This window comes from Mustela nivalis (assembly GCF_964662115.1).
Source record: "Mustela nivalis genome assembly, chromosome: 5".
NCBI lineage: Eukaryota > Metazoa > Chordata > Mammalia > Carnivora > Mustelidae > Mustela > Mustela nivalis.
The window spans coordinates 121,690,151-121,758,064 of NC_139024.1; the positions used below are offsets into that span (position 1 = coordinate 121,690,151).

The 67,914-nt window shown below is 50.5% G+C and overlaps 4 protein-coding genes across 16 annotated transcripts; 1 reads left to right on the forward strand and 3 right to left on the reverse strand.

Moving 5' to 3' along the window:
• Positions 1-7,311: 7,311 nt before the first annotated feature.
• Positions 7,312-8,152, forward strand: SFTA2 (surfactant associated 2). Its single transcript, XM_082731160.1, has 3 exons — positions 7,312-7,479; positions 7,725-7,813; positions 7,961-8,152. Exons 1-3 carry the CDS (start codon positions 7,419-7,421, stop codon positions 8,045-8,047), a joined length of 237 nt encoding a protein of 78 aa, XP_082587286.1. The 5' UTR covers positions 7,312-7,418; the 3' UTR covers positions 8,048-8,152.
• Positions 8,153-11,730: 3,578 nt separating this feature from the next.
• VARS2 (valyl-tRNA synthetase 2, mitochondrial) lies at positions 11,731-23,020 on the reverse strand. Of its 4 annotated transcripts, none has more exons than XM_082731154.1 (30): positions 22,872-23,020; positions 22,257-22,483; positions 22,042-22,123; positions 21,830-21,930; positions 21,413-21,534; positions 21,228-21,294; positions 21,034-21,131; positions 20,248-20,329; positions 19,951-20,070; positions 19,416-19,527; positions 18,626-18,714; positions 18,031-18,121; positions 17,704-17,831; positions 17,469-17,572; positions 17,146-17,227; positions 16,760-16,836; positions 16,602-16,677; positions 16,196-16,301; positions 15,902-15,972; positions 15,650-15,775; positions 15,331-15,435; positions 15,115-15,183; positions 14,912-14,990; positions 14,669-14,796; positions 14,394-14,546; positions 13,558-13,764; positions 12,814-12,925; positions 12,480-12,655; positions 12,162-12,290; positions 11,731-12,069 (listed from the first exon to the last, which is right to left on the reverse strand). In XM_082731154.1, the coding sequence occupies exons 2-30, from the start codon at positions 22,455-22,457 to the stop codon at positions 11,974-11,976; spliced, it is 3,189 nt and encodes a 1,062-aa protein (XP_082587280.1). In that variant the 5' UTR covers positions 22,458-22,483; positions 22,872-23,020; the 3' UTR covers positions 11,731-11,973. The 4 variants fall into 4 exon arrangements, with proteins under 4 accessions (XP_082587280.1, XP_082587278.1, XP_082587281.1 ...); XM_082731152.1 differs by having other exon boundaries at positions 19,410-19,527; positions 22,872-23,009; XM_082731155.1 differs by having other exon boundaries at positions 22,811-22,949.
• Positions 23,021-23,117: 97 nt separating this feature from the next.
• Positions 23,118-28,805, reverse strand: GTF2H4 (general transcription factor IIH subunit 4). Of its 4 annotated transcripts, none has more exons than XM_082731158.1 (14): positions 28,615-28,805; positions 27,827-27,969; positions 27,462-27,566; positions 26,987-27,118; positions 26,623-26,719; positions 26,443-26,531; positions 26,122-26,233; positions 25,921-25,989; positions 25,637-25,720; positions 25,131-25,263; positions 24,801-24,931; positions 24,104-24,151; positions 23,874-23,952; positions 23,118-23,411 (listed from the first exon to the last, which is right to left on the reverse strand). In XM_082731158.1, exons 2-14 carry the CDS (start codon positions 27,964-27,966, stop codon positions 23,239-23,241), a joined length of 1,392 nt encoding a protein of 463 aa, XP_082587284.1. In that variant the 5' UTR covers positions 27,967-27,969; positions 28,615-28,805; the 3' UTR covers positions 23,118-23,238. The 4 variants fall into 4 exon arrangements, with proteins under 4 accessions (XP_082587284.1, XP_082587282.1, XP_082587285.1 ...); XM_082731156.1 differs by having other exon boundaries at positions 28,573-28,803; XM_082731159.1 differs by having other exon boundaries at positions 26,991-27,118; positions 28,573-28,786.
• A 5,051-nt stretch (positions 28,806-33,856) lies between these two features.
• On the reverse strand, positions 33,857-49,689 carry DDR1 (discoidin domain receptor tyrosine kinase 1). 7 transcript variants are annotated; one of them, XM_082730870.1, is made up of 19 exons: positions 49,623-49,689; positions 48,050-48,215; positions 45,247-45,382; positions 45,055-45,157; positions 44,630-44,858; positions 42,905-43,052; positions 42,563-42,671; positions 41,953-42,139; positions 41,604-41,850; positions 40,987-41,082; positions 40,719-40,870; positions 39,642-39,807; positions 38,530-38,640; positions 37,171-37,415; positions 36,870-36,997; positions 36,408-36,626; positions 35,698-35,932; positions 34,975-35,124; positions 33,857-34,859 (listed from the first exon to the last, which is right to left on the reverse strand). In XM_082730870.1, the coding sequence occupies exons 3-19, from the start codon at positions 45,338-45,340 to the stop codon at positions 34,719-34,721; spliced, it is 2,760 nt and encodes a 919-aa protein (XP_082586996.1). In that variant the 5' UTR covers positions 45,341-45,382; positions 48,050-48,215; positions 49,623-49,689; the 3' UTR covers positions 33,857-34,718. The 7 variants fall into 7 exon arrangements, with proteins under 7 accessions (XP_082586996.1, XP_082586998.1, XP_082586997.1 ...); XM_082730872.1 differs by lacking the exon at positions 49,623-49,689 and adding an exon at positions 47,762-47,879 and having other exon boundaries at positions 48,050-48,292; XM_082730871.1 differs by lacking the exon at positions 49,623-49,689 and adding an exon at positions 47,762-47,921 and having other exon boundaries at positions 48,050-48,292.
• Positions 49,690-67,914: the final 18,225 nt, after the last annotated feature.

Sequence of the window (67,914 nt, forward strand, 5' to 3'; positions counted from 1 at the left end):
TGCAACAAACCTGTACCCACACCCTTTCCCCTTCCACACACATCCACCTGCTGCTATCCACTTCTTTGATTTGTCATTCAACCCTGAAAGTGTTAAGAAACAATCCCTCTCTGCCTTTTGTCTCCCTGTGTTATGGTGACCCCTGTGCCTGTGAGGGCATCTTACCTGCCTCCCAAGAAGCTAGAAGGATGAGGAGGCAGCACTGGAGGCCAAAGGTGGAGCGGATGCAGTGGACTGGCTGGGCCATGTCGGAGTTGGACAGCTGCTTGGAGCCATGCACTGGGGTCTCCTCAGCTTATATGGGTCCATAATTGACGTCATGGGGGCTGGGGCCCCTCAGGCCTAAACCTTAAACAAATGGAACCACCCCACCCCACAGGGGTGCCCTGATAACGGGAGACCGCAGCTGCCGCGTCATGGAACCAGGCCCTGGGTATCTGCCGAATGGGTGGGATCTGAGAAAAGGAACACAGAGGGGGCAGACTCCTGACCCAGCCCCAGCAGAGGGAGTGGGGACTGGGTGGGGTGGCTTCCAGGACTCTGGGGAGGTAGGGAGCAAATGACCAGACTCTGGAAGGACTGAACTCTGATGGGTGGAGTGGAGAGGGAGATGATTGGGTCGTCAGGTATGGGAAGAGATCTAAATTCTGGTTCTTCTCCAGCTTCACATTTGCCTTCCTGCCTCTCTCGCGTCAGCCCTGCTTTCCACACCCCTTACTCACACATGGTCACTCTTTTTGCCCTGGGTGGAGCGTCCATGCATATCAGGTGAAAGAGCAAAGAGGAAAACCCTCACATGGCCCACCATGGCAGAGACAGGTGCTTCCAGATGTCCAGAGATGACACAACAAGATGCAGAGACAATGGGGGCAGTGATAGGGGCAAGTGACAAGATAGATACAGAAGCCCAGAACCTGACCTCACACACCTCACCAGGGATGCAGAATACAGAGGCTGAGATTTATCTTTGGTGGGGATACTTGGTATACAGGGGCTCTGCCTTCAGCCCATACCTCCCCTCCTCTCCCATATCAGCCCAGCAACCATCTCTTTGCCTCTGAGCACCCCCTCATAGAGATGCAGACTTCTCATTTCTAGGATCTCCTAGAGTGTCCAACTTTCCTTTCTCTTGATTTCTTGCCTAGAACAAGCATTAGTTCAGAAGATTGTCAAAATTCATTCACTGGACTCCCAAATGACTGTGTCTGCAGCTGGAGTTGCAGTGGGGAACAAACTACCAAAGTCAATGAGAGAGAAAACCATGAGTCCAGGTATCCAAGTCACCACCCCACTATGACTCACTTGATCTGCTCCCAGTGGGCCTCCTCTCATGGAAGGTAGGCACCTTGTAGGCGAGGTCTTTGCCTTGACCTCTGCTGCTTCCCCATCACCTGAGACAGCACCTGGAACACAGTAGACAATCAGTTAAGCACATACTACTGGGCCGTATGGAGTGGGTACCTGGGCCACCTAACGAGTTTCTGCAGGAAGTAGAGATGGCAGAGAGAGTGGAGAAGGTCAAGATCCAAAGGGCCAGGGCCTCAGGGCAGTGGGAATCATGGGAGGACCAGTAGACTGGACATGTGGTTTTCTCTCATCTCATCACTTGATATGACTTGTCCCTAAGCCCTAGGCAGGGCTGGAGTGATTGAGAAGAGGAGAACAGGCCAACTGCTCATTTATGAAATTAATGGGAGTTAGATGAGGCTCCATGGAGTCAGGCTAAAGACTGACTCGTCAGAACTAAGTGGCCTGGTTCCCAGGCAATGCACCCTAGAAGATGGGGGAACAAAGTCAGCAGCAGATCGTCCACTGCAACTCCATCTGGACTCAGAGTGACTGACAACCCCCTTGTCCACTAGTCTCTAACCTCACCCTTTCCCCCAGGGACCCAGACCTCTACAAAAGTGGTTCTCCACAGAGAGGGACAGTTTTACTCCCCCAACAAACGTCTGGCAAAACGCGGAGATATTCTTGTCACAACTTGGAGGGATACTACTAACATCTAGGGGATAGAGGCCAGAGAGGCTGCTCAACATAATGTTACTGCATAGGAAAGTCCCCGCAACAAGGAATCAGGAGAAAGGAAAGATGGAGACTCCAGGAGATCCTAGAACAAAGAACTCTCCAGACCAGTATGTCAGTATGTCAGTGCTGAGATTGTTTTGGTTGGGTAAATAAACATCCTCCCTTCTCTTTTAGCCACAACTTACCCCAGAGGATCCATAGATCTGGGTTAGAGGAATTGGGGGGATTAGAGGCTCAACTTGATTTCTTAGTGTGAGTAGAGGCTGAGGGGCCAGTCACAAAACAACCCTACTAGCTTCTAATGTTTGAGCATTTATTATGTACCAAAGACTGTGCTAAGCACCTTACCTTGTTATAATCTATGAGGTTAACAATGTCAGCCTCACTTTTACTAATGAGAATAAACAACCTCAGATCAGGGAAGTGACTTGCCCAAGGTCACACACCTGGTAAATAGGAGACCAGAATCAGGCAGTGCCTGTCCTATGGTAAAACCCATGTGCTTCGATAAATACACAGTGGTTAGGAGACAAGTGAAGGGGCAGTGTTTTATTTAGCAAGAATTGTGTCCTTCATCCACTCAGAGTGGTCTAAGGGGGCATTACAGAGCAGGGTTCCTCACCTGTGAGGAGAAACTGGTGAGACAGTGAGAGAATTGGGGTCTTGGGAGGGAAGGAGCCAGCCCAAAGGGGCTCCATATGAAAGGAGCTGTGAAGGGAGAATCCCCCATCGTAAGCCAGGGAGGCCCAAAGTGTCCTTAGCTAATGAGCTCTGTGGAAGAGGGTAGAATAGGAAGAAAGGGTGAGGGGCAAAAGTTCCAACTATCCAGGCCTAGATTCCATGAAGTCTGAAAGACCCCTGAAGACCATGGAGCTCTGGTTCTTCCTTCTGCAGATGAGAAAACGGCATCAGAGAACTTAAGTGACAGATGGCAGGCTGGTGGCAGGACCAGGACTGGAATCTCGGCCTCCCACTTGGTGACTGACCATGGACTTCCCCTTACAATGTTGGTGGAAGAGACCTGGATGGGTCAGTAGCCTGAGAAATCCACTGTAGGAAATGGTCCCAGCTAGCTGAAAGGGAAACTGAGTCTGGGAATGAGTCTCTTTTGGAGAAGAAGAAGGAAGGCCCAAGGGGGAGGAATACTCAGCTATCCTGGCCCCATCCCTTCATTTGACAGGGTAGCACTGGCTGCTATCCTCATGGTGGCAGTTGTAAGAACTCCCAGGACCATAACCACACTCCACACTAATTTTTTTCTGGAACTAACAGACCTGTGAGATGAGGGATGAATAGTTTGGGTTAACTGAGGGCCCCCGGAACCTGCTGTCCAGTCCTCAGCTCTCCCCAAAGACTGCTGTCTCTTTTTGACAGCTCAGGTTCTCAGCATTCCTTTTCAATCAAAACAAAAATAGTGATCAATAAGGCTAATTTAGTAAGCACTTACCAATCCCAAGCACTTAAGTGCTTTACATATATAGTTCATTCTCCAACAGTCCTTTGAAATGGATGCTATCATTTTCCTTTTACCCAGCATTCATCTATCAAATGAGGGCTACACCTCATCTATAAAACGAGGGGTCATAATAGCACCTATATCAACAGGTACATGGGTATGTATATAGTTCCTGGCATATAGTAAATGCTATTTAAGTATTAGTTTGTATTATTAATGAGAAATCTGGAGCACAGAAGGGTTAAGTATCTTGCACAAGATCACACAGCTATAATGATAGAGCTAGAATTCAACACCCAGGTTGATATGATTCACAGAGCAGACAGCTCTTCACTGCTTGGAGCTAAATTTAGTGTCTTCCTGGGCTTTCCCCCCAGCCTCTAGCCCTCCCCAGCCTCTCTTTTAGTGGCCCCAAATCCCTATCCCTGCCTGGTCAATGTTTCAGCTACCCAGACAAGGTTTCCTTTTCCCCCTGACCTTTAAGTGTGGCAGGCTGTCACCTCCTCCCTGAAGCCCCTGTTCTTCTCAGAGTCCTAGAATGTCAGGTCCCAGCCCCACTGGCCTTGGGACCCCCACGTTTGGGCCACAGTTTCACTCACCTTCTTGGTACCATTCAGTAGGCTGACCATTGTTGCCACCACAGTGAGGGTGATCAGCACAATGGCCCAGTCCCAGACAGAGCTCTTCTCCTGAGGCCTGAGGCCTGAGGAACAGAGAGGAATAGTGATCTAGGCAGGTGGGACCGCAACCCTCAGCTCTCCACTGCCCTCCATGATTTTCCATCTTTCCTTCTGTGACTCCTATGTCTATGCAGCCCAAAGACCACAGCTCTCTGTGGAGTTCTTTCCTATCATCTTGAGAGCAGAATCTCAGTGGAAGGGGTTTTAAGGGCTTCCATCTAAGCCACAGCCACCTCTTCCCTGACACCTGTGGATTGTGTGTCTGTTGGTCTCTAAACTCCTCACTGACATCCACATATCTCTGTCTTTCTGAACCTTCCTCTAGTATCTCTGGCTCTATTGTCTATGTCTCTCTCTCATCTGCAACATGTCTGCTATGAGGATGCCCAGACAGGCCTCTCTCCTTCTTCTGAAACCCAGTCCTTTCCACCACCTGATCAAGGGGAGCTAGAGCCTGTTTTCCTGTCTTCCCTCCCCTCATTTCCTGCCCTCAGCTACCTGGGGAGAGGCTGCTCATGCCTCCCCTGCTGGGAATGGAGGGGAGAAGAAGAGGAGACAGAGGGAGGAGGGGGAACAGGATCCTTGGAGGGAATGCTTCTTGCACCAGAAAGACAGATCAGGCCATGAGGAAGGAAGTTGGAAACTTTTTAAGGAAGCAGTCAGGTAACGGACATCCAGCTGTTGGTATGGCCAGAAGCTCAAGCAGGACCAAAACCCCTTTAAGAGTTGTAGACATCCTTAGACATATTCAAAACACAGTTGAAAGCAGGCACTAATGCCTGTTCCTACACTCTTCTCCAAGAGCCAGGGCTGGCTATAAAAGAATGGGCCCAACCACCATCTTTACTGGTAAGTGGCCCAGTGCAAATAAGAGCACCTTACTGGTCTGGAGGCTGAATTCAGGGTATGTGGTGGCCGCTTTAGCCACTATGGGAGTGGAAACTCCTGAAACAGCAATGCTGGGCATGGAAGGCCGGGCAGAGTGGAAGCAGTTCCAGGGGCTACTGTGAGGGAGACAGACAGATCCTAGAAAGGCAGAGGGAGAACATGGCCAGAAGAGATCAGAGTGAGAGCAGAAGATATTACGCCCAGTGTACCCTCAGTCAAAATCCTAGCAAGTTGTTGGTATAAGTTAATGAACTGACTCTATGATAATGAAGACTGAGCATAGCCAAGAAATCTTAAAGCAAAACAAGGGTAGAAGACTTATCCTACCAGATCTTGAAGCTTGGTACAAAACTGGTCATTAAATGCTGTGGCACTGACATAAAAATATACACAGAATAACAGAATAGAGTCCAGAAATAGATTTCCACATATATGCTTGCTTGACTTTCAGTAAAGGTACTCACACAATTCAATGGCGAGCAGAGAGGGAGGGTCTTTGAAATAAATGGTCTGGGACAACTGGTTATTCACAAGGAGAAAAAATGAACCAACCTCTACCTCACTCCATAAACAGAAGTTAATCAAAGACAGATCATAAGCTTAAATTTCAGAGCCTAAATAATAAAGCTTCCAGCAGGACATATAAGAGAATACTTTTTTTACTTTGACGTTGGGAGAAAAAAAAAAAAGTCCTAGGCAGGATACAAAAAACACTAACTACAAGAAAAGAACTTTGTAAATTAAAAAAGCGGAAGGGGGGGCCTTTGTAGAGTCACCAAGGCCAGGGCACTGCTTCAGTTGAGGTTCTGGGGAACTGTCGACTTACTCCCTGCCCCAAGCCCCAGGCCAAGCAAAAGAGCCTTCAGAGATGGACTGAGAAACAGAAATATCACTGAGACACTAAGACTGTTACTGCTGTGCTCCCAGAAATGGTCATAGTGGAAGTCTGAGCACTACTGGGAAAACCCCAGAAGTTGAAGAACCTGTTGAGAAACTCACAAAGATGGTACAGAGACTGTCAGACTGTCAGAGATCTCCCCAGAGACAGTGGGGAGCCTGGAAGAGATCTCCAGCTGGGAAAGACATAGGGTGCCCTCACTCTCCTCTTAAGAAGACTCAGATGCCCCAGTGCATCTGCCTGTGTTCCTGCCTCCTACCCCCACTCGTACCTCTGGTGCCCACTGATCTTTCTGTCCATTTATTCTTTCCATTCTTCTCTGCCTGCTCTCTTGTGCAAGTCTGGGGGTCCTTGGATGCCTCACTTTACTTATCTTTATGGTGTAGACAGTGTCTCCCTTCATCTCTCCATTTCCTTGCTTTTGCTTTTAGCTTCTCTCCTTGAGTCTGCCCAGTGGTCTCACTTCTTCCATCCCTCTGTGCTTGGTCCCACTGGTCTTCCAGGGAGGAGGGAGATAATACACAGGCATGCAAGTAGGAAGACAAAGGGCTTGTGCTTTTGTGTGTTCTGAGGGCTTATGTGACCAGCGTGTCAATCTGTTGAGTTTGTCCCTATGTCTGGCATATGGAGGGGTGGGTTCTAATCTCTCTGCTGCAAACCTGTGATGTGACCTTAGTCAGTCATATGCCCTCTCTGGACCTTGGTTTCCTAATTTGTAATGAAAAATGGTAAACTAGATGGGCTTCAAACTCTCCCTCCATATCTGTCCTTGTTTTCATCATTGAGAATGCCTGTGTACATAGCTGTGGATTGGGAGGGTGAGTGTTCATAAGGCAGGGAGTGGGAGGATATTTGATGAAACTTGTGTTTCCACCTGAGTAGATGTTTTAGAACAATCAAAACAAAACATTCAAAGGTGAAGGTTCCCCCTTACCCAGATTTCTCATCTAGAAAGCCGCTGTGCCTGGGGGAGCAGGATACCTGGGTTGGGAAAGAAACTTGGGTGTAATCTACCCCTCCCTTTTGGGCCCACATTCCTGAGCCCTTTCGTGGCATGAATGATGGAAATTAATTGCAGTTAATCATTAATCTCTAAAGATCAAGGAGAGGCCCAGGCTTGGGTGGGGCCCAGACACTTACAGAGGGACACCTCCTTAACTTCCCTTTCTATAGGACTGGGCACCCTCCCCAAGTCTCCAGATACAGGGAAAGGGGGGGGGCACAGGATTGAGGAAAGGGAACCACTTTCTATTTTCCTCAACAGCCCACTGAATGGCCCTCTCCTGGGTCCTCAAGCCTTACTGGGGAAACTGGAAAATCCTGTTACCCAGCTTGCCTCTCCCATTTTCCCCCAAACACCTGGGCTTAAGGATTGAGTGGAGTGTAGAAAGGCAGGCCTGGTAAGGAGAGACCAGTCAGAGCTTCAGACAACTCTTCCATCAGGGAAGCAAGAAGCAAGGTGGCCATAATGGGGGCCAGGATGCCCTTCTTTCTCTTCTTGACTCTCCTGGGCAGCTCACAGGGAACAGGTGAGGGTGGGATGGCTTGAGGCCTGGGTGCTCATGGCAGGAAGAGGCCAAAGAGGAGGGTGAGAGGGACAGGGCACCCAGTTCTGAGCTCTCAGTCTGGGGCTGAACACCTGCATCGATAGGTTCTGAAAGGCCATTGTCGGGGAAGAGGAACTGGGGGTAGGGGGTGTAGGGGAAGGTACGTGTGTCTCTGAGGGAATATGGCCCTAATTACTGGGCCCTAAACTCTGTTTTTGGATCCCTAGGGCCAGGAATGATTTTGCAGCTGAAGCTGAAGGACTCCTTTCTAGCAAATTTCTCCTATGACTCCAACTTTCTGGAATTGCTCGAAAAGGTAGATCTTTGGGAGGGGAGAGAGGGCTGCATGACCTCAAAGTGTATTTCTGATTCATTGTGGGCCTCTCTGCTGATGTTTGGCCACCACCAAGGGATGAATGGGAGCCATCTTACACCTTTCCCTCTAACCTTTTCTCTCCCCCAGCTCTGCTTCCTCCTCCATCTCCCATCGGGGACCAATGTCACCCTCCATCATGCAGGATCCCCACTTCACGTCATCTGCAAAGTCTGAGAATAGTCAAAACCTGTGTACCTCCCTTGGCCCAGGCATTTGGCCACCAAGGTACAAAAGGGATGCCCTAACCCTGCTGAGGAACAGTAAATGTAAATTCAATGACCTGCCTTTGCGTGGTTCATGAGCAGAGATCCAGCAGGAAAACGGAATTGGGAGCACCTGGATGGCTCAGTTGATTAAGTGATTGCCTTCAGCTCAGGTCATGATCCTGGGGTCCTGGGATTGAGTCCCACATGCGGCTTCCTGCTCAGCAGGGAGTCTGCTTCTCTCTCTCCCTCTGCTCACCACTCTCCCTGCTTGTGTAAATGCTCTCTGTCAAATAAATAAAATCTAAAAAAAAGGAAGAAAGGAAGGAAAAAAAGAAAGAAGAAAGAGAGAAAGGAAGGAAGGAAGGAAGGAAGGAAGGAAGGAAGGAAGGAAGGAAGGAAGGAAATGGAATTGGTACACCAAAGTCTCTGATTCTCCCCCTTATTAAGCAGAGACGTTCCAGGACGGATATCCTGTCCCTCAACACCAGTTTGAAAGGCCTAGAAAGAATCTGGGGAATTAACTGTTTGGGGACACACACACCACACTCATATACCCATGTGTGTGAACTAACACTTTAAGCTGAGATCCTCATAACACCTAGAAATAAAGCAAAGAAGCCTGTATGGAGTTCTTTTTTGTTTATTTAAGATTTTATTTATTTATTTATTTGACAGACAGAAATAACAAGTAGGCAGAGAGGCAGGCAGAGAGAGAGGAGAGAGGAGGAAGCAGGCTCCCTGCTGAGCAGAGTGTCCAATGTGAGTCTCGATCCCAGGACCCTAGGATCATGACCTGAGCTGAAGGCAGAGGCTTTAACCCACTGAGCCACTCAGGCTCTCCGCCTGCATGGAATTCTTACTTTGTTCCAGGCTCAATGCTTTCCCATTTCGATGCTCGCAGTAGTCTTGAAATTTACAGATGAGGACTGAGGCTTACCAAGGGTAAGTCACTTGAGGGCCAGCAGCAGCAGACAAGTACAACACCAGACAAATGTCTTGGCTTAAGCAGATTTTCATTTCATCTCTCTTTGCTTCAGCTTTGGGGCTGGGAGCTCAGGAGCCCAGAGAGCAATGTGAACAGAACCTGTGTGACTCGGCACAGGTCAGTTAGGGTAGGAGGCAGGGGTCGGAGGCAGCCCCAGTGGGAGATGAGAGGTTTCACCTGTGAGGAGATGGCCAGCCTGGTGTAAGTGGTGGGGAAGAGGGTGGGTGGGGGTGGATGGGGTGAGTAGGGGAGCAGAGCTCCTACTGGCTGACTCTGAGGACATTCAGTCCCAGAGACCCACACTTGAGTCCTAGGTGAATTTCTTACCGTCTTGGTGCCTCCATTTCTTCATGGACAACATGGGATAACTGATGGTACCTGCTGCTTGCACTCCTGGGAGGATTACATGCATCAGCCATTTAGGACACATGTCAGATCAGTAGGAATCAGCAATAAGGGTGGTTAAGGAAGAACCCTCGTCCCAACATATAAATCCTTGTCCCCTCAGGGATCCAGGGTCCTCCTTCACCTGATAGTCTTGACACAGGCACTCATCGGAGTCCTCACCCAAGATTATCTTGACTTCTTACTACCTCTCTCAAAATGCAAGCATGCAGCCCAAACCTGACCATTTGGGAGTATTAATGTAATCGTTTCCTGTTCTCCAGTCCTCACTCCTGCCTATCATAGTTCCCACCTACACACCATCACCATGTGAAATTAGATGCTGACTCCTTTGGAGGGAGGTGAAGGCCTGACTCTGTATAAATGGGGGAGTTTAAAAAAAAAAACAAAACACAAAAAACTGTGCAACAAAATTCCTCTAGTTTTCTATACATTTGTCCTGGGACCAGCAGCCTAGAAGAGAAGCAACTGGGAGCCGCAAAGGGCCCCAGTGTTTCATGACTTGCTCCTAGCCTGCACTAGTGGGCAGGTGAGCCCCAGTGGGTTCGGTATAAGGCCCTAACCAAGCTGGGAGACTCGATGTCTGGATATCCAAAAGACTGGAGAAGCAAACAGCTAACTGCTCCTTAAATGGATTCCTAGATCTCAGGGCCCAGGATCACCAGGCTGTGATTTCCTGATTCTTTTCTCAAAAATCTCTCTTCCAAGACTGACCTGCACTGACCAATATGGTAGACACTAGCTACATGTGGCTATCAAACACTTGAAATGTGGCTAGTATGACCAAGGAGCTGAAGGTTTAGTTGTGTTTACTTTTAATTAGTTAAGTGGCAACCATTTTGGATAGCATAGCCCTGGATGGTCTGCCTCAAGCCTTCCCAACCCCCTACCCCACAATGGAATTTACCCCTGCTCTTGCCCCCAACACTGGTCTCCTTGTTACACTTTTGAGTACTCAAGGAATGCTTGCGTCTTAGTTTTGCTCTGGCCCTTCCCTCCCACACATCCTATTTGGCTAATTCCTACAGCTCCGGCAAGTCCTTGCTTAATCTCACTTTCACAATGAATTCTACTTGACCCCCTACTTAATACTACAACCTGCTCCCCACCCGTTATCGTGGTCTACTTTTTCCCCAATAGCATTTATGACTCAGACACGCTGCAGTGAACTTACTTACATATGTTCTCTTTACTAGAATGAAAGTATAAGGGCAAAGATCTGTTTCACTCATTGATGAATCCAAGGGTCCAGGATAGGGCCTAGCACACAGTATTAAGTACTTAAGGAGTACTTGTTCAAAGGGGGAAGACAGGAAGCTGCTGCCCTCCTCTCCTCTCCCTCTTCCTTCTAGGTGGGATGGGGCCAGGGGAGGGGGGAGGGAGGATGGGAGCTGGAACAGATCTTAGACACCAAGTTGGAAGGAGTGCAGCACAATGGCACAAAATCAGATTCAGTGAGGTGTGGGCCTCCATTCCTGCAGAGCCCTGCCCTACCTCTGCCCAGAAGAAACATCCAGTTTGCCTAAGCCACCATTCTATATGAAGCTTGCTTATAGTGGCCAAAAAGAACTGCACCTGTTTACTGGGTTGAATCCCAGTTGATATTTGGGACAAGTTGCTTTTATTCTCGGAGGACATTTCTTCATTTCCAAAATGGAGCAAACATCTACCATGATGTTCTCAATAGCATCATTGAAGACCCAGACCCTGATAGGCCCACCATAAATAGTAGCTACTCAGAGTTGCTGGATAGAATATAACTTGGACGTGTAAGAAACAGGCCCCCGAATTCCATGGGGAGGACATAAGATGTTCACCGTGGGTGGGTGGGTGTCTTTATCTGTGGGGATGTACATGTGGACACCCTGGTGTCACGGACACAGAATGGAAGCAGCACTCCGGCCCCAATGCACCCTGCAGCCCGTCGGGCCTACAGGAAGTATCTATTCCTCTCCAGCAGCCCCCAAGATAAGGCCAAGGAAACAGGGGAGCTTCCATCTGGTGAGGAGGAAGGGCCTGCGGAAGCCAAGGCATGGGCAATAATTCAAAGTAGGTGGAACCTGAGTCACTGTACCCAGCTGCTCCTAGGAAGTGCCTCTCTTTTCCAGTGAGGCAGGCACCACCAGCATACCCACTTCCACTGCAGCCCAGGGCTAAGAAGTAGATCCCCTCATTTCCTAGACCAAAGTCTCAGCGAACAACTGAGACGCAAGAAAGTCACCACTAGGTGAAGAGGGATAAAAGGACCACAGACAGTAATGTTTGGGATTTTAAAAGTTTATCTCATTCCTAAACTTGCAAGTGGGACTGCATAGGAGGAAGGCTGGGCAGGAATGTCAGCATCTCAAGGACACCCAGTGACACCGACCAAGCCAATCTGTTTCCCCATTTATGAAATGAGAGAGGTGAGCCACATGGTCTCAGAGGCGCCATCAATGCCGACAGCTGCCAGATGTTTGTCCCCAAAGGCAGGGTTTTTGTTCTCCCCAAGAGTGAGCTGGGGCTCAGAGCTCCCCAGGGCCAGGACATGCATCCATCAGCTGCCGGAGGTGAGAGACTGCCTTGTCCAGCTTTGACAAGTCCAGCTGGAGGGAAGAAAGCTAGACGAGAAGAGCAGCAGGTGAGGATCCAGATATTAGGGACCACACCCTCCAGCCCACATGCCTACAGGGAGTCAGGCCTCCAGCCTCACCCTCTGCTGCCTCTTAGTCTCCGCCTCTCCCTCTGATGGGGTCCAGGCCATGAGGCCATCAAGCTGCTTTTGCAACTTCTGTCTTCGGGCAGCTAGCAGAGACAGATGGGTCTGGGGGTCCACCAGGCCCTGCAGGAGAACAGTGAGGGTTCAGATTTCTCTCTGCACTACCCGCAGCTCTGCTTCACCTGCAGCCTGTCCAATATCTCTGTCCACCCCATTCTCAGAAGCCCTCCTCACTTTTACAGAGCCTGCCCCTTGCCCTCCTCCCAACATCCTTTTGATCCCTCCCTTCCTCCTCCAATCTCCTCTGGGCACCTGCAGCTCCATGTACACCTGAGTGGTGTCACTGAGTGGGGCCTGGGCCCAGCCGGAAGGCGCCGCAACACCTGGGGGTAAGAGGCCCATGACTCCACAGCGGCCCAGGGTGCCCAGGGGCTCCAGGAAAGCCTCAAAGAGGCCCTGCTCTCCAGGCTCTGAGCTCTGCAGCAGCACTGAGGAAGAAAGGGAAACTGTCACGGTCAAACCACAAGACCCTGCTTTCCTGCCCATCCTGCACCTCCTAACTCTGGACTCTGCCCTCCAGGCTCCCCCAGGCCCCTCTGCCAGCCCCCTCTTTCTGCAGGACTTAGGGACCCAGAACCCAGCTCACCTCGGGGCCGGGCCTTGGTGAGCTGGTATGTGGCTCGGAGAGCCCTCAGTGCCTGCACAGCCTCCTGGACCCGGGAGAAGTGCTGCTCCAGCTCCGGCTGGCACCAGTGCTCCTGCAGATTAAGACCCAGAGCTGACAAGCAGGCTCCTGGGACAAAGCAGCAACTCTCCTGGCTCTGTCCCACACCTGCACAACCCAGTCTGCTTCAGGCAACAGAATCTGTCCTCCCCACCACACAAAGAATTCACCACCTCAAGCAAAACCTGGGGCACTGCCTTTGCAGGTCTCAGCTGGCAGCTGTGGCTGATGTCTGTTAACTGTTCTCATCAAAGGCGAACGACCAGATGTAAGTTAGAACTTAAACTCTATTACTCAAAACTCACACAACCAAATAAGCATAAGAAAATTTACATAGTTAAACTTTAAATCACTTGGGGGTGAGTTTATGGCATTTACCCTTCCGACATTATTCAAGCTTAAAACCACAGATATTTGGGGGCCATCCTAGGACTAACATCTAATCCTCATCATAACCGTGGCTAAAGATGGGGAACTGAGGCACGGTCACACAGCAGTGTGGTCCTGCTCTTGCCCACTGGGCTAAGACTGCCCCCGCCACAGCCCTGCAGGAACAACTCATCCTCCTAAAGACTCTAAAGTAGACCCGAGACCCCACAGCACCACACCCTTCAAGAAGACTGCTCCCCACCCCTTCACCCATGGTCCCGTTGCCATGGGACTCACCAGACTGTGGGCAGTGGGGTAGGGAGCAACACAGATGCTAGGGGCAGAACTGCCGCTAGGCCTGGGGGGCAGCCTCTGCCAGAGCTCTTCAGCCAGAAAGGGCATGAGTGGGGCGAGGAGGCGGAGACCGACATCAGCACAGGAGAACAGGACCTGAAGGGGGTCTGGGAGATGGGGCGAGTGCAACAGGACTGGCTTTACAGCCTCCTAGGGAAGAAGCCATAGAGTCAGGGGCAAGCCAAAGCCACAACCACATCCTTTTCCCACACATCTGCTGCCCTGCCCGTGGAAAATGCTGTGGGTAAACACAGGTAGTAGCACACAGCATCTTGGACACCACTGGTTGTCCCAGAACACACTTTGGAGCAAATGAAAAGTGGAAATCTATGGCCAGGATTCTCAGGGGTGGGAAGGGGGTTAAAATTGTCAGCGTGGTTTGAAAGCAAAGCACTAAGGTTTTTTGCCTATCAGAAAGACAGAGGGGCGCCTGGGTGTCTCAGTGTCTCATCTGCCTTCAGCTCAGGTCATTATCCTGGAGTGCAACAGCGTGGAGTCCTTCATAGAGGCCTACATCAGGCCCCTTGCTCGGTGGGAAGTCTGCTTCTCCCTCTCTCTCTGACACTCCCTTTGCTCATGCTCTCTCCTTCACTCTCTCCCTCAAATAAATAAATAAATAAATAATCTTTTTAAAAAAATGATTCTGTAAATATTTAACATTAAAAAAATAATAATAATAATAAAAAAAAAGAGTTCTCTGCCAGGGAACCCGATCTCAAGGGGAACAGGAAGCAGGTATGCAGGGTGGAATGAAACTCCGTGACCCCAGTCTAACTTACCAAGTAGACATCACAGAGGTTGTGAAGCCAGAAGTGGTGTAGGGCATGGGTGATAAGTGAGAGCTCTCGAGCAAGGAAGCCTCGCTCACACTCCTGGGCAGTATGAGCAAGACGGCTCAGGATCCAGGCATCCATGGGGGACAAGGGGGACACCTGCGGGCAGAAGGGGGCTTCAGGATGGGATGACCGACTCTCATCTCCTTTCCCTCCAAATCCCATCTTCAACCCTCAGACACCTGATGATTCTGCCCTTCAAGCCTCTCTTACTCTCTTACCTCCTCTGCAGGCTGGGGTACGAATTTCTCCCCTAAGGCATTGAGGATAAAGCGCAGGGCATTCCAGATTTTGTTGCAGAAATGCCGGGAACTCAGGACCTCAGAGACAGACAGGTTCAAGTCGCCCCCTGAGAGGGAGAGGGAGGGGGGAGCGTGCATGTGGGTAGCAGTGGCACAGGGAGTTCTGGCCCACCCCTCTATCATGAGGCCTACAGCCCTAGCCCCTCCCTCGCCCAGGCTTACCTAAGGCCCCATGGGAGCACAGGGCAAATCGCAGGGCATCTGTCCCACACTCAGGGATCCCATGAGGGAAGTCCTTTCTCTGCAATCAGAGGGAGAGGAGGTGTGGCCAATGTCTAGGCAGCTGCAAGGTCAGAAGCCTGGGCTACGCAGGAGACCGGCAGCCATGAGCTTGAGGCTGAGAGAGGCAGACGCTGATGACTCACTTGTGCTGCAGTCGCGATCGCCAGCTCTGTGGAGTCCAAGTTCCCATCCCTCAGCTTTGCCTGCAGCACCTGGGATATGTAAGGACTTCAGTGGCCTTGGTCAGGGACGCTGCCCCTACAAGGCTCCCAGTCACTATCCCTTCCAGCTGGCCCCTCTCTCCTCAAGCTCCCATCTCCCCCACAAATGCCATCCTTCACAAAACTCTTCATCCTGACCTGCAGGTCCACCCCATGGATGATGTCTCGTGGGTCCAACACATTCCCCAGGGACTTGCTCATCTTCCGGCCCTGCCTGTCCCGAACCATGGAATGAAGGAGCACCTGGGGGCATGGAGGGAGTCAGCAGAGGAGCTGGGGGAGCCTTTCCCTGAAGGTGATTTCCCTGGAAGATGCCTCTATGCATCAGCGGTTAGAGGAGTTAGTAAATCAGGAATGGGGACCACAGACAACAGCACAATAGGGGTTAGAAGAGAGAACAAGATTTAAAGAAAACTGGGGGGTCAAAGAGAGGGGCTGGGCACTGAAGGGCCATTACCTTGCTGAAGGGGAGCTGCCCTGTGAGCTGGGTCCCCAACATGACCATGCGGCCCACCCAGAACAACAGAAGGTCACTGCCCGTTTCCAAAAGTGACAGGGGGTAGAAACGAGCGAGGTCTGGGGTCTAGAGAAAAAGAGAAGTAATGAGAAGCCAAGCTCTGTGCCTATAGCTCTCCTCAAGGTTCTTGGGGGAGCAAGATCTTTACTTCATCATCCCCACCTTCACTCTCTTCCTCACAACCCGCCTCACCTCTTGGGGCCAACCCAGGGCAGCAAAGGGGAAAAGAGCTGAAGAGAACCATGTGTCCAGGACATCAGGATCTGGGAAACAGAACAGGGAATGGGGGCAGATGGAACCTCAAGCGCACTGCTGTGCATCTTTCCAGCCCAATCCCCCCATCCCTGTACCCGTCCCCCCCAGCAGACACCATTATCAGACCCTCTGCCCCATTCTCAACTTTCCCAACACGACCTCCTCCACCTCAGGATCTGCTCCCCAACAGCCCAGCCTCCCACCCCTGCCCTCCACAACTCAGACACTTACCCCTCTGCAGGGTCAGCTCTGCCCCTGGTTTCCCTGTCAGTTCTGCAGCTATTTTTCTGGCCTCGGCCTCTGTCCGCCCAACCACCCAACAGTCTCCCTTATCACCCTACAGAAAAAGTAAGGGGTGGAAAGAGTGAGGAAGAGTAACACTCACCAGGTGTGAAAGAAACATCACTGAGTTTCACATTCTCCCATGTGATCTAGGAACGGCTGGCTCCCTCTGGCAGTGGGAAGAAGAAGGTCCAGCTCAGGAGCTCTGACCACAGGGTGGATGACATGACTAAGGGGCATGAAGCCCAGGAAAAGCTGGGAGCCAGGACTGGCCCTGGAAGTCCTCTGACTCCTGTGCTATGGCTACTTCTCCCTCCACCATGCCCAGCCCTCCCATCCTCTTCCACCTACCAACCTTTGTGTGCCCCTCCATCACCAGGTAGGCAGGAATCTGATGGCCCCACCACAGCTGCCGGGAGACACACCAGTCCCTGCAGGAAGGATGTCAGTAACTCCTTGACATAAGCAGGGCATCACCCCACGCCACCTCCACAGAGCTCCCCTCACCCTTACCCGATGTGGGAAAACCAGTGCTGCCAGTTCTTCTGGTGGAAGGATGGACTGAGCTCCAGAGCCCCTGACTCCACAGCCTGGAGAAAAAGGCCCTTAGACAGTGCTTCGCTTCCTGCACCTGTACCCTCCCGGATGGGACAAGTGGCCTCTCAGATGGTGCTGTTACTCAGAAAGGACCTCAAGGCTCCCAAGAAGCTTCTGGGTTTGAGTGGGAGATGAGCCAGCCCCGTCTAGGCCACCCTGCCTCCATCCCACAGCTGTCCTCTCAAATGCTAGGGCCAGAGGTCTGTGGATCAGGAGGCCTCAAAGCCCTGTTTCTTCATTCCAGTTTGCAGGGAGTTCCCGCCACCCAAGGCGCTGGCCCCTTCCACACACTGCAGCCTCACCTGCGCAGCTCGGTCCCCCATCTCCTGGCAGCGGACAAACCACTGGCTCTTCAGTAGGTATTCAACCACATCCCCAGAACGGCTGAGAGAGAGACAGGCTAAGTGTACTGCTCTTTGGGTTCTGTGTTTTTCCCCCAAGGGACATGGGACCCTACTACACGCCAGGCCCTCAGAACCGAGAACAGAACAGCAAATAAAACTGACACAGAGCTTCTGTTCCCTCGCAAAGGGGTACGTACAGAGCCCACCCTTTTGCCCTCTTCAGCTTTATTCACTCCCTTCCTGGAGGACGTCCTACGTCAAAAGAGTTAAAATGGGGTTACCTGCAAATAGGAAGCACCATGGGGTGGTTCTGGATGCCTCGGAACAGGCCCCGCTCCCTCAACGCAGACATAATCTTCTCTCGGGCCACAAATCGGTGAAGACCCTGGGGAGATGATGGCAACAATAAAGGGTAAAGGTTGCTAAAAAAAAACACAAGAAAGTGAGAGAGGGGAGGAGGTGAAAAAAGGCAGAGAGTGCCCCCAAAGAATGGGGTGACACGGAGGCCAGTACCACCTGCAGCCAGTCCCCGCAGAGGGAGGTCATGGTCCCATCCTCTGCAATGACACTCAGGGGGCTCAAGCTGTGCCGGGCCGCCAGCTCAGCATCAGCAGGGCTATGTGCCGGAGTCACCTTCACTGCCCCTGGGAGAGGAGAACCGCCGTGAGCACTGACCCCTCACCTGTTACTGCCCATGCCCCCATCCCTCCCTTCTCTTCTCGGTCTATGCCTCCTTCTCGTCTCACTATCCACTGAGACTACCCTCCCCTCCTTTCCTCTTCCTGGTGCTCCCCACTCCTCCAGAATCCCCAGCCTACTTGCCTTTCTGTGACCTCCACCTACCTGTGCCCACATGTGGCTGAACAGCAGAGTCTGTGATGAGGGGGAGAAGCTGCCCAGTCAAGGGGTGACGAAGCTGTCGCCCATGCAAATGCTGAAAGGAAGGGAGTGAGATCAAGGACAGGCACACATGTGGAGTGCAAAGGTCTGGGCTGAGCGTGAGAACCCTGGGAATAATAGAGTGAAAACCAGAAGGTAAAGAGCTAGAGCAGTGGTCAGTAAACTTTTTCTTATGGGGCCAGGGTGTATTTTAGCCTTTGCAGGCCAAGAGGCAAATTCAGTCTCTGCACAATTACTCTGCTCTGCCACTGCAGCAGTGAGGTCATGATACCCAGTTGCAGATAATGTGTAAACAAGCAAGTGCGTATCATACAAAAATAGGCAATGGGATGGATTTGGCCCATGGGCCATAATTTGTCAACCACTGAGCGAGAGAAAAAATAGAACATCAAGAAAAGAAAGGCATATAGTCAGAGACACTAGAGAACTGACACGAGAAAAGTCTTAGGAAGATGAAACTGAAGAAAAGAAGGAGCTACCATCAAAAAAGGACAGGAAAAACAAGCAAGCGAGTGGCAGAGAGTACACTGTGTGTTACCGTGTATCGGGAGTCGTCAGGATGAACAGCCACAGCCACATCTCCAGGCAATGTCTCTGGCCTTGTGGTTCCCACTACGACCTCTGCATCTAAAGACAAAAGTCAAGCACTCAACACTGGTCATTGCCATGGCCCCTCACTCCCATAACTGGAGCCAGAAGAACCAGAAAAGGGAGTAGGCGAGAACATGTCAAGGTTGAGCAGGCCCCCAGAGCAACTAGAGAAAATTAGGAGCCGGGGGTTCCCATGTAAGCTGATGACCAGAAGCCTGGGAGGCTGTCTGGTGCTAAGGAATTTCTCAAAAATGTGCATGGGAGAAACAGGTAGATCATGAATAAAAGCAACCAGAATCCTTACATGGTGCCCAGAAAACACTGAGAGTTCTCGAGACTCTAATCACAAATGCTGTGCTTTCTCTGGGGCAAGCACCAGCCCTTCCTTGGGAAACATCCTCCGTCTATGCCAGCTAATCCTTTGCTTTCTCTGAATTCTTCCAAGCACTTACTGTTTTCAAATCACACTTCAGAATTGACTTTTTGTCTCTTTCAGGGTAGCAGCCTCCTGTAGAATGATGCTAAGCTTCCGACAGGCAAATACCACATGCACTTTTCACACGTGACACAGAATATCCAGAATAAATGCCCACGAGAATGCAAATACTACCCAAGGCTCCTTATGTGCCTCCCACCAGGCCATGTGGGAAATGGATTTGTGGGTTCCTTCCCATCAACCCAACACATGCGCAAGAAAGCAGAGATAAGCAGGCAACCTTTCTGAGGATTACCCTCACCAGGCTCTCCATCCACAGGGAAGGCCACAGAAATGAGAAGGCCAAAAGACACAGGGCTGGAGCAGCCAGGCAGTCGAAGCTCCGTGCGGCCAGGAAGTGGCCGGCTCTCCACCTAGAGGAATCCAAGCAGCAGGGCTGGAGAGCAGCCTTTCTGCAGGCTTCCCATCTTCACTCCCCCACCTGCCCTGGGCTCCCTGCAGCCCATCTAGACATTCCAAGGATTCAGGAGCCACCTCCCCCTCAATTCAGTCACAGTTACAGAAACATTCACCGAGCACTTACACTGTGCGCCAGTATCATGCTGAACACCTTTCATGAATTCTTATTTAATTCTCACGACGCCCTTCTGACACAGGCATTTCAATCAGCCCTAACTGACTGGGGAAACTGAGGGTGACAGAGGCTAAGGACCTGCCGGAGTTCCCATGGCGGGTAGGTGGCAGGACTCAGTGAATCCTAGCCATCTGGCTGCAGAGTCTGAGGTTTTTTTGCCCACCTAGGAGCTCTCCCAACCTGCCCTCCTCCTCTGCCTCACCTCAATATCCGAGATGGCTGATCTTAAAGCGCAGGACCAGTTGACAAGCTGCTGGCCCCGGTACAACAAGCCTGCCTCGTAGAGTCGCACAAAAGCTTCAGTCACGGCCACCGAGGAGCCCTAAGAAATGACCTCAGCGTCTCTATCCAACAGCCCCTTCTTAGCCCATCACCCCACCCAGGGACCCAGGCATTCCCTCCCTACTTCCACCCCCAACACACACAGCATCCTGCCTGCCCACACCTGTCTCTAGACACTGCCTCAATACCCACAGAGAGCAAGGCATGGAGCACTCACAGTATCCATAGTGAAGCACTCTCGGTCCCAGTCCAGGGAGGCCCCCAGAGCTTGGAGCTGCTCACTGATCTCTCCACCTTTCCTGTGCCCAGACAGATTTTGGTCAGCAAACTTGTCCTGAGCACCAACTATGTACCAGGCCCAGTGATACTACCGGCAATGCCAAGTATTGGAGTATAACATTAATCTAGCCTCTAGAAGCCAATGGAGACAGACACACAAACTCAGCAGGGAACTTCTGTGGCATTAAAATAAGTGTAAAGTTCTGGGGCACCTGGTTGGCTCAGTTGGTGGAGCGTGTGATTCTGGATCTTGAGGCAATGAGTTCAAGCCCCACACTGGGTGTAGAGTATACTTAAAACACAACATAAAGTTCTATGGTAACAGAGGAGGGGGCAGCTAATTTGGGAAAAACCAAAAGAAGCTTTACAGAGAAAGTGGTACGTGGTAACAGGCCTGTAAGAATGAGGGTAATTTCAAGCAAATGGAGAGGAGAAATAGGTAAATAGATGGGATGGTGAAAGGTAAGGAAACATGGGATAAGTAGACAAAAATTATACATACATGTCCAGAAATGTGTGCATTTAAAATATATATATATATACATATAATACACACACAGAGACAGTTTGGAAACCCTGCTGAAAGCTAAAGGAACCCAGAATTCCCCCTCTCTGAGGGAGATTAGGGCTGGATGGGAAGAGCCCATCGAGTCAGGGAGAACCGCTGGGAAGCAGGGCCCAAGCCTGCCACCTCGGCCCCTCCACCTCCACCCATCGTACTCACTCCTCCTTCCACTTCCACACCTCCCTAAGGAATTCTTCCCGGCTCAGCTCGTGTCTCCTTACTCCTCTCTCCTTCCACAGCTGCTTCTCCACCACAGCCTACAGTAAGATCAGGAGGCAAGTGAACAGAGAATCGGATCACTTTGGGAAAACTCTCCTCCATCCAACAAAAGGGCAAAGTGGCAAAATGCATACTTGTGTAGCAATTCCTGCATGATCTGAGCCAGGAACCCACAGCACCTGATCCCCACACATCCGGTGCCTGCAAAACAAACACCCTCACATGAACCCCTGAGCTTGCATGTTTACTCTCGATGCTTCCACACTACCTCACTTCCTCCTTCCCCTCCAGGAAAGCAAGCATCCCCAACCCCTCTCACCAGCGCACCAGGGCATCCTGTATGGCCACCGTCAGTGCATGCCCAATATGTAGGGAGCCGGTGACATTGGGAGGTGGGATACACATGGAGAAGGTCTCCCCTGTAGCCTGAGGCAGCTTGGTCTGTAAAGTGGAAAAGTCAAAGAGCAAGAGAGGACTGAGTATTACCTGGGGAAATAGCACCCTCTGGTGTCCACAAGGTGGAAAGAACTGCAGTAAAGATAAACCAGCAAGTAACAGGAAAGGGAAAAACCTGCCAAGAAAACCCTTTGGACACCAAGGGTAAAGACAAGCTCTCCCATTTTATTGGGCAGGCTGGCTGTAAGCTCTAGACTCTGAGGCTCAGTTGTGCCCACCCAAGCTCAATGGCCATACTGTCCTGGGGACCATTTAGTATCCCTCCCTTCCAGGTACTAACCTGATACTCTGGTTTGAAGAAGCCCTCTCGCACCCACCAAGAGTACCAGGCAGCCTCAACATATTGAGGGCTGTATGCAGGAGGCAGAAGCCGGGAGACATCTGCAGCAGCAGAGGAGAGCTCCACTAAGTCCTGAACCAAAGTTCTGCATTTCAGCAGACCAAGTGGGCAACAAACATATGAGTGAATAGGCCTTCAAGTTCCCTAATTACCTTTCTTTTCACCCGGTTCCGTGGGGATTTCATACAGCACTACCTCCTTAGGAGTCCAGGCCTTACTGGATTCTGCAGGTGACTGGAAAGAATGACCAAAAAGCGGGGGTGGGGAAATACAATTTCTAGCATATGCCAGGCATCTGAATCCAACCAGTCTCTTCCAGCCCCCTCCAAAGTTTTCTCAAAGAACCAAGGACAAGCTGACCCCTAACCTTGTTCTTTCGGGCTATCCCAGCCTCCAGCGCCGCCTGCTTCTCTCGCTGGCGCTTCTGTTTGGCTTCATGGTTCCTTCGGGAGATGGAGGATCCATGGGGCTTTGAGTGGGTAGAGAGGGCACGGAACCTGGGGAGGCCCTCTAAGGGCCTCAGCCCCCAGACTGGTGATCGAAAATAGCCCAAAGGCAAATGAGGCATCAGGAGTGCTTGAAAGGGGCCAAGATCTGTTCCAAATAGAGCACATTAAGAGATGTGGCTGCGTAGGTCACACCCTCTTCCTTATTCCCTGCCTGCCTTCTACTAGCACTGGTCTTTTTTCTGTCTACCCCCTCCCACACGACGCTTTCTAGTGAGGGCCAGGGGCCATGGTGTCGGGAGTCTGCCGCCCTCAACCTCTGCATCGGCGACTGTGGCTGACTGCCGACACACAGGCGGGGAAAGGACTCAGGCATTCTGGGAGGCAGGACTTCAGGGCGCCCGCGAGCGAAACCCGCAAGGAGTCTCGCGCTACCTCTGGGCCCACTCCGCCCGGCCCTCCCAGCCCGTCGCACCCCGTGGATCCCGGCGGCGGCGCCTCCCACCCCTCCGGAGGCAGCTCCGGCGCGCGCTCACCGGGCTAGCCCGCCGCTATCCCAGGGCGCCCCGCGGCCCCAGGCGCCAAGGGAAGCAGCCACTTTGACCCCAGAAAGTGACCCGCAAGCCGCACGGCGCAGGGAGGCGGGGCCCTACTCCGGGCATGCGCGGTAGCCGGCTCGACCCCATTCGCTGCCCTCCGGTCCAATGGCTGCCGGCGTCGCAAGAAGCGGGCCCTCCAAGAAGAGAGGAAGTCTCGCGAGGAGTGGCCCGCGGCCGCGTGGCTCATTTCCACAACTTTATTAAACAATTAATAGTCCGACGTGTAAATAAAAACACCTGAGTTCTAAGGCCGCGCCCGCCTCCACGCGGCCGCCACGCCCCGCCACGCCCGGAGCCCGCGCTCTCAGGAACTGTGCTTCTGCCGCTTCCAGAAGCGCTTGACGTCGCTGTGCCCCGCTGGGGTCACCACCATCAGCCGCTTGGCAGAGTTCTCGAACACCAGCACGCCCAACTCGCGAGCGTGGGCCAGCAGCAGTTCAAAGTCCACTTGCGACAGGAACTGGTTATACAGGACACCTGGAGTCCGCGGGGCAGGGGCAGCCGGGAGGCAGAAAGGGTAAAAAACGTGAGGCCCCTGCGGAGCAGCTTCAGGGCAGTGGTCTGGGCTTGCCAGCCACTATTTAAAAACCAAATTCTCTATGCTTGTCTGTCCTAGAGCTCATCCTAACAGTAGTGTGAGCCAGCCATGTTCAGTAAGGCAATATAACACAATAAGAAAAACCAACTAATGCTCACCACAGAGAAATTACTGTAATTATTGCTCCCAATTTCCCTCTTCTAGCTAAGTCCACATTGCAGAGTTGAGACAATTCATTTACCACTGCACACTCACCCCCAAAATAAAGTGTCTTGCCAGCTTTTCTCTCCCATTTCATGCAATAAAAATATAAAATACATGAATAGCTTTTTCAGTTCATCAAGACTAAACTGTCCTTCCCCTGGCCAGTGACCAAGAATCAACCACCAGAAGCCACTCACCCTCAGTGAACCGGAGCCTGTCCCTTTCCAACTCCCACAGCCGAATCTGGTCTGTGATGGTGGGTGGCAGCACTGGTGTCTGTAGGGGCAAGCAATGGCTGTAAAGATTCAGGAATACTGCCCCAGACAACCCCACCCCTCTATTCATTCCCCAGATTTGGCTATCCCTTTCTCTTTCCATCACTTCATCGCCAGGTGCCAGGAACTGTCAGCCTCCAGTAGCTTGGTACCTGTTTGAGCATCACTGGGTGCGCCCTTGTCCTTAGGAAATGGATGATCTAGGAAAACAGACAAGAATGGAATCAGAGGCTCAAGTAAGAGGGCAGGAAAGGTACCTAAACTGTCACCTAATGTCACTGGAATATCAGCTATTTAAAAATCCATAGCCATATGCCTATCATAAAGCCATCCCTGTCCAGCTGTCATCCCAAGTTGCTGTTCCCACTGGTCATGTCTGCTATTTCTTCTCTAGCACATTTGCCCTTTCGATAGTCCCGTTTTTTTCTTTTTTAAAATAGCAGCAACTTTATATTTTTTTAGCACTTACTGCATGACAGGCTCTGAGCCGAAGGCTTTGCTGCTATTCTCTCACTGAATCCTCCCCAAACCCTGTGAGGGGAGAACTGTTATTATTTCCATTTTTCAGATGAAGAAAGTGAGGCTCAGAGAAGTGAAGCAACCAGGACATTTATGCAGCTAGGAAGGGGTTGGTGGTAGAGACACAAATCTATACCTCCCCCACTCCCGTGTTTTTTCCTGACGCTTAGAACCTTGACTTCTCTTCAAGTGCATGGTCTATGCTCAGAGACAACTCACCACTATCTACTCCAACAGAGTCGATATCAGCCTTCTATAAGATGAGCACCCTGTACCCCATAGCTCAAGTGCAGCCTATCTTCCTGCCCCGCCTTCCCCAAGTGGAAATACCTGCTGGGCTGTGATGCCACTGGCGATGGCCTGCTGAACACTCTCCCGGGTCACCTGTGCCACCACCATGTTGGGGAATCGATAGAGCATCTCTGAGAAGAGGGCAATGAGGGCGATCTGCAGCTCCGACTCTGGCCCAGGGATAGGAAGATAAGATGAGAAGGCTATTCCCACACCCCGATTCCCTCAAGACCTTCAAGTATGATGAGGAATGTCAGAGAACTCTGTAAACTGCCAGGTAAACATGAACACAAACTGGCACTCCCTCCTGCTCCCTTCCCTCTCCCCACTTCCATCCTCTATCTGCTGCTTGGGGCCCTCTGGCCTCACCAGTGTAGGCATACAGTCGGTAATTAGTCTCCACGACAATGAAGCCTGGCTGATGGGCAGTACCCCCAGCTCCAGAAACACCTGATGAGAGATTAATGGCCAGCCGTGTGGGGTAGTAACGCCGAGATTTCCTCTGGAAAAGACAGAAGGGAAAGACAGAGGGCCAGCTCACTCTCAGGTGTCACTAACCATCTTTCTGCCTGAGACACCAGACCCTTCTGATGGCAAGAGGCTCAACTCCCAATTTAACAACCCCAAGGGACCTAAGTACTCAGTCCTGGCAACTCCCTTCTAGCTACTGCCAGCTGAGACCCCTCTTTTTTTAGTATAGTTGACACGTAATGTAACATTAGTTTCAGGTGCATGATATAGTGATTCAGTAACTCTACACTTAGGCCATACTCATTATAAATTTAACTACCATCTGAGACCCCACTCCTTTATAAAGGCCAAGGCAACAGACCACCCTGTCTCTTTCCTAGAAGTACGTATCTGGGTATGCATACCTTCCTCTGGAAAACAAGCCCAAACTCACGTAGATGTTGTAGGAAATTCAACAAAGAATCACTCATCCCTTCCACAGAATAATCCTGGGGAAGAGAAGTGGTTGATTGGAATCAAAACATCCCGTTCTCCCCCTTCCCAAACTCATACACCCATTCCCTCTTTTCCCATCAATGCTTTATTCATTCTTATCTTTCACGCTTTTGCCCATAACCTGATTTCCCCTTCTCATCTCTCTACCCACCAACTTGCCCACTTAAGTCCCCAGCTCCATCCCCCTGCTTACCTTGCCCAGAGTAGAGAAACTGAGCTGGAAGAGGAAGGAGAGAATCTCCACTAGGTCCATGCCCCGACTCTAGGGAGGAATGCGCAGAGACAAAGGGGCAGGGATGGAAGGGAGAAAATGAGGGATCAGGGAACAGTCTGCAAGGTAGTCTCTCAGTGGGTCCTGAGAAGATCAGAGCATGTCAGCAAACAGCCTCCTCACCTGGGCTGTCTGCAGATACTGCAACATAAAGTACCACAGCTGGGCAGGGGTGTCCAGCAACAAGAACTGGAAGCCAGCTGAGGTAATGCAGGGCGGCTCTCCAGGTTCAGTGCTAGAGACACAGGAGACACAGACAGGGACAATGGCAGAGATACGCAGCGAGAGGCCACCATCCCCACTTGTCCTCTCACATTTTTTTTTTTTTTTGGTTTCTCTCTGGCCATACTCCACTCAGCAATCCTTTCTGATAACTGTCTGCACGCCTAGCCCACCCCAGATACTCAGTTTAGCAGGGATCTGATGTACCTCTGGTTTCCTCACCTCTTCATGAGCCCAGCCTGGCTGAGGAGCTGAGCCAAGTCCTGGCTGACAGCTGCACTGGGGGAGCCCACCATGAAGTGCAGGACCACCTGTGGAACAGAAGTGGATAGAGAGAACAATGCCTCTAAGGGCCACGAGACATAGGAGCACAAGCAGAGACACAGAGTCCCAAGTCCTCACCTCCCATCGCTCCTCAGCATACTTGTCAAGTGAGGGAACATCCCGGGCGTGCTTGTCAGGACCCAGCTGACTTGTGTCGTCAGACCAGGCTTTGCCCCTATGCCAGAATGGACCAAGAGTAAGGAACCCTGCCTGTGTTCCCTGCCTGATCCCCTGTCCTCTTTCCCCCTTCATCTCTATGGGCTATGAGTGGGAGACATTCCTTTCCTACGTCATGCAGCTACATCTCATCCAAATTATTCCTAAAGGAGCTCCCAAAGGTAAAGCCCACAAGGTTCCAGAGAGGCCCTTAGGTGCTCCCCCCCAACCAGCAGTTTAAATACTAGTTCCCCTGGCCTAGCTTAGGAAGATGGAAGTGACATACCCACCCAGAAGGGCAATGCGGAGGTTTTGGCGGAAGATGGGGTTGAGGATCAGGCCCTGGAGACCACCAGGGAGCAGCTGGGTGTGCCAGATCCGGAGGCCACTCAGCAGCCCTGTGCTTTCCTCTTGAGCTCTGAAACAGAAGCAGGAGTGTGTGGAGAACAAAAAGGAGGAGGCCCATAAAGGCCTCCATGTCTGCCTTTTCTGAACTGGTTTTCCCTTGAAACACCATTTCACACAGCAAAAACAATGCCTTCTTAAGGCAAATTTCTTTATGGCAATGCCTTACCAGAACCATGTTGCAGACATCACAACTTTCCAAGAGGAAAAATACAGTACACAGAATTTCTCAAACTTATTTAAATACAGGTTTTGTGGTGTATCCATTAACATTTCCTGGAAGTGTTCCAAGGAACACTTGGAATAGCTAGCTGTTGAGAAATCCGTATCTTGCTGAGCATGCAACAGAGACTCACTTGCTGAATTCCTTCTTCACCCACAGGGCTACAGCAGCTTGTGGCAAAGGCTGCTCCAGAAAGAGCATCCGCATCACCCAGTTCTTAGCCAAAGAGGGGAGCTCCCTGGAAGGGGGTACAGGTAAAATGTTAATATCAGAAACTGCCTCATCTACATCTCTGCCCTCAACAACCTATCAAACATCTCATCCACCCCCCACACCTTTACCAGTCTTGCTGCTCCCACCAGTTCCATCTGTTTTTGCCTGACACATTTCAGCCTTCCAGCCCCCCAGGGCTAAGGTTCAAATCATGATAACTTATTCCAGTCTGAAGGCCCCATTACACTTCCTCAACATGGTCCCTGCAATGAAGGGGGTCCTTACCTGAAGACAGCCAAACAGGTGGCAGGATGCCCATACAATCGATCTAATACGCCAGGGCTCAGGCCCCCTAGGAATTCCTGCAGATTCCTGCATTGTAGGTGTACTCGGTTCAGTCCACCCCTTGAGGGGGTGCTCTCCATCACCTGAGAGATGCAAAGTTAGAAATGCACCCCCACAATCCATGCCAGTATCATCCCTCACCTCATTCCTATTTCAGATCCGCTGGCCCCCATAGTAACCCATCCTTTCTAAGATATCCTCTTCTGTGTCACTCATCTCCTTTCCTTTCTACCAGACCTGACCAACCTCCACTTCTCTCTTGCCTCCTCGCCCCACTTCTGGCCTCAACTCCAGTCTTCTCTCAATTTCCAAACTGGAGAATTGTTAATTGTCCCATATTAGAAACTTGTTTAAGCCCAATCCCCTCTCTGTTGCCCTCTCCTGGTCAGATCAGCCCTTGAGCTCCAAATCTGTCAGTCCTTCCCATCTGTTTCTTGGACCCACAGGTCCTACCGGGCACAACAATGAACTACCTTTCTCGTCCTTGTCTCCCAAATCTAAGTCCACCTCTCCTCTTTGCACCGCAAGACTTCACCCCATTCACCCTGATCGACATGTCGCGTCTCCTAACTTTTCTCCTACGTCCCTCCTACTCCTCGCCTCTCACCCAACTCTCGTGCCTCCCCCATCCCCTCTCTCTCTCTCGGCCCCCCACCACCACTCCGTGTCGCTCCCCGCTCGTGCACCCGGAGTTTCAAGTCGTCGCTTAATCGGAGCTAAAGTCTCGCCTTGGCTCCCGGGAATAGGAGAATGGACGATGGAAAATGAGAGAAAAAGATGGGGAGAAGGACAAACAACTAGACAGGAGTCCAGAGTGGAGGATTCAGAAGAGAAGGAAAGGAGCCGAAGGAGTGAAAAAGTAGGGAAGCTAAGAATAGCCGCTGCACCCATTCGCCCACCGCGGGGCATTCTGGGAATTAGAGTCTTGTCTCGGCTCGCCCGGGAGTGGGTTGAAACGCGTCTGACTACAACTCCCAAAAGGCACCGCGAGGAAGCCGGACTGGAAGGAGGCCGGCCTTTAATTGAGAGAGTCGGAGACATCCGAGCCCCTTACTACTTGGTTCCGCGTCGCTTTCCGCTCACGCATTTAACTGCGAGTCCGACCGAACTGGGCGGGAGGCGGGACCCCGAGGGCTTCCTGACAGAGGCGGGGATATGGCCCCTAGGTGAGACGCTCCTAGAGTCACACGATACTGAGCTCCTTGAGCTCTGGTCCTCATGGAGTACAGCACTTTATAGAGCGTTCTTGCGAGGTAAGAGCGCTACTCCTTACTCGGCGCGTATGTACTCAGTGTGAATTTTACCACGTCCGCCATGCTCCCACCACCCCGTGTCTTTAATACGATTTTCAAAGAAACTAGTTGTTGGGTCTGATTTGATTCACGAGGCTACTGCAGGGAAAGGGAAGGGAACGTCTTAAGCCAAAGCCAGAACTACAAGTATCCCCAAGTTCCTATAAAGCAAGGTTTATTATTCCCACTTTACAGACTAGAAGACTGAAGCCCAGTGAGATTAGGAAATTTGCCCACAATCGTTCATCTAGAAAAACCTGAGGCTGGGATTTGAAGTACGTGTGAGGGAACACGGACCAAAATGTCCGTGAGAACTGTGTAAGACCCTGTTAGGCTCATTCGTGCTTGTTTTGTTTTTCCGTTTCTTTTAACAGTCCTGCATAAAATCCTCAAGAATGACACAAAACTAACAAAGCGTTTTTACGGTTAACCTTAAGTAAAATAAGAGACAAATTAGTCTGGAAGAAATATTTAACAAAATAGACAATACAGAGAGCTTTTACAAAGCAGTAAGAAGAAGAACAGAGTAGAAAGACTGTAGGAAGAGGGACTCCTGGATAGCTCAGTAGGGTAAGCCTCTGCCTTTGGCTCAGATCATGATGGCAGGGTCCTGCTGTTGAGTCCCCGCTGAGCAAGGAGCCTGCTTCTCCCTCTGCCTGCTGTTCCCTCTGCTTGTGCTCTCTCTCTCTGACAAATAAATAAAATCTTTTTTTAAAAAAGACTGTAGAAATATGTAACAGACAATAAACAGAAAAAATATGAATTGTTTATAACCAAATGAAAAAGCTCTCATCTTTACCAGTAATTAAGGAAAAGCGAATCGAAGAAAAAATATAACATCTGATTAGAAAAAAAATATTAGGGATTGGCAACCTCGTTGTCACCGCACAGGAGCATACAGTACTTATAATACTTCTGTTGAAAGTCGACTTCAGTCACACCTTTTAAAGGGGGGTTTGGCTGTATCTCCAGTTATTTGAATGTGACTGTCATTTGACCTACCAACTCCACCTTTAGAAATGTATCATACTGAAGTTCTCCCGCATGGATACAGAGATAGACATCAAAGATATTTATTGAAGTGTGTCTGTTAGGGGCGCCTGGGTGGCTCAGTGGGTTAAGCCTCTGCCTTTGGCTCAGGTCATGATCCCAGGGTCCTGGGATCAAGCCCTGTGTCGGCCTCTGTGCTCTGCAGGGAGTCTGCTTCCCATGCTCTCTCTCTGCCTGCTTCTCTGCCTATTTGTGATCTCTCAAATAAATAAGTAAAATCTTAAAAAAAAAGAAGTGTGTCTGTTATTGTATTATTGTATTGTGAAAACTGCCCGAATGTCCAGAAGAAGAAGAAGATGAAGTGTGTCTGTTATTGTATTGTGAAAACTGCCTGAATGTCCAGAAGAAGAAGTGTGTCTGTTATTGTATTGTGAAAACTGCCTGAATGTCCCAAAATGTGGGTCATCACAACAATGTAGAATACCGGCAACACTTAGAAAGGACACCGTATGCATAGTGGCCGAACTATGTACTACCTATCATGAGGGGGAGAAAAGCAGATTACAAAATGGCTTGTCTAGTTCAGTGCCATCTTTGTAAGAAGCTTTTTATGGGTGTTTAAAACTGAAATAGGTCACGTGCTTCCTTTTGACAGGTGCAAACCAGAAGCTGGGCGAACAAGGTGACAGTTCCCTATAGTGTAGAGAAAACTCTCTAAGGCTACCCTGCCCAGAATAGGAGCCACTATAGCCACCTGTGGCTATTTAAATTTAAATTAACTAAAATTTTAACTTCAGTTCCTCAGCCACATTAGCCCCATTTCAAGTAGTCGATAGTCACATGTAACTAGTGGCTACCTATTCTGTGGTGCAGCTACAGACCGTTTTTGTGATCACAGATTCTCTTGGAGAGTCCTGCCTGAAGGGATGCAATGAATGGGGGCAATTTGTCTGATGTCAGGAACTGAGTACAGGCTGTTTCTAGAGCTGGATAATCAGCCTGGGATCCTGGGAGCTTCCCAAAACAGGATTATCCAACCTGTGATGGAGAGTTCATAACCTCGTCCCCTCAGGCAGCATCCTGGAGAGAAAGAACAGAGAGCCCAGAGCCTACTGGCTGCTTCTGACCAGCTTTGCAGTTTCCTGGCTGTGTGGCCTTGAGCAAGTTGCTTAAAACAAGTTTTTAGGCACCTGGGTGGTTCAGTTGGCACCTTCAGCTCAGGTCATTATCTCAGGGTGCTGGGATTGAGTCCTGCATGGGCTCTCTGCTCAGTGGGGAGTCTGCCTCTCCCTCTGCCCCTCCCTCTCAACTAGTTGTGCACGTGCACGCTGGTGCTGGCACTCACTCTCAGAAAAATAAAAATAAAATCCTTTCCAAAAAAACAATTAAGTTTTCTTTTCTGTGAAATGGCAATAACATTAGCTATTTCATATGTTGTATTAAATAAGATAAAATATGTAATAAGTATTGTCCTGGCATGTAATAAGTGCTCAGTAAATAATATTGTTATTCATTATTTTCTTTAAAAAGTAAAATCACACCTAGAGTAAGTACTACAAAGAAGAAAGTCCTGTGCCTGAAAGCAGCAAGAGGGGATTTGATTTGGTTGCCAAGTGGGGGAAGATTGCTGAAGGACAAGCAGGACTTAACAAGGCAAAGACAGCAGGGAGGGGAACAAGATTCTGCAAAGGCCATGGCAGGAGGGACTGTGGGTGGTTGCGGGAACTGGAACTAGGCCAGTGGTGTATGAAGGACAGAGTGGGGGAGGATGCTGAAGAATGAGGTGGGCAAACTTGGTCAGGAAGATTTTGTTCTTTATTCTAAGATCAACAGGAAGCCATTAAAGGATTTGAAATAAAGTAGCAGGGTCAGATTTATGTTTGGTGGCAACAGAAAACAAATCAAAGAGCAGGAATAGACCCTGGGAAACTACTGCAGTAGTCTGGGCAAGATGGAGGTAGCATGTGCCAGGATGGTGATGGAGATGAAGAGAAATGACAAATTTAAGGGAAATCTGGGAAGCAAGATCAACAGAGCTTCATGATAGGCTGGCCTTGGAAGGTGGGAAGAGGGGAGAAGAGGCGTCAGGGATGATCCCCAAGGTTTAGGCATGTGAAGCTGAATGGATGATGCTGCCATTCACTGACTTTCGGACCCCATGGAGGAGCAGATTTGAATATTCTGAGACAAGTTCAAATGAATTCCAGGTGATTGCATATGTCTAGAGCTTTGGGAGTTCTCAGCTCACAGCCATGGGATCTGTTGTTCACCATTCTGTGTCCTGGCCTCTAAACTCCTGACCCATCAACGTGTCTTAAAACATAGATCACGGAACACCTGGGTGGCTCAGTCGGTTAAGCCTCTGCCTTTGGCTCAGGTCACGATCCCAAGGTCCTGGGATGGAGCCCCACATCAGGTTCCCTGCTCAGCAGAAGAGTCTGCTTTTCCCCTTATCCAGTTGGCTCATTTGGTGAATATCATCAACCAAGACCCCAGGGTCTTTATTTCACATGAACTTCCATCAAGATAAGTTTGCCTTTGGGGCGCCTGGGTGGCTCAGTGGGTTGAGCCTCTGCTTTCGGCTCAGGTCATGATCTCAGGGTCCTGGGATCGAGCCCCACATCGGGCTCTCTGCTCAGCGGGGAGCCTGCTTCCTCCTCTCTCTGCCTGCCTCTCTGCCTACTTGTGATCTCTGTCTGTCAAGTAAATAAATAAAATCTTTTAAAAAAAAAAAAAAAAAGATAAGTTTGCCTTTTCCACTACTTGCAAGTGATTTTTTTTCCTAACCCATTTAAAACTCTGTTAATGCTCTGTTGGTGGTTGTGGCTCATCCTTCCAGACCTCTGAAATAATTTGCTTCTGGTTCCCACACAAATAGCTCACACCTATCGGCTCATCTATACATCTCATCAGCCAAATCCAAAGATTCTCTGCCTGAGACTTCCAGACCCTTGAAGGGGGGTCCTAGAATTAGGGCCCCAAAATGTACACCTCTGTTTTTATTAACCTCTAACAGAAATATAGCATTTCCTGCAAGTATGAATATAAGCAAAACCCCCGGTAGTATTAGCAGGACCGGGACTTGTCACCGAGACACCTCAGCTCTTTTTGTATCCCACTACTTTTGTAGAAATCTCGGAGTATTGAGTACCTTTTATGCTTATTATTATTTGGAGAATGTTAGTAGTTACTACATCTCCTGCTAGATATTGTTATTAAATATATTTTAAAAACACATAGGTTACCATGTGATAGGTTTTTTTTTTTAACATTTTAGGAAACTCGATTTCTTCTATGATCATATGAGATATACACATTTGTGTGTGCACACGTGTGTGTGTGTGTACGTGTAACACATTTTAAAACAAATCTGAGGAGGAATCAGTAGACCGCTCTAGTCTGCCAAAGGGACCCATGGATCAAACAAGGGTAAGCCATCAGGCCTAATTCAGCCCCTTCTAAGCCTCCTGCAGAGCTCCCACTGGAGTTTACAAAGTTCATACATTCATATAGGACCTGAGGTCCCCACAGGCAAGAGCCTGGCTTATAGACAGAACTCTGTGCTGGGCAAGATACAGTAGGAAATGGAGTGGGGAGGAGAAGAAAGGAGAAGGAAGGAAATGGAAATGAGTTGGGAACAGACACAGGAAGCAGATTTTACCAAAACTGCAAGAAATCCACTCACACCTGTGGAAAACTCAACCTTTATTATTACCTGCCTAGTGCAGGATATTAAAATTGCATTGAGCTAGATCCATATATTAGTGTAAAAATCTGTGTCTCTCCCCCCCAAAATGTACAAACCCCAAGTGATTATAGAAAAACCAATATGGCAGCTACAACAGAGGTGTCCAACCCGAAGGCCACAGGCCATTGCTCCCTCTTTCCCCCTAATCCCAGTATTTAATCCATAGAAACATACAGGCTTAGAGAAGTTCTAGCTAGGTGGGAAGTGGGGATGGCTGGGGGTTGGGGACAGGGATCACCCCCAGGTCCAGTGTGTCAGAGGATGGAGGAGGGAGAAGCCAAAGTCAAGGACAATTCCAGGAGTTCGCACAAGGGAACATCTTTCTCCCCTTTTTGTCCTCCTCAATCCCCAGATTCTCAGCCAATGGGATCCAGTGTGTGACGGAAGGAGAGAGAGGCTGGGGGGGGGGGGGCACAGCCTTCTCTCTTGGAACCAGTGTTGTCCAGTGGGGCCCAGGTGCTCCAATAGGCCTTATCCAGTGTCTGTCCTATATGTGCCCCTATCTCCCCCCCCCCCCCAGGGATGGCTAGAAGAGGTCAGAGAGGATCCCATCCACAGGGCCAGCTGGGTGGGTGGCAGAGGCTTCTAAGAGAGGAGCAGAAAGAGGGCATGAGAATATGTCCCTGGAAGGGAGGCGTCAGCTCCCTGGCAGGCCCAGCCTACCTGTGGTCACATTGCCTCTCTTTCAGAGGTGAAAGGTGGTTGGGACAGGGAATGGAGTGGGGGTGCCATGAAAATCCTCTTGTTTATTGCCTCTGGCTTTGCCTGAATCCTCCCTGAGAAAGGGGCAGCTGGGTGTGATTCACACCGTGTTGAGCGCATCTTCGGCCAGGAACCGATGTAGCTGGGAAAAGGGTGGTCGCTGCTCAGGCTCCCGGCTCCAGCACCGAAGCATCAGCTCGTACAGGCCCAGAGGGCAGGCAGGGGGCCGAGAAAGGTACACCTGCATTATGACAGGGTGGACGAAAGGCAGGGAACAAATGGTCTTTAGTTCCCAAGATGACAGGCTCTGGCCCTCCCAGACCCACAACCTTATCTTCCCTCCCTTCTGCTCTGACCTGGCGGCCCTGGTCCCGGAAGAACTCCCCTGCGTTCTCAATGACTTGCTCATCAGTGAGCTGCCCAAACGGCTGGGCCCGGCAGAGCATCAGCACCTCCCACAGGGTCACCCCAAAGGCCCACACGTCACTTGCCGTCGTGAACTTCCCCTGGCATGTGGATAAAGCAACAAAGGCAGAGAAAGACATCAGGTAACAGAGACCCTCCTCATCTCCCCACAGGCCCCGTCCACTCAGCACTTCCCCAGGCTGACTCCTCCTGGCTGGTCCCTCCCAACAAGCCTGTTCCTCCCTCCTTCAGGCTCTGCCTTCTTTCTCAGGCTCTAGTCCTCTCCCTGAACTCTTCCTTCTTCTAGACACCCTTCCTTTACACCATGACCCTCATTTTCTGGTCCTGATTCTCTCCCAACTCCTACCTTTTTAGCTCTAGCCTCCTGTCTCCCCTTACCTCTCTTGCTCCCTGACTCCTGCTCTTGTACCCACTCTTGGCTCCTGAACCCTTTCCCATCATACCACTCCTCCCTACTTTCTCTGGTCCCTAGAGCCAGAGGGAAACTTACAGAGCACTGGCCCAAACCCTCACTTCAGAGATGAGGGAACTGCAGTGTGGGGAAGGCAAGTGACTTGTCAGAGACCACAGAGCAGCCAGTGCTTCCCCCTACCACCCTTCCCTGCCAACCCCTGCCCAACCGTGCCCTGCCCGCCTCTCTCAGGGCCTCTCACCATGAGGATGCACTCCCAGGCCATCCACCGGATGGGCAGCACTGCCCGGCCCTGCACGCGATAATAGTCCCCAGCATAGAGGTTCCGGCTCATGCCGAAGTCAGCAATTTTGATAGTGAAATTTTCCCCAACCAGGCAGTTCCTTGTGGCCAGGTCCCGATGCACAAAGTTGAGTGTGGCCAGATAGCGCATGCCCGAGGCAATCTGAGCCACCACGTGTAGCAGCATGGGGTAGCTGAGGACAGAGCCAATAAGAGAGGGTCCCTAGAGGCAGTCCCAGACTCATACCCACCTCACAGATTCCTGGGAGAGGAAGGGGGGGGCCACTCCCTGGGACTGGGTTGTGTCTACTGCTGGTGCAGAGATGGAATGCCCACACAGAGGCCAGGGGTAGGTGCCCACACAATGCTTGTTTGGCTCATCTGACCCAGGGAGCTGCTGCTCTGTTGTCTGGACTCAGGCATTGAGGGTGAGCAAGAGCAGAGGGAGATTCCTGACAGAGTCCAAGTCCCTTCAGCAACCCCCTGTAGTAACTTCTTGCTTCTCAGTCCCCAGATGAACAAGGCCATGTATTCCTCACCCCAGTCCCCACCCCCCTGAACCTGACTACCTGTCCCCACATCCCATGCTGGATCCAGGTTGGTGCAAGGGGAGAGGAGAGCCCTCCCCGGGGAGCTCTCAGAAAAGGGCCAGCCTGGGTAAGTGGGTACCTGATGGTGGGCCCTGGGGCAGCCTCCCCATCTCTGGGGGCCCCCTCGGCCACCTTGTCCTCTAGCTGGTGGGCACTGAGGAACTGGTTAAGGTCACCATTCTCCATGTAATCGGTAATCATGCAGAGGGGGTCATCCTGCACACACACGCCCAGGAGCCGGATGATGTTTGGGTCCTTTAGCCTCGACATGATCTTCACTTCCTTCAGGAAATCATTCCTAGAAAAGCGGGGAGGTGGCAGGGACACTGAGGGGCTGATCTGTCCTTTCTCTCCTGCTCATGCAGACCAGCACCCTAACCCCAGGAGACAAGCTGACTCACTAGTGACACTGAGACCTGGACTGACATCAGCCTGAGATGCAAACTTCCTTCCCCAGCCACTCCTCCTGTTGGTCTCTACCATATTCCCCATTCTTCATGGCCTCCTTTCCCTATCACGAGACACCATCCCTGGTCCTCACCTGGCATTCTTGGTGGCATCTGGCCGTAGGATCTTGACAGCTACCAGCAAAGGGTGTCCCTTGCACACATTAAGGGGGAAATCAAGACTGACCAGATCTTGAGGGTTTTCTACCTCACACAGGTGCACCTGGGGAAAGCAGCTCATTTGTTAGAAAGTCACATGATTCACTGAAGTCACAGGGTCAACTGGGATAACACAGTCACAGATGACAGGTTCTGACCAATGGGGGCATATGGGCATGACATCAGAGCTCCAGACAGTCAAGACACCGCTGATAGCTGGGCAGGGATCCTCCTTACCTCCCCAAATTGGCCCTCGCCAAGCTTCTCCTTGAAGCGGAGCTGAGACCGAGGAAAATCCACTCTGGGAGGCCCATCCCCGGCAGCCCCTGGGGGCAGAGCGGGCACAGCATAGGTGTTGCCCCCGGTGACGCCCTGCAGGGTGACAATGTCAGCCTCGGCATAATGGGGGACGCTGTTCTGGGGAGGTGGGGGCAGAAGCGGGGCACCCGGCTTCTCAGGCTCCATATAGTCCCCACTGCAGGCTGGAGGGGTGAGGGGAAAGAAGACAAGACAAAGCATCAAGAGCAGCCCTTGAGAGCCATGGTTCTCCACACCCCAGCCTCCCTTGTCTCCCAGCTGGGTGAGAGACTGGGTCTATGATCCATCTTCTTGGTATTCTACCCACCAACCTCAAACCAGAGAAGATGCTGGCATGAGATGAGAGTGAACTGTTTCAGAGTTTAAGGCAATGGAAACAGTTGAACAAAGAATGACATCGTCTATTCTCTAGGGATCCCAGCACAGCCCAAGAGACCATGACAGAAGTCTTGACTAAAAGAGGAATTCCTCTAGCCACCATCAGAAGAAGGATAGTGCCAGTCATCTGGTTACCTCCCACCTTCTAAGTCCTTGTCCCACTCACCGCCAGCCCCTCCTGTTCACTTAGCTGTTCTACCTACCTGCACCTCCCCACACAACTTTCAGCCTTGGCTCCTCCCTGCCATGGTTACCCAAACCCTCCCTGACCCAATACTCCAAGCTCAAAGACAAGCAGAGACAGGGGCACACAGAAAGGGGGAGAGGGGAACAGTTCCTCACGGGCAGGACAACAAGGAATCTACAGACAGAGGAGAGGAAGTCAGAGCTGTCCCCTCTTAGCCCTGGGGAAGGAGCAACAATAAGAGAAGGCAACACCAAGGAGAGGAAGAGCAGACAGTAAGGGCAGGGTATGAGCCTTCACCTCTGGGACTGCAGAGAGAGTACACATGGGGGGAGAGGGCAAGCACCCAGGGTGAGAGGCCCTCCTCCTTGCAGCTCTAGAGAGAGAGGAAACAAAGGAGGAGTTATAAGAGAACCTGGGGTCAGTATAGCAACCTCCTCTCTGGCTCTGGAGAGCAGAATAGATGGGGTAGAAGAGGAGGAAGAAGACAGAGCTGAGAACCAGTGAGCTTTCTGCTCCTGTGCTCAAGGGAAAGGCTTTAAGAAGGAACAAGCAGAGCAGAGGAGAGCTAAGGGCATTAGAGCTTCCTCCTTGGGAGCTCAGGAGAGCAAAAGAGGCCACAGCAGGGAGAGGAGGGAATGCAAGGTGTGAGGACTTTTCCCTGCCCCTGTAAAGGTATGGGGAGCCTGGAGGAGCCCAGAGGCAGAGGGGCTTACCCTGGGTGTTGGTGGGTTTGGCCCAGGCGGGTGTGGGGGGGCCAGGGCCCCGAGGGGGACGGGCGTAAGTGGCCAGAAGGAGGCGGTAGGCTGGATTGGAGAGCAGCAACGCTGTCGGGAGAAGGAGGGGGGGAGACACGTGGAAGGGATGAGACTCAAGGCTAGACAGACAAGGAGACCTGGAATAAGGCAAGACCAGGGCTGATGGGAATGAATGTACTGAGAGACAGGGACAGGATAAAACAAGGATCTGGAGAGTGCTGGATTGCTGGATGAATAACGAGTGAACAGACGGACAGATGGATGGGTAGATGGATGGATGATAAATGAATGGTTGAATGGATGAATGGATAGATAGAGAAATAAATAGATAAATATATATGGATGGCTGGATGAATGGCAGGTGAATGGTTGGATGGTGGATGGATGAATGGGGAGATGAACAGATGGATGTTTGAATATACTTGGATGGATGATGCATCCAGCAATTGGATGATAGATAGATGGATGTACAGATGGATGAATGGGTGAACAGATGTATGAACAGGGATGAATAGCGGATTGGTAGACGGACAGACAGAGGACAGATGGGTGGTAAAATGGATGGACAGAGAGATGGAAGATTGGATGGGTGGCTGGATGGATGGATGACAGATGGGTTAATAGATGTATGAATATTTATGGATGGATGCATAATGGATAAATGGTCAGATGGTGGATAGAGGAATGAATGGACAGAAGGATGAACATACACATAAATACAGATGGATAATGGATGGATGGACGGATGGAATGAACATGGCAAGTCTAGGAGAAAGGAGAGAGGCTAGAAGATACAATGAGAGGGCACAACAAAGAAGAGAGAAATGTGTATGGGACACAAACAAAACGAGACCACTAGGGATTAGGGGTAATACATGGGAAATTCTTGAGAAAAATTATAAGGTAAGGACATGGGAGTGATACAGTGTGGTGACCAGGGCACAGAAATAAAGAAAATGAGTTGAAATTGGAAAGACAGAAAAAGAAGGGAATGGAAACAGAGAGGAAAAGGGATACAATAAGAAAATAAGCAGAGAACGGAGGTAGGACTAGAACAAGGCAGGTCTTACCAGAGCTGTTGGGGACACTGGGAGCAGAATGGGGTGGATTCCCACGAGGGCGGGGTTCCTGGTAAGGGGGTGGCTCAAGAGGGCCTGGGCGGTTGTTGATGAGGATGGTGTCCCCAGGGACAGACAGATGAACTGTCAGCTCCTCTTCTAAAACCCGGCGCTCGGCCTTGTTGCGGGAATGGGAATGTTAACTGCACATGATTCCAGCTCATTTAATGACAAGCTCCCCTTCTCCCCTTCAGTCCTCACAACAGTCGCATAGTGGTATCTACTATTAGTTCTATTTCACATAGTGGTATCACTATTAACTCTCTTTCTAAAGAAACAAAGGTTCAAGAGCATGTAGGTCAGTCCCCTGATGTCCCATAATAGGATTCTAACCCAAATCTGACCAGATAATTATAGAACCATCAACCTTCATGCATATCACCCCCACCAAACTCTCACCAGGAAGCCAGGGGCTTGGAGTATGCCTGGTTTCTTCCTCACTCCTCTCTGCCCTTCTAGCTCCACTCTCCCCCTTTCCCATCTGGCTCCTACCCCAAGAGGTTGACTAGTGTGGACTTTATCAACTGGCTCAGTTTGGGTTGGCTGGAGAGGAGTTTGTTGGGCAGGTGGGAAGTAAGGTCAGGGTGATTAGTCTCCCAGCCCCTCCCTGAGAAGTGGACTCAGGCTAGCTGTATCCTTGAAGCAAAGTCCACCGCCCGTCTCAAGGAGCCTTTCCCCAGACTCACTCCTCCAGGTTCTGGTAACTTCCCTCCTCTCATCTTGCATGGCCACAGCCCATGAGTGGTGACAGTTCTGCGGGAATTTCACTACTCTTTGCGATTTCCATAAGGCCACCCACTCCTTTGCAACCTGGCACTTTACTGAGCCCACCTCTGGTTATCTTAATTAGACTGTGTTCTGTGGTCCCCACAGGACCCAAACTAACGCAGGCATCCCCATACACATTGGCCTCAGTCTCCACACCCACACCCTGTCTGTGCTCTTCACATTGTAACCCCCTGCTCCCCTTAATCCCCTCACCCCTCCCCCACAGCCTACACCCCCAGGTCCCACCCCCACACCGTTCACCTTGCTGAGGAGCCTGCGCCAGTGCAGCCGCCAGAGCATGAGGGCAATGATGAGCAGCAGCAGCAAGATGATGGCCACCAGGCAGCCGATGAGAATGGCAGTTGGGCTCCCCTCCGCCTTGGCCACAGGTTGCTGGCCTCGGGGCTCTAGCTCTGTCAGAGACAAGAGAGTCAGAACCACAGGAGGCTTCCCACCCGAGTGGGGGTGGCCCCAGTAGCAATGGCAGCACAGGACCCACTGGTTTGGGAGGAGGCCCCAGGCTGCTCACCCAGGCTACTGAAGTTGGTGGGAGGTGGGCCAGGTGGCCACCACGGAGCCGGTGGGAAGGTGCCCCCCAGAGCTGGAGAGGAGTCATTCATAACATCTATAGAGAAGGACGAGAAGAAAGGATGGAGTCAGAGAGGGAAGAGGACCCAAAGGGAAGCTGCTGGCATGAGACCTGTGGATTCTACCACTAGCAGCAGGGGCGATACTCAGTATATGTACCCACCCATCCAAAGGAGGGGGACTGGCTATTGCGGATGTCAAGTGTTTAACTGCTGGGTTGTGAGGAGATACAGGACTCCCAGAGAGAGTGAGCCCCAGGTGGGGATCTTGGGTACCAGGCGGCCTGGAGAAGAGGCTATTTCTCAACCAGTACAGAGTACTTTGTGTTTTTATAGCCAACACTGTCCTACCAGCTCAGTATCAGTCATGAGGGAAGGGCTGATAAAGCCAAGATAGGGCTGGGGGGAAGGAGTAGGGAGACGTTCCAATTATTCTGGGCATCTCTTCTTGGGAAGTCTCACGAGTGGTAGATGGATCTGGTGCTGGGAGTGGATATTTTGGCATCCTGCAGGTTGGCAATCCTAGAGGATGAGGACTGGGCAGAGACCAGTGGCTTACCAGAGATGAAGGAGATTTCGCTGAAGAGTAACCAAGGCCCAGCAAAGAGGAAGCGGCACTGCAGAAAGCGGCCCACGCGGCCGCCCAGGGGCACAGACACAGCCCGGGCTCTGGGGTCCCCCAGGCTGCCACCCAGGGCGTGGCGTACAGGCTCCCCCTCCCAGGCCATGGCAGGGCCCCGCTTGAAGCGACATTCCACCCCACCAGGCAGGCGGGCTCCCAGGGTGTGCATGTTGTTACAGTGGACCTGGGGGGGAAGGGAGGAGGAACACAGGGTCAAGGCCAGGAGAGCCCAGGTGAGCACCCCAAGAGCAATCACCCTGGTCTCCGAAGAGCCGGACACGCTTACCTGCATGGCCTGGAAAACCCTCAGCCGGTCAAACTCAAACTCCATCTCCACATAGCCAGCTGGGAAGCTGTGGTTGCTCCACCCCACATAGTCATAGCCTGGCCAGACCCGCAGCTCCTGGCTCTTCCTAAAGTCATCCAGCCCCACCACACCATCCGCCAGCTGACCCAGACCTCCATACAGCAGCCTGGAGAGCAGGACAGCAGAGGAACCAGAGGGTGGCAGAGAAGAGAGTGGCACCCATCCATTTGCTCTGCCATCCCAGGCCTCCACCTCCCCGCTGTGGCTCTCTCTCACTCCCAGAATTGCAGTGGTTGCACGGAGACACCACCTCTAGGGGGCACCATGCAGCCTAAGGTGTGTGTATTTATGGAGACAGTTTCCAACAGATATTTCTTAGCAAAGCAGTGCCTTTTACTAACTCACACAAAGTGTCACATGAGCTAGTAGTTGCCTTGCTACCCTCCAATCCTGATCTTGTGTCCCCAAGGCCCCACCTAACCTGTCCCTCTCCCCAGTTCTTCCATCTCACTGCCAAGACTCTTGACCCCACCCACTACATCCTTCCTCCCACCCCAGGCTCCCCCCCTGCACAGCCTGCCTCTCTTACCCGCCAACAGCGTGTGTGGTGTGTCCATCGTAGGTGGAGTCGTTCAGGTGCACTGCCTCAGATAAGTACATCGTCTGCCCCACAGGGGCTGTGTAAGACAGCAGTCCCTCTGGGGCAGGGTTGCAGAGGTGATGTTAGAGGCAGGCAGCCTCTCTCCCACTCCCTTGCATCAGTCCCTTCCTGTGTCCCTCCACAGGCCCCCGGGCATGGAGGGGACAAAGTTGGCCAGCACTGCCCCCCACTCAGAGTGACAGCTTCCCAACAAGAGAAAGAGGATTCTGGAGGCCCTTCTCCCCAGGCCCCAGCCCAGGAAACAAATTCTCGGGGGTCTGAATGACTCACCCTTCCAGAGGCAGCCATAGAGCTCCACCCGCAGACAGACACTCATGACCCGGTCAGCCCGGGGGTAAAAGCGAACCAGCCGGGCCACCATGGGGGGTCCCAGGTCCTTCAGCACCACGCCCCCAGGGTCCTCATTACCTAAAATCACCTGTGGCCCAAGAATTAGGGTGGATGAGTGGAAAAGGCTCTGGGTTGGATCTCACTTCCCAGTCAGCCGCGGTCCCCTGGCCCAGCACACAGTAGCCACAAGAAGACTCATGAAGACTGGTGTTGAGCACCCAGGGCTCTGGGGTACAGCCAGGCATTTCTAAAATGAGGGGCTATAGCAAAGACCTGACACGGGCACCTGGGTGGCTCAGTTGGCTGCCTTAGGCTCAGGTCATGATCCCAGGGTCCTAGGATCGAGGCCCACATCGGGTTCCCTGCTCGGTGGGAAGCCTGCTTCTCCCTCTCCCACTCCCCCTGCTTGTGTTCCCTCTCTCTGTGTGTGTGTCTCTCTGTCAAATAAATAAATAAAATCTTTTAAAAAGGACCTCTGACACATCTCTCAGCCTGGTGCTTTGTCCTCAACCTTCAGTGTCAGCCCCGAACCCTACCTGTCTCCATTTGTATCTAAGACATCCATCCCACTGTGCACAGATTCTACCCATTTCTCAGAGCTCGGCACCTCTGCTTCCACCTTCCCTCTCTTCCTTCACCCCATCCTCTCTGTCCACTCAGCAGGCATTGGCTGTGCCAGCCATGCACGTTCTCAGTGGTAAACATCTGTCCCTCCTCTCTCCCCATGCCACACTGAGATTCCAGTAGGAAAAACAGCTGTGCAGAACAAGCGGCAGGGTGTGGGGCTAAAGCAGTGGGAGGCAGGCTCTCTAAGGAGGTGATATCTAGAGGAGAACTGAGTGGAAGAAGAAGCCAGGAACATCTGGGGGAGAGGCTCTCCAGGCACAGAGACTGACAAGCAAAAATGTCCTAAAGCTGTGGGATGTATCTGTGCTCGTTCCAGGGACAGCAAGAAAGCCAGTGGGCCCAAGTGGAGTGAGAATACAGGAGGGAGGAGTAAAGGAAGCGGGCAAGAGCCAGGCCAGGCTAAGCTTCTGCACCCAGGAAGGAGCTTAGCTTTGGTTCCACAGTGGAAAGCCAGTGGAGGGTCATGGACCAGGCGCGCCTCATCTGATCTGCATTTTCTCAGGTACAGTGGACGAAGCCTCTAGGTGGAGATAGTTCAGGTGGGAACAGACAGGAGCAGGAAGAGCACTCTGGAGGCCAGCAGATTCATCTAAGCCTAGGATGGTGTGGTGTGTGGCCTGGGGTGGTAGAGGCGACAGTGGTGAGAAATGGTTGGATTCAGGAAATACGGAAGTAGAACAGATGGGCCTTGCTGGTGCTTTGGAAGCAGGAGGGTGAGAGACCAGAGGAATCCGAGATATCATCTTAGCTTGGGGCCTGAGCAACTGGCCTGAGTTGGGGGAGGAGCAGGTTTGGGGTGGGAACGGGATTCAAAGTCAGCTTGGGAGGTTTACGGTAGGTTTGAGATGCCCATTAGACATTCAGGTGGAAAGGCCCAGAAGGTGGTCATGTTTGCAGTGCTAGATGGAGCTCAAGAGAGAGGCTTGGGCTAAAGAAGGGAGAAAACGGCAGTCATGAGTGGACAGGTGGCATTTATAGTATAGCTGGGGGACAAGAGGAGAGCCAACCTTCCCTCAAGGCTGCCCCCACCGGCCTCACCTCCTGACCCCAGCGGTCCCTCCAGTCCATCCAGCGGTGGCCGTCCCGGGAGTAACGCAACCGGTAGCTGGGGGAGAACTCCTTGCCCAGGCCTCCCGCATGCCTCCCTTGGGTGCCCACCAAAGCCACCAGGTGCAGCCGCCGCAGATCCACCTGCAGGTACTCCTCCTCCTTCGGAAAGACCGGCCCCGCAGGGCACCAGGCCCCGTCCCCGTCGCTGCTCTCCAGCCTGGGAGGGAGCAAGAGGTCACAAGGAACATCTGGTCTGCCTCTGTCTCTAGTATTTCAAGCCCCTCACGATGCAGGGTGGGGTTTCATTGGCACTGGCCCTCCGAGCAGCCTCTGGGCTTGGGCAGAGGACTCAGAAGGGCAGGTAGAGGCCCCAGGAGCTCCCTCCAGAGCAGTGCCCCATGTGTGCCAGTTACCTGCTGTGGCGAGCAGCAGTGGAATCTGACCAAGAGCTGGAGGCAGAGATGTCTCCATCTGGAATGGTCCTGTCCTGCATGCCCAGGGCATAGCGGCACTTGGCTGGGTGAACACAGGCATACAGAGGGTCAAGGCCCCTGGCTCTGTCTCCCAAGCCCCATCCTCAGAGACCCAGGAGCCAGGTTCCTCACCAGGGTCAAAATGTCCCTTCATATCAGCATCTCCAGTTGCCACCAAGAGCAGCAGCAGCAGCAGCGGCAGAGATGTGAGGGCCCCTGGCCCCATAGCTCCTGATTCCTCAGGCCTAAGGGGGCAGGGGTAGCATCTCTGCAGGGGAGCAAACAAGGGGTAGGGTGAGTGAAAGTCAAGGAGCCGGAGTCACAGCCAAAGACAGACAGGCAGAATGGATTGCTCTGGGAATAACAGGAGTAAAGTGACAACAGCAAAAGCTGCTTAACAGCATCAGCTGTGTTCTTAGAATGCTCCCCATGTGCCAGACGCCAGGCTAAACTCTGGTCCACTCCCCACCTATGATCCCAGAATTCTAAGAAAAGTGGAGGACCCCAGGGTTTTCCAATCTCACTGTCCTCTGTAGCCCCACTAAGCCCAGTGTCACCCCAAGACTGGCAGCCCCACAGCACACAGGCACTTGGGAGACAGGCAGAACTTCATCCCTCCCCAAGATATGCTGAATCAGAATCTGCATTTTAACACAACCCCCAGGATCCATGCCCATGAAAGTCGGAGAATCCCTGCTCTTCACTAGGGCCTGGATGGCACACACTACCTAAAACAATTTCAACTGGTATCTCCTTGTGAATCCAAGTTATCTACCCTCTGCAGAACAGCAGAAGATGCTCTGACCTCTCCTCTTCCTGGAGGTCTGCACTGAGCTCCCCAGGCCCTGGAATCCCGAGGGACCCCTAGGGCCACCCCTAATGCCGTCCCCCACCTCTGCCATCAGATCCAAAGCCTGCTATCCCAGCTCTCCTCATTCTGCTTCCCTTCTTAAGACCCAGACATCCTGTCCCCCCAGTTCCCATTTTCTGAAGGTGGTCGCCTCTGAAGGAGAAGACCAGTGCTGAGGAAAGGCCTGAGTTGCCTTGGAGACGAGGGCGGGTCTACAGGCAGGGAGGCCAGGTCACCCCAGGAGGTAGGAAGAGTGGGGGGATACTCCCCCATCCCTTTGTCCTCTTCCAGCTGCTCCCATCATGCTCTAGGGCAGGAATGTAAGAGGCAGCTGAGACCCCACAGCTCTGAAGCAGCAGCTGAGGGGGCTGACTGAGTTGCGGGGGGCACCCAGGCATCAAAGAAGAGCTAGAACCAGAAGCATCACACCTGGTCCCTTGGAGGTCCAGGAGCCACGTGCAGGGCAGCAGGCTGCAGGGTCCCAGGCGGCTGGCCTGGAATTCCTGGGTGTCGCTCTCCACCCCCACCTCTCTCGGGAACAGCGGGGCCCTTGTTCCCCTGGGTAACCTTCATGCCTATCCCAGATGAGTCATCGGAGCCAGACGGAGCTAGAGGAGCCCCGGGCAAAGATACAAAGACAGGCAAAGGATAGGAGGCAGGGGGAGACAGGGCTAGAAACACAAAGCAAGAGGTAAATAGAGCAGGCTCAGAAGCACAGGGCACAGAGCCAAGCAGAGAAACACACAGATGTCTGGGGTAATCCCTCCAACACTCCAATCACCCTACTTCTCTCCACTGGGTCAGGCACACAGAGGACAGGCTGAGAAGACCTATCCCAACCCCACCCCACCCTACCCTACCCCAATTACAAAGCAGGGACCGGGTCACTGCTGCAGGCCCTTCCTTTTCCTCTCCTATCCCCACCCCCCACCACAAACACCAGCCACACAGCTCTGTGCACCCCTTACCCCCCCATGACCCCACCCCACCCCCACTCATCAGCCATGCAAACTTGCAAAGCTGACTGTAAACCCTGGGGCTAATTGTAACACACACACACCCCTCTGTCAAAGACAAGTCTTCACAGACTTTTAAAGACAGACACTTAAATGTGTTACACACATCTGCCCCAGCTGGGACAATCACAGACGCTCATGCACACATCAACTCCATCCCACTTAGTGAATAGCCATCTTTAGACATCCGTGAACGTGAAATGACAGATACCACATGCTCCTACCATTAGAGGACACCGTGAGACACATACACTCAGGCTCTCTGACACAGGATCCCAAGACAACTGGGGCCCACCTCCCAATACACACCAAGACCAAGCCAGAGAGAAGTCAAGGTGGTGGCTGGAAGGGCCATGAGAAAAAGAGGCACTGCTCCATTTTCCCAGACTCTGGCTTTCACCTGTCTCCACTGTAGCACTCACTTCCGAGGCACCCATGTGCCTAGAGCACTGACTTCAGGTAGAGGTGCTGGAAGGAAAGTCCAGCCAGCAGGGACCGAAGGGGTGTGGGAGGGAGGGGGGGATGGGACACTGAGGATGGGGCGCACCAGGCAGTGACACAGCCTCAGGATAGAACCAACTGACCATCTGGAGGCTGTCACTGGCCGATTAGGTATCAGTGCCTCTCTGCTGGGCTGAGGGCAGGCTGCCCCACTGGGAGCTGACTGGGCAGAGACTTAGCACTTAGCAGGTAGATGCCCCCAGGGACTGGCCTGATAGGAGGGCACACCCGCTTCTCCAGGGGCCAGAGGGAATGATTCAATGGGGCCACACAAGAGCACCTGCCTTCCTGGGCGTCAGTTCCTTCACACTCAGTAAAGGGTCCTTCCTCAATGCTGAAACACACTTTCTCCGAGGTCAGGGAGGTGCCCCCCCATTTTCAGACAGTAAGCCAGCGCACTGGGGAGGCGGGCAGGGACACGGTTGGCGGAGCTGGGCAACCTAGAACAGCCCGGGAGCATCCTGCCTCCGCCGCCAAGCCCTCACCCGGCAGCCGCACCTCCCCTGGAGCCCCCGGCCTCGGCCTCGGTCCCTCCACCCCGCAGGGGTCCTCCGGCCGCACCCCCTACCTCTCATCGCTCTTCCTGGGAGACCCAGGCGTCCGACCCCGGAGCGGGGCCTCCTCGGCGGCTGGGCGAGGGGCGGGGGAGGCGCAGGGAGCCAGGAGCAGGGAGCGGGAGGCGCCGGCGGGGCTCGGGTGTCGGGAGGCGGCTCCCGCGAGCAGCTGTCGGGGGCCTGTTCCGGGGAGAGGAGCCAGGGCTGGGGCGGCTCGGGCCCAGGCGCCGCCTCCCCACAGCCCGACTCCCCCCTCCTTCCCTCCCTCCCGCCGCCCTCCGCCCGCCCGCCGGGGTAGCCGCCCTTCCCCCTCCCGGGCAGCGTCGTCCCCGCTGCTCCCACGCCCGGCGCCGCCCTCCCGGCCTCGCGCTCCCCTCTGCCTGCCACGCCCACCCCGCATTCCCCAGCGCACCCGGGCCTCCCCCAGGTAACCACGCCGCTGTCCCCTTGACGCTGCGCGCCCAGCCCCCTCCGCCTCCCCACGGCCCAACCCTCAGGCCCCAGGGTCCCCACTAAATGGAACAGACGAAGCTGAGGCCCCGCTTGGGGCCTCCCACATATCCAGGCCCCGTGAGGGGATGGCTCCCTCCCTATTCCCCCTTTCTGGGCTCAGTTCCTGGAGAGGGAGGTGAAGGGGGCAGCCCCAGGGCACAGGGAAGGAGCAGGTTCCCACAGGCCCTGTGCCCAGCCCAGCAGCAGGAGTTTGGATGGAGGAAGGGAGCAGGGCTCACCTGCCCAACCAAGTGCCCTAGACTCATACTTTCCACACCACCAACCTTTGCTTCTCTCTGGCATCCTCTGGCCTCCTGTCCTCTACACCCCAACTCAGATTGCCCCAGAGCCTGATGTAGCCGCCCCCCAACTCTCTCCTAGCCCCTTCTCTCTCTACTTCCACCTTCCATCCCCCAGTCCTCTCTAGGACCCTGCAGCCTAGACTCCCAGGGCCTGGTTCCCTTGGGCTCCCTGCTCAAGGCCCAGGAGTCCTCAGGGCAAGCCTCCCTTGGGACCAGGTGAGGTCGAGACCCTGACCACTGGCAGGCATGGGCCTGAACAAGGTGAGGGAGTTGTGGGGGATGGAGACAAAGAGAAAACTGGACAAAGCCCAAAAGAACCAGGAACAGGAGTCCCAGAGAAGATGGGCAAGGAGGCTGGGTGAGGGGGGCAGGAGAGAGAGCTGTGGTGAGAAGTGCTCCCCCCCCTCCCCGCACTGCCTCAGGCCACCATCTATCCACACCCACACCTGTCAACCCCCTATCAATGTCACCGGCTCAGAAAGATTTGAGTCCACTGCAGATCCCCGCCCCAATGCACCTCACAGCGGACATCAGCTCACTCGCTACGTGCAGGCCCTACCACAGTCCCAAGAAAGAAACACTAAGTCACAACCAGACAAGTACACAAAAGTAGTACCAGGAAGAAGCTGGCCCTCGGTATGGGCAGGAGCGCCAAACCACCAGGGACACACCAATTCCAACACGCTCAGCTGCTACGGGACTCATTAATAAACAGCCCCATGGTCACTCGGAGAATTGACTCTTCCCACCGTCCCCTCCGACCAAACCCCCAGGGGTTCCCGAGAGCACGTACCCCGCTGGAGACAGCCGCTGGGGAATCTGGGCCCTGGAGAGGCTGGGCCGGGGGTGGAGCCAGGCTGGGGGTGGAGCCCATGTTTCCCCAGTAACCTCACCTGGGCAGACTCACGACCCCTCCTTCCAGGGACTGTGCTCCGAGGAACCCTGGGCTGGCAGACCCGGCTGGGCTGTTTCCGGACGCCTCAGGGAAGGAGCGGCAGCCCCTCACACCCCGCTGGGACATTCCACACCCCAGGCCCACGCTCCCGGGCCAGGTGGCATGGCGCGGCCAGAGGGTTCCAGTGGGGAGCGTAGAGGAAACCATAGAATCCTGAAACTCTTGTCCCCTGGTCTCTCCCCCAGGAGAAATTCCTAGTCGGTGATGTCCACCTCGCCCCAGCCCAAAGCTGGAGGAGTGGGAGGGATGCAGGGCTGGGGCCCAGCGGAGTCAAGTGACAGCGGAAAGGGGGCTGGAGCCGGCTGGGCTGGAATGCGGGGCTCTGAGCCGAGATTCCCAGGGGCCAGAGAGGGAAATCCCAGCTATCCAGGGGCCCCTAGAGCAGTGCCAAAGACTGAGAGTCCACACAGCCTTTCATGGCCCTAGAGCCCATCCCACATCTGCTGCATCACTCCCAACTCCAGAGACCCCCGTGTCTTCCTGAGCCCCCAAAGGATGGCCCAGCCCTCCCACATCCATGCCCTCCCTTTGAGCTTCCCCCACTCCCCTTCAAGCCCATGGCCTCCTGCTGCCCAGGAAGGAGAGGAGGGGAAAGAGCTCAAAAAAAGTGAGGAGAGGCACGAAGGAGAGAGCTGCAGCTTCAGGCCTGCAAATCACCCAGTCACAGCAGGGAAGCCCAGCAGGACCAGTGAGAGGGAGGATGGACCAGAAAGGCCCACACACACTGGCTGCAGTCCCCTTCCCAGGAGATGCAGCTGCCTCTGGAGCAAGCAGGCCAGGTCAGCAGCTGGGGAGAATGAGAACTGACTTGAGGGCAGGGGGTGGGGAGGGAGGAGGGGGTGGTGGCAAGACCACGACCATGAGTCAGGCCTTGGTACCACCAAGTACAAATGGGAAACTGAGGCTCAGAAGTTGAAAGGAGGAATGAAAGATGACAGTATGGGGAGAAAATGAGGCAGCTCAGCAGTGGGCAGCCTGGGGGTGAGGAATGATGGCACAGAATGGATGGAACTCAGAGGATGAGGGAGGAGTTGGGGGGGGTGTCACAGGAAGGAAAGCGGGGAAGGGGATGAGGGCACACACAGCAGCAGGTGGGATATAGAGATTTGGGGCGAAGAGAGCTGGTCAGAGAGAGCGGCTAACTGGAGCGGGGGGGCGGGCACTCAGAAAGTAGGGCAGAAAAGTGAGGAGGCCTAAAAGACACAGACAGTCCAAGGGGACAATAAACAAGGGCAAAGGAGAAAAGAAGGGGTTGGAGTGAAACCAAGAGATGGGGGAAGAGGAGGTAGACTGAGGCACTGGGGTTGAAATGAAGAGACAGAGGGAGATGATAAAATTAAGAGGCTAGGAAAGGAAGGGGTAACTGAGGAACGGACCAGAAGAGACACAGACCTAACGGCTAGCTGGAGCCTGTTTCTGGGTGACAGGACACAGAGGCCCCAGACCTCCCTTTGGGGCCATCGGAGTCCCTCAGCCCATCTGCCACACCATGGCCTCCAACTCCACTTGCATCCTTGGCCTCCTCCTGCTGTGGCCAGGCTTTCTTCCTCCCACACCACCAGTCCAGACTGCCAGGTCCCTCCTGGTGAGGTGTGGGCCCAGCTCCAATTGAGCTCTGGAGTCTGCCCTCTCACCTCCAGTTTAGTGTTCTCCTGGGTCCCAGGCCCCCCCCCCCCCCCCCCCGGTATAAGGCCTTTGGGGTTCCAGGTCTGGGGCTGCCAAGACGCCTGGCTTTGTCCGCCTATGGCCTATCCGGGGGCTGGGAGCAGCTGCCCGGGCCAGCTGCAGCCGGCTTCGACGTGACCATGGCAACCCAGACCCGCTACCCTCCCCCGCTTGGCCCCGCAGAGAGCGAGGGAGCAGCCGGGCCAAAAAGAAAGGAGGGGAGGGGGCAGAGGACTTCAAAACTGAACCAAAGGGAGACCCCAGACAAAGGGAGATGAGGGAGGCAACAGGGGGAAAGCAGCACTGGCTAGTTGTGACTGAGGGCTTACTTAGGCAGGGGGCGTCTGACCCTGCCAAAGGGGGAAAATCCAGGCAAGGGAAGAGAGACTAACATTGACTGGCTGTAGTCCTTTGAGGCCTCCTTCTGGGTCCCTAACAATCCACTTGCTTCTCTCCGGATTTTGCAAAAGACACCTTCAGTTTTCAAGACCAGCGCCAATTTCAAACATATGCTGACCTGTCAGCTCAGAAATCAGATGTCCTTGTCAGATAGTGTACCAATTCTTAATTTGGAAAATATGATCCTCATAGCTAAAGGTGACTGATTAGGCTGGGAGGGGGTGGGGCAGGGACAGAGGTAGTCACCGCCCCTCTCCCAGAGCTGGAAGGAAACAGAGAACCAAATGGGGAGGGGAGAAAGCTAGGCTTGGCCTCTCAGCCGCTAGGATTGAACTTGCCACTCACCATCTAGCCTCTCCTGCTGCATCCTACTACATCCCAGTTCCCTCACCAGTAAGACAGATGGGATAATACCTGCCCCTGGAGTCTGTTGTGATAATAGGAGATGGCATCTGAAAGCCACAGGTGCTTTTCATGGAAGCAACCAGCTGGAAGTCCACTAACATGACCTCCCTCTGGGGCTCCCTCCCGTGTCCCTGCATCTCTTGAGTTCCACCTCCCAGTTGATTCCATAGTTACTAAGGGTTTGTGCAGGACCGGCCTCTGAAAGCAAGCACTCTGAGACATACATTGAGGAACACCCACTCCATGTCCTCCAGGCATTTACAGTCTAGAGGGGAAGCCAGACATGTATACGCATACATGTATGTGTGTGATTGTGTGTGTGTGTGTGTGTGTGTGAGTGTGTGTGTCTATAATCACAAAAGATAGCATCACCTGTGCTCTAACTGGAGCTGGAAGGGGCTGCGGAAACCCCGGGGAGGAGCAGCCTAGGTCCTCCTGAGTCAAGGTCAAGAAGACTTCATGGAGGAAGGAGTTGGAGCTTTAACTGGGCCTTAAATCAAACAGAGATTTGCGGAAGTGAGGCAGGGCCACTCCTGGCTGAAGAAGGGGGGCATGAACATGGGTATGTGAGAGTGCAGCTTTGACTGGAAGATAGGGTCTGCTCAGGTGAGTAAACCCAGAGAGGCAGAGTGAGGTGAGGTAATCCCATTAGTAGTTTCGCTTATTCTGAAGGTGAGGAGGAAGAACTGAGCTGGATACTGAGCTGGGAAATGGCACGAGTCGATTTTTTTTTTTTTAAAGATTTTTATTTATTTGTCAGAGATGGAGAGAGAGTGAGCGAGGACAGGCAGACAGAGAGGCAGACAGAGAAGCAGGCTCCTGCCAAGCAAGGAGCCCGATGTGGGACTCGATCCCAGGACCCCGGGATCATGACCTGAGCCGAAGGCAGCTGCTTAACCAACTGAGCCACCCAGGCGTCCCGCACGAGTCGATTTTAAAGGTGGTTTCTGGCAGCAGTGTTGGCAGCCTCTGGCAGAGCAACCGCTGAGGGGGTGGGAGGAGTGGATCCCAACTGTATCCCGTCCACATCTAGCCAGTATTTCACCTCCCACCCTCAGCCAGGAATACATGAGAAAATGCTGAGATTCTACAGGAAAGCGGTGTACATGCTAGATATTTTTCTGGAATTTTCTCCTATCATTTTGTTGTCTCCTCTGGAGCATTTGAAGTGGGTGGCACAGGGCTCTTCATAAAAGGGGAACAGAGCTGGAGAGGTTGTAACTTGCCTCATCTGAGGCAAGTTGCTGCTTCCCACCCATTCCTCTCCTAAATTCCTCCGGCTCTCTCTCCCTAAAGAGGGGGAGGGAACTAGGAGGGGATCCTTAACAACCTCTGTGTGACTAGACTAGACACCTGAGCCTCGTAAATCCTGCTGGTCCTACAAACTCCGCCTTTCGTCAGACTCTTTTGAGAGGCTGTGGTCCCTGTAAAAGAGGACGGCCACAGGGGGGCGCTCGCTTCCCGGGTGCCAACACTACTGACCGGACTAAGATTTGAAAGCCTGGAGAGAAAGAGATTCCAGCCCGGGGCTTGGAAGGGCAGATAGGGAAGGAGGTAAAAGAAAGGCTGAGTGGAGGCTTAGGGTCGGGGCAGGTCTCATTGGGGTGAAATATCCTGATAGTCATGTATCAGAAATACTGTTATTTATAGACAAAATCTCAGACTCTTTCTCTTTTCTGTTGTCAACAGCCCCTGGCCTCTTCTGATCACACTGCTGATTATTGAGCCTTGCTAGGGCCTGGCTCTGCCCTCAGCGCTTTCCTGAGTCATCTCATTTGGCCCTCGCCACAGCTCCGTGATGTGGCATTTTGATATATGCCCACTGTTACCGGGACAGAAACACTATAAGAGAAGTCAAATAATGCCCATGCAACTGGCAGACCTGGAATTCAAACCCGAGTCTTTTTTACTCCAAAGCCAGAGCTGTACTGGAGGGTCCTAGCCATCATTATTTCCCCAAATCTAGAGTCTGTAAAAAGCCTATCCCTTCCTTTTAGTCCTTGAAAATATTCTTAACATTCTTCATCTCCCAAGAATACTGGTGGCTCCAATCATTCTTGTTTGTGTACGAAGAATGTACAGAGATCCAACAATGGCCAAAGATTTGCTCAAGGTCACAACAGAAGTCAAGGTCAGTACTAAGATAGCATTTCTCAAACCGAGGTCCCTGGACTCCTGAGAACCTGTGATGCCCCAGGAGAATGATTAAAGTCCATGTTTTTGTTTCTCTGGTAATTTTTTAAAAGCATTTAAGCACTTTATGGATCATAAATAACTGATCACAGCCCTGGATGTGAGTACCTGTGTTTGTTCATGTTTACATTTTCCTTCTCACAGATAAGTTAGCACTTCTATAATTGTTTGCATTGCATTTGTACCATGTGAAGTCCAGGGAACATGTACTGACAAAGATTTCTTAGCAATCTGAATAGACACAAGAGTGGGGAGAATTGAGTCATCAACAAGCACACAGTGCATTATTGTGTCAATTTCATGAGCACCTGTATTAAGCAGTATGTGTTCATCCTGCCAGCAGCAACTTCATTTCAGAGAAACAGCTATTCGTCGCATCAAATTAGTTTGTTTAAATTGTCTTTTTACTTTTATGTGTTTTTATTTCTACTTTGTTTTGTTTCTTCAGCTTTATAACTGCTCAAGTATTGAAGTACAAAAATTCATGGTTAGCTGGGCTTGCACACATTTAAATTGTAAAAATAATTTAAATCAAGTCCGTGAGAATTGTAGTTCTTCCAAAATGGTCCATACATTACTCAAGTTTTAAAGCAGGGCTAAACTAAACCTGGGCCTTCCAGAGCCTCCAAAGCCAACCTGTAGTGATCAAATTCCAGTTAAGGACCAGAAATCTTCTCACCTTCAAGATCCAGTGAAAGGAAGTTGGAACTGGGGGTATCTGGGCTACTGAGATGGAGGTGCAAGTCAGAGTGAGGAAGTCATAGAGCAGGTACCTGGGGGAAAGCTCCAAGCAGAACTGGTATGACAGAATCAGGAAATGAGGTAAGATTGTGCAGAATTTTCCCCAAATATGTGTACACAGATTTTTTTAAGGAAAGTGTCTATGAAAAAGTTAAGTGTGCATTAATTCTCCTAACAATTCTACCCCTAGGAATTTATACTAGATGGATATGTTTGTACAGGTGTGCAAAGATGTCTACAAGGTTTCCTTTACCTTGTTTGAGATGAAAGAAAGGAAGGAAATTAAGAATAGCAAAAGAAAGAAAAAGAAGACAGTGAAGTGTTCATTAACAGTGATGAGGAGCCATGAAAATGATGGAGGTTTTGTCCAGGGGTTTCCCAATAGCATGTCCTGAGACAAGAACTTATGACTTGCGTAAAAGTCAGGGAAGAAGAGCCAATAATGTGTGTGTTAATTTGTGGACTACTGTTGGGGACCTTGGGACTTAAAACTATGAGCCCTCTAAGGAACTATATAGAATGCTCCTCAGATTTGTTCCCATTAGGGATGAAGCAGTTATCTCCCATCATCTTAGTCAGTTTGGACCACCATAATAAAATACCACAGTCTGGATTACTTAAACAAAAAACATTTCTTTCTCACAGTTCTGGACACTGGGAAGTCCAAGATCAAGGTCCTGGCATATTTGGTGTCTAGTGATAGCCCTCTTTCTGGTGTGCGCATAGCTGCCTTCTTGCTGTGTCCTCTCATTGTTGAGAGAGATCCGTGAGTTCTGGTCTCTTCCTCTTATAAGGACATTCATTCCAGCATGGGGGCTCTGTCCTCATGATCTCATTTAAACCTAAATACCTCCCAAAAGCCTCACCTCCAAATACCATTAAGGCAGCTACATATGGCTTTTTGGTGGGGGGACACAAACATCAGGTCCATAGCACCCTCCAACTCCTATCCCTCATTGGTGGGGTTTCCCTTGGAGATGTTAATTCCCTGGAACTTCTAGTCTGCCTTCAGAGGCTAAGTGAGCTCTCATGGCACTAGAGAAAGCCTCTAAGTAAAGAATGGGCACTTGAGCATAGATGTCCATAAATACACATATTTGTGCCTGTGCATACACAGGCAGACCTGTGTGAATGCTGTAGAACAATATCTGGAGTGAGCCAAAGAGGACTACAGAAGTTAGAGGAAAGAAAGTTTTGCTTTGTATTTTTTGGTATGTTTTAGTACTTTATAATGAACTTAACTAATTTTATCTTTTTAAAAGTAACAGCTTGAACCTAGCAAGACAGGAAACTGAGACAATAATGGCCTATCCCATTCGAAGGGTCACCTGCAGCCCAATATTTATAGCAGCCATGCCCACAACAGCCAAACTATGGAAAGAGCCCAGATGTCCATTGACAGATGAATGGATAAAGATGTGGTATATATACACAATGGAATATTAAGCAGACATCAAAAAGATTGAAATCTTGCCATTTGCCCTGACATGGATAGAACCAGAGGTATTACACTAAGTGAAATAAGTTAGCCAGAAAAAGACAAATACCATATAATTTCAATCATATATAAAATTTAAGAACCAAAACATATGAACATAGGGGAAGGGAAAGGAAAATAAAACAAGATAAAAATAGAGAGGGAGACAAACCGTAAGAGACTCTTAACTTGAAACAAACTGAGGTTTGCTAGAGGGAGGTGATGGGGGAGATGGTGTAACTGGGTGATGGGCATTAAGGAGGGCACTTGATGGAATGAGCGCAGGTGTTATACACAACTGATGAATCACTAAATTCTACTTCTGAAACTAAAAAATAAAAAATAAAAGAATAATGGCCTATCCCAGCAAAACACCAGGGAGTAAAATGCAGCTCCATCTCCACTTAACCAGCAAAGGCTGAGTGAGGAGCCTAGACTTCCTCTGAGACCTGGCACTCTGATACCCTGAGTGCCTCCTCTCCCTTTCTGGAGTGACATCAGAGAAGAATCAGTGAGGATCCCAGTCTTTCATCCCTGCCCAATAGCAAAGAGCACCCCACTACAGGGTGTTGTTGTTTTTGTTGTTGTTTTTAGAACAGAAAATATCATAATCAAAATTAAAAGTCATTGGATGGGCTCAACAGCAGAACAGAAAGAACCTCTGCAATTATAACAAAAGATCTAACTTTTGTGTCTTTGGGATCTCAGCAGGAGTGGAAAATCAGAGTGGAACTAAAAAAAGAATTTGATGGGTGCCTGAGTGGCTCAGTTGGTTAAATGTCTGCATTCCACTCAGGTCATGATCCCAGGGTCCTGGGATCAAGGCCTACATTGGGCTCCCTGCTTGCTGTGGAGCCTCCTTCTCCCTCCTGTTCACCATGCTCATGCTCTCTCTCTCTGTCAAATAAATAAATTTTTTAAATTAAAAAATGAATTTGAAGATACAATGGCTGAAAATTTCCCGTATTGGGTATAATACATAAACTTGCAGGTTTTTTTATTTAATATCCCAAGGAAATTCTTGAAACTTTTTTTTTTTTAAGATTGTATTTATTTACTTGACAGAGAGACAGCGAGAAAGGGAATACAAGCAGGAAGAGTGGGAGAGGGAGAAGCAGGCTCCCTGCTAAGCTGGGAGCCCAATGTGGGGCTTGATCTCACGACAATGGGACCATGACCTGAGCTGAAGGCAAAAGCTCAACAACTGAGCCACTCAGGCATGCCAAAAACTTACAGGTTTAAAAAGCTGAGTGAACCAGGAACAGAATAAACGCAAAGAAATCTACATCAAGACACATTATAACAAAACTCCTAAAAAACAAAGACAAAAAATTTTGAAAGTTGCAAGGGATGACACATACCCTATAAGGGAAAAACAATTCAAATGACAGAAACCATGGATACCAGAAGAAAGTGGCACAATGTTTTTCGAGTGCTGAAGGAAAAGAACTGTCAGCTCAGAATCCTACATCCATAAAAAATACCCTAAAAAATGAAGGGGAAATCAAGACATTCTTGGAAGAACTAAGAGAATTTGTCATCATCATTCCGACCCTAAACTAGATGGAGATGATAAAAGGAGATAACGAAAGAAGGAATCTCAGTGGGTTAAAGCCTCTGCCTTCGGCTCAGGTCATGATCCCAGGGTCCTGGGATCGAGCCCTCCATCTGGCTCTCTGCTCAGCGGGGAGCCTGCTTCCTCCTCTCTCTGCCTGCCTCTCTGCCTACTTGTGATCTCTCTCTCTCTCTCTCTCTGTCAAATAAATAAATAAAATCTATTTTAAAATTTTTTTAAAAAAGAAGGAATCTTGGGACATCAGGAAGGAAGGACAATGGAACAAGCAAAAATATGGGAGGATTACACTTTCTGACCTCTTAATGCCAAGTTTAGCCATATCACCTGCTCTACTCAATGAAATATGAGCAGAAGTGATATGCTACTTCCAGAAAGTACCTTTGAAAGCCAGTGTGTGGCTCTCCATGACTCCCTCTGGGTCCTGATGTGAGAGACAGGGGAAGAGCCACAGCCAACCTGTAATATACAGCATGAGCAAAAGGTAAACCTTGGATGTTAGGGGCCCTTAAGAGTGTGAAGTTTTTGTCACCATAACAAAACTGACTGATATTTAATCCTTGATACATTTGCATAGTTCTTTTGTGCTCCCCAAAACTTTTCCACATCATTTCCTTTGAGCTTCATAAATTCCCGTATTTATGGCGGCCAGTGGATGATATTTCTCTATCAGATACTAGCTGGACCCACGTGTTGTCCCCATTATCAATTGATATTAAATAAATTCCTATGTCCCCTGAAGCAGGGATCCATGGAGATGCCTGTGTGAGAATCAGCTGGATAGCAAGTTAGTCTCCACAATTTGGAACGCTCACAGTTCTAGCTTCCTATATGAAGCTCTTACCTGTGATTACCATTTGTTTTCTTCATCCACAGCATCTTAGTAAGCTTGGAATGTCTTTCCAGGCCTCTCTTTATACATAAACTTAATCTGCTCTGGTGGATGACTGCCAATTTCTTTGAGGTGACACCACAGGTCTGCTAAATTAGATACAGAGTATGCCACATAACATATATTTTAAGTTGTACTTTATCAAATGAAACTTTCAAATTTGGTGAAAAACCACTGTGTTTGTCTTCTATTGTTGTCTAACAAACCACCCCAAAAGTTAAAAGCTTCAAACAACAATAAACAATTCACACACACACATACACATGTAATAATTTGTTATTATTGAAACTTTAAAAAATAATTTGAACATCAAAAACCTTCCTTTTGGGGTACCTGGGTGGCTCAGTGGGTTAAAGCCTCTGCCTTCGGCTCCTGTCATGATCCCAGGGTCCTGGGATCGAGCCCCACACCGGGCTCTCTCCTTGGCGGGGAGCCTGTTTCTCCCTCTTTCTCTGCCTACTTGTGGTCTCTGTCTGTCAAATAAATAAATAAATAAATAAATCTTAAAAAAAAAATTTTTAAATAAAACTTATTTAAAAAAAAAAACCTTCCTTCTTGCCTTTCCACCGAAACTAGACCTCTTCTGGTGTTCTTCCTCTCAAAAGTTGCCTGTCATTGTCCACCCAGACAAGCCCAGTTTCTTAGCATCCACCTGCGTGTCTCTTCCTCTCTTTTATACTCATATTCAACCCATCACCAGGTCCTATGGATTTTACTTCCTGTTTCTCAAATCTGACAGTATCTTCCCATCTCCTCTATCAACCCTCTTGATTCACATGTCTTGCTGAAATGATCCAGGCCCTCCTGGCCTTCACCCTGGGCCAATACAGTCAATCCTCCACACCAAAGAGGGAAGAGTTTCAGAATGAACCTCTGATCATGTTATCTCCTGACTAAAACTCTTCAGTGATTCCCTTTGTTCTATTAAACCAAAGTTAAAATTCCCCACCATGATCTAGAGTCCCTGGCAGCCCCAGCAGTCAAGTCTGCTATTGTGATCCCCCCACTATTTTCCTCTCTGCCCCATCAACTCTGACCACTCCTGGTCACCTACTATATCCCCATCACCTGGTATAGGGCCTGGCACATAGGAGGTGTGTAAAAAATGTTTATTGATTGAATAAATGAGTGAATGGACTTATAAATCATGCAAGGGCTGGGTTCAGTTCTCTAAGATAGCAATACTGATGGATCTTAAAAACATAACATTGAGGGACGCCTGGGTGGCTCAGTTGGTTAAGCAGCTGCCTTCGGCTCAGGTCATGATCCCAGTGTCCTGGGATCGAGTCCCACATCGGGCTCCTTGCTTGGCAGGGAGCCTGCTTCTCCCTCTGCCTCTGCCTGCCTCTCTGTTGCCTATGCTCGCTCGCTCTCTCTCCCTCTATCCCTGACAAATAAATAAATAAAATCTTTAAAAAAAATTTTTAAAAAACATAACATTGAATAAAAAAATAAGAAGTAAAATAATTTATAACATGATATCATTTTAATATTGTTTATTTAAGAGTACATGTGCACAAAATAGCAGTACAGTTCACAAAAACACATTCAAGCAAGAGGAGAGATATAGAGCACATTAGAATGACTGCCCAAGGGAGACAGAAACATATTTAGGAGTGAAAGAAAATGGAATAAATAAATAAACAAAACATGTGTCTTTGCACAGGCACATGAGCGCAATGTGCCCTGAGGTCCCATGGGGCAGAATGAGAGATAACCACTGGTGCAGAGTGACTAAGAGAAAGCGACCCAGCTGAGCAGGGCAAGAGTTGCCAGCAGAGGAGCTGAGCTAACAAAGGAGCCAAGGGAACAAGGTGTCCTAGAGGCCAGTGGAAGGAGCGTGTAAGGAGGTCATGAGCAACAGTAGTATATGAGCCCTAAAAGAGATTACTCCCAACCCCCTATGCTGAGCCTTTTAAGCAGTAAGGTTGGTTTTTGTTTGTTTGTTTATTTTTGTTGTTGTTGTTGTTTTGGAGGGGGTGGATGTTGGAGCCCAATGCAGGGCTTGAAATCACCACCCCAAAATCAAGACCCAAGCTGAGATCAAGAGTCAGATGCTTCACTGACTGAGCAAACCAGGCACACCTTAAGAATTGTTTTATATTTAGATCATCTTAATTTATTTTGAATAGTTAATACATTCCCACAGTTCAAAATTTAAAAGATCTGAAAGTACCTACAGGTGAAGCTTCCCTATCCCCAGACTCCCAGGTCATCCTGCTACCTCCCCCAGCAACGGTGCCACTGGGTTATTATATTTTCCTCATATTCTTTTTTTAAATTTTATTTATTTATTTGATACAGAGCGAGGGAGTGAGAGAGACAAAGAGCAAACACAAGCAGGGGGAACGGCAGGCAGGAGAGAAGCAGGCTCTTCAATGATCAGGGAGCCCGATGTGGGGCTCAATCCCAGGACCCTGGGATCATGACTTAAGCTGATGGCAGCCACTTAACTGACTGAGCCACCCGGGTGCCCCTCTTCCTGATATTCTTTATATCCTTCTATACATATGGGAGTAAAATCATAATATACACACACACATTTTTTTGTTTGTTTTGGTTTGGTTTGGGGTTTTTTTGTTTTTTAAGATTTTTATTTATTTATTTGAGAGGCAAAGTGAGCAAGAGAGAGAGAGAGAGCACAAGCTGGGGAAAGAGGGAGAAGCAGACTCGCTGCTGAGAGGAGAGCTGGAGATGAGGCCCTATTCCAAGAATCTGGGGTCATGACCTGAGCCGAAGGCAGACGCTTCACCAACTGAGCCACCCAGGAGCCCCCATCTTTTTGTTTTTTGTTTTTTGTTTTTATCTTTTTGTTTAAAAAACAAAAAGAATCATGCTGTGTGTGTGAGTGTGTGTGTACTATTCAGTTTCCCACTTTTTTCACTTATCGGTGTTTGATATCAGTGCATTAAGAGCTTACATACAGGGCGCCTGGGTGGTTCAGTGGGTTAAGCCGCTGCCTTCGGCTCAGGTCATGATCCCAGGGTCCTGGGATTGAGTTCCGCATTGGGCTCTCTGCTCAGCAGGGAGCCTGCTTCCCTCTCTCTCTGCCTGCCTCTCTGTCTACTTGTAATCTCTGTCTGTCAAATAAACAAATAAAATCTTAAAAAAAAAAAAAAGAGCTTGCATACAGTTTTTACAGGTGCACAGCATTCTGTGGTATGGAAATACCATAATTTAAAAAACTGAACCCCTATTCATGGCCATTTGTTATTTCCAAACTCGATTCATAGAAGTGGCCTTGCTGAGTAAAAGGAAATTTGTGATTTTGGTAGACTTGGCCAAATGCTTCCATTAGAAATTGAACCACTTTATACTCATACCACAAATGTAGGGGGGATCTTCTTAGTATAGATTTTGATAGAGAGATTTGTTCCCCTAAATGAACTGACAGAATTGGTAAGTTGAGGAAACCAAGATATAGTCAGAGAAATTAAAAACAAAAAGAGAATACAATGGAATACTATGCAGTCATCAAAAGAAATGAAATCTTGCCATTTGCGATGATGTGGATGGAACTAGAGGGTATTATGCTGAGTGAAATAAGTCAAGCAGAGAAAGACAACTATCATATGATCTCCCTGGTATGAGGAAGTGGAGATGCAACGTGGGCGGTTTGGGGGGTAGGAGAAGAATAAATGAAACAAGATGGGATTGGGAGGGAGACAAACCATAAGAGACTCTTAATCTCACAAAACAAACTGAGGGTTACTGGGGGTTAAGTAGGAAGAGGGTGGTAGGTTTATGGACATTGGGGAGGGTATGTGCTATGGTGAGTGCTGTGAAGTGTGTAAACCTGGCGATTCACAGACCTGTACCCCTGGAGCCAATAATACATTATATGTTTATTTAAAAATTAAAAATTATTTTAAAAAGAGAGAGAAAGAAAGGAAGAAAGAAAAAAAGAAAGAAGGAGGGAAGGGAGGAAGGAAGGAAAGAAGGAAGGAAGAAGGAAGGAAGGAAGAAAAGAAAAGAAGAAACCACCTTCTCTTTTGTGTTCAGAAGAGCTTTTGAAGCTCTTTACCACTTTCTCTTTAAGAGAGGTTTTGCTTACTGCCGACTACAGATTACTGACCACTGAAGCCTGTCTCCTCTCTGTACCCTTGTTTGGGCAAGTGGTCCCTGCCATTCAAACACTAGTTCTGTTAGGAACGCTGAAAAGAAAAAAATCCTGGCTACGTTAGCAAAGCAGAGTGTAAAGTAAAATACAGGCATAAATAAAATTTAAATGATCTTTTAAAGGACTGAAGACATATCATCCAATTACAATACACAGATTTTATTTGGATCCTGATTTTCCAGGAAACTGTATATGTGTGTGCATAAAACAATCAGCACAATCAAAGAAAAGCAATCTTTAACTCTGACTGGCTATTTACTGGTATCATGAAGAAATCAATGTTGATATTTTGAAGTGTGATAATGATATCGTGGTTATATTTTTTAAAAAAGAGAGCTGTTACCCTTGGAGATCAGAGTAAAATATTAATGAGGGAAATGACATAATGTGAGACTGCCTCAAAACAGTGGGGCAGATGGGGCTGGCAGTGGCTGAATCAAGACATTTGCTTATGCACCAGAGGCAGGCTGTGGATACAGTGGAGTCTAGTGTAGCATTGCCTCTCCTTATTTTTTTTTTAAGATTTATTTATTTATTTGAGAGAGAGAGAGAAAGCATGAGCAGGAGGTGCAGAGAGAAGGGGAGAGAAAATCTCAAGCAGTTTCCATGTGGAGCAGGGAGCCCAATGCAGGGCTCCATCTCAGAACCCTGAGATCACAACTTGAGCCGAAACCAAGAGTCAGATGCTTAACAGACTGCGCCAGCCAAGCACCACCCCACATCACCTCTCCTTTTAAATATGTTTGAAACTTTCCATAATCAAAACAGTATTTTAATTTAAAATTTTAAGCATTTTACAAACTTGTATTTGCACCTCAGAAAAATGGCTTTGATGGGATGCTTGAATTTTTCCATCAGATAGATTAGTAAAGGAAGGTTTGGAGTTCTTTCTTTCATAAAATGATTTTGGTAAGAGCAGACGGGAAAGTTCTTATCTGTTCCACGAATGGAAGCATTGCTCTTGTAGGGAACGGAGTAATGGGGAGCAGTGGAGCCACAGGATGACTTCCCCTGAGTCTATGTAGGGAGGCTACAAAGATCTCACAGAGGAGGTTGCACCCAAGCTGGACAGGAAGGATGAATGGAGTTTACAGGCCAAAAAGCAGGGAGGAAGCACTCCAGGGAGCAGGCACCACTATATGCAAGAGATTAGAGGTGTGAGAGAGACTATGGCAGGCATTAAGTAGAAGGAAAGAACAGGTGAACTGTAAAAGACTGTACTATGCAAGCTTATCCGTGAGAATGCTGGTGGCTGCACGTGAAAAGTATTTGGGTTTAAAAGGCTCCCAGAGGGGCGCCTGGGTGGCTCAGTGGGTTAAAGCCTCTGCCTTCAGCTCAGGTCATAATCTCGGGGTCCTTGGGTCGAGCCCCGCATCAGGGGTCTCTGCTCTGCAGGGAGCCTGCTTCCTCCTGCCTCTCTGCCTAGTTGTGATTTCTGTCAAATAAATAAAATATTTTTTAAAAATAAATTAATTAAAGGCTCCCAGACAAAAAGTTCTGGGTTAATTTGGTGGCTTGATGATATCATCAAGAACCCAGGTTCTTTCCATTCCTCTGTTCCCCCATGGTCAGTGTATTGGAATTCATTCTCGTGGACTGTGGTCAGCTGCTGAAGTGCCAGATACCACATCTTCAACAACCATGTTCAGAAGCAGAAAGGCTTTCCCAGAAGTGCCCCAGCCAACTTTCCCTCAGAGCTCACAGGGGTCCGAGCTCCCACTACCAAATCAGTCATGACAAGAGCAAGGGAAGACGCCTTAGACCGATCACAGTAATACATGTGTATCTCTTTGGACCATGAAAGGAACCCCTTCCCTGTATTTGTGAGAGAGAGGCACCTAAACAATAAATACAATTTGCAAAAGCAGCAAGGAGGTAGGGATGATGGTTTTGTGAGTGCTGGAAGCGTCCTCCTCAAAAAGCTTTCATGAAATTAGACAGGCTTTCTTTCTTTTTTTTTTTTTAGACAGGCTTTCTTAAAGGGATTTTGCCTGCCTTGCCAAGGGGTTTGGCTCTAATCCAACAGGTTCTGGAAAGCCTTTGAAACAGGGAGCCTGGGCATGAACAGATTTGCATAACGTTCTAGAGAATGATACGAAGCGGAAGTGAGATAAAGAGGCAGGGGTGTTGGTAATACAGCTGTTTCTTATTTGCTTCTGATTCTAAATCATTTACATATCCAGAAAGCAAAGCTGGCAGATGGACAGATAACCCATGATGCCTGCTGGATAGCCGGCAGCAAATCTGCCCTTCCTGGAGATCCTCCCCGTGAATTTCATTGCTCTTCACCCTTGGGTGGAGCTAACTTAAATCCAAACAGCAGACTTCGTGCCTGACTAGGATCCACTGCTGGGGGGGCGGTCCTAAATGCCCAGTGGTCAGGGTGGGAGGCGGCTAATAAAGTTTGAATCAAAGACTGACGTAAGTGCTAGATTCTGCTGCTCTGTGTATTTTGTTTTGTTTTAGTCTTGCAACGGACTGTAAACCCTATGAGTGCCGAGACCACATGTATCTTGTTTACCACATGGCTAGCATGGAAGAGGGATTTCGGAAATATTTGTTGCATTAAAGAGTGAGTGGATGTGATTGGTAGCCATCTCTAGTCCTCCATCCCAGGCAAACGGGAGACTGAATGTCAACATGAATCTGGTTCTAGAAGCTCGGCAAGACTCTGAAGCACATGGCCATTGCTTGGGCAGCCCCCTGATGAAGTGGAACATGAAAGAGAGGGAAACTTCCCCTCTGGGCACAAACAACCCCCACTGTGGGTTCGGTGACTTCCGTGCTTCAGTTCTCTGGGGGTGACACTCAGCCGGAGCTGGAAACAGAATGGCAGTATACCTGCATGGCTGGGTTTATGAGCACCTATGAGATTTCCCTCAGGCCTCAGAAATACCTGGGGAGACAAAGGGATTTTTACGCCTTGGGAAGAGACACTGAAATTTGGCTTATTACCCTAAGGTAGCTCCATTTGTACATCTGTGTAGGCTGCTGAGAACCCGGGAAACTCAGGTCACATTTTTGGAGCTCTGTCTTGAAATACCACTTGCACCATCTCTGGGATGAGAGCCCCTGACCTGTTGGGCATGGTGGCAATGGCGGCAGGCCCGGCAGAGTCCCGCTAAACGTGGCCTTGGGTAAGGTGGCCTGAAAGTTCAAACAGAAGAATGTGAACGTGGGGCCACTGGAGCTCCCCGGATAATTCTTCTGTGATGTCCTGGAGCGTATGAGGTAAGGGGATGGGCTTGGTATCTGGAAAGCAAGAAGTGGCTCTTACTCAAGAAAATGAGCTTCTAGGGGTACTGGGCTGGCTAAGTACATACAGCATGTGACTCTTGATTGGAGGGTTGTGAGTTCAAGCCCCACATTGAGCGTGGAGACTGATTTAATAGAAGAAAAAAGAAAAAAAAAAAAAGACAATGAGCTTCTAAAAAGTTTGAACCTCTTCCTAAATAAGAGAGGACTAACAACAGAAGGGGCCAGAGTCCCTAGGTGGACAAGCACTTCTGAACCATGAGTAGGAAGGGGAGGCAATTCAGCCTCCTGAGGAGAACTAAGGTACTGCCCTTCTTGAAGCCCAGGGAAAGGGGCTTCAGTAGACGCCTTCAGAGAGTTTAATATGTGTGCTCTGCATTTTGGAGTACAGGGTGAGCTAGTGGTTGGCTCGTGTCTGAAAACAAAAAAACAAGAGTCTGGCTCGCTGCTCTGACAAAAGTGCAAGGGAAGATGCTGGCGTGAGAGACTGCTGGCTTCCCAGATTCCAGGGGCCCTGGCTTTATGATATGTTCTATGGACCAGATGTGGGGCCAGCAAAAGAGAGTGTGGACACAAGATTATGTTAGATCCTGTCCAAAATGGTCAGTGAAAGGGATTTCGTGATGCTAATAAAGGGATGAGTTGCCAGACTCTTGGAGGCTGCAGAAAGAAGTATAATTGACCAGCCTAAGAAAGGCATTTGCCCATGTAAAAGGATCAGAGAGTGAGAAACCCTAGCAAAGGCAAGGATTTATACCCAAGAAATACACAAAGTGTCTAATGAAAGGAAGAATCAGCTATGCCTAATGACCCAGGGAGCACTTCCTCTGCCTCACAGTAACTCTAGCCAAATCAGACCTCTCCTGGTCCCCTTAAGCCTCTCTGTCTCACCACTCCAACCCTAAAGGGGTCCAAGGTCCAAGTTAACAACATGAGGAAGAAGCATGCAAAAAGACAAAAAGAATAAAAGTTTATTTATTTCTCATGGAATAGTTCCAGCATAAAGAGTCCTGAGCTGGATATACAAGTCCACGGTGTTGGGGACCCAACCCCTCTGTCTTATTGTTGTGCCATTCCCTATTAACAATATTGAATGCTGCTTTCAGTTGCAAAGATGACATGATGAAATGACCCATCGTCACATCTACAGAGTCTGTATTCCAGCCAGGAGTGGGGGGAAAGGATAGGGGAAAAGGATCAGCATTCCTGCTATTAAGGACATTACCAAAAGATTGCTCACTAGCTTTATTCATACCCTGTTGCCAAATTAGTCACATGGTCACACATAGCTTGAGGGGGTGCTGGGAAATGTAGTCTTTGTGTGGGGTAGCCACAAATCTACAAAAATTGGGGAGTTCCATTAATAAGAAAGAGGGGAGGAGCATCTGGGTGGCTCAGTCGGTTAAGCAT

Bases quoted from the DNA above. Each gene is read 5' to 3' on its own strand.
- SFTA2 (XM_082731160.1), top strand. From the start codon at position 7,419: ATGGGGGCCAGGATGCCCTTCTTTCTCTTCTTGACTCTCCTGGGCAGC. The intron at 7,480-7,724 runs GTGAGGGTGGGA...TTGGATCCCTAG, and splicing joins GGGCAGCTCACAGGGAACAG to GGCCAGGAATGATTTTGCAG. The intron at 7,814-7,960 runs GTAGATCTTTGG...TCTCTCCCCCAG, and splicing joins TTCTGGAATTGCTCGAAAAG to CTCTGCTTCCTCCTCCATCT.
- VARS2 (XM_082731152.1), bottom strand. From the start codon at position 22,457: ATGCCTCATTTGCCTTTGGGCTATTTTCGATCACCAGTCTGGGGGCTG. The intron at 20,071-20,247 runs GTGAGTGCTCCA...GTCATTTCTTAG, and splicing joins AGTGCTTCACTATGGATACT to GGCTCCTCGGTGGCCGTGAC. The intron at 12,656-12,813 runs GTGAGCTGGGTT...TTTCTTCCTCAG, and splicing joins CACCAAGGCCCGGCCCCGAG to TGCTGCTGCAGAGCTCAGAG.
- GTF2H4 (XM_082731158.1), bottom strand. From the start codon at position 27,966: ATGGAGAGCACCCCCTCAAGGGGTGGACTGAACCGAGTACACCTACAA. The intron at 27,567-27,826 runs GTAAGGACCCCC...ACCCCCTTCCAG, and splicing joins ACCTGTTTGGCTGTCTTCAG to GGAGCTCCCCTCTTTGGCTA. The intron at 26,720-26,986 runs GTATGTCACTTC...ATTCTGGCATAG, and splicing joins CGCATTGCCCTTCTGGGTGG to GGGCAAAGCCTGGTCTGACG.
- DDR1 (XM_082730867.1), bottom strand. From the start codon at position 46,537: ATGAAGGTTACCCAGGGGAACAAGGGCCCCGCTGTTCCCGAGAGAGGT. The intron at 37,416-38,529 runs GTAAGCCCCTCT...TCACCCCTCCAG, and splicing joins CAAACCCACCAACACCCAGG to CCTGCAGTGGGGACTATATG. The intron at 36,627-36,869 runs GTGAGGACCAGG...CCGCTTTTCTAG, and splicing joins GATGCCACCAAGAATGCCAG to GAATGATTTCCTGAAGGAAG.